We start from the raw sequence: 72089 nt of genomic DNA, 5'->3' as shown, positions 1-72089 counted from the left end.
TCTCAGTAAGTCTTATGTCTTATCAAGCCTCATATATGCATTTTTCTGCCCTTTTGTTATCAATGTGGGAGAAATAAAACAAAACAGAACCTGCAAAATAGAATTCTCAAACAAGACATTAGCACAATTAAAACAGAAGTTGCAGTTTTTTTTTTTTTTAAATTGAAATGATGATAATGAGAAATGTTAAAAGACATGCACAATACATGAATAGGTTTGCAATTGCAGCAAGTTAAGAGTGTTCTTGGAAAAAGAAAGTTCAGAACCCTATTCCAAAAAAGTTCAGAGCCCAGAAGATAAAATTCAGGGTGATGGTTCTTCTTCTGCCCAGAATTTTCTCATCCGAACTTATGAGACAAAGACTTCAACAAACACATTAGAAATTTTCAAACAATGAATCATAACTCAAAATTCCTAAACAAGTCCTAAGCATGCAGAATCTATCCTTAACTAATGGTTTTGTGAAAATATCTGCTAGTTGCTCCTCTGATTTAACAAATTGAATACTAATATCCCCCTTTTGGACATGTTCTCTTATTGAGTGAAATTTCACTTCAATATGCTTAGTCCTAGAGTGCAAAACTGGATTTTTAGAAATATTAATGGCACTCATATTATCACACAGCAGGGGAATATTTTCAGCATTTAATTTGTAATCAGCAAGCTGCGTTTTTAACCATAAGAGCTGAGAACAACAAGAGGAAGCAGCTATATACTCAGCCTCGGCAGTGGAAAGTGCCACTGTTGGTTGCTTCTTACTTGACCATACATTCAATGACTTCCCAAGGAAGCAACATAAACCAGAAGTGCTCCTTCTATCAACTCTATCACCAGCAAAATCTGCATCACAATAACCAACTGCAGAAAAATCATCAATCTTAGGATACCAAAGACCAAAATTGGATGTGCCATGAACATATCTAATGATCCTTTTAACTGCAGATAGATGTGACTCTTTAGGTTTGGATTGGAACCTAGAACACAATCCAACACTTTGCACAATATCGGGTCTAGAGGAAGTTAAGTACATTAGAGAACCAATCATTCCTCTATACCTAGTCTCATCAACATCTTTCTCAGTTTCTCCCTTATCTAATTTAGAACTAGGATGCATGGGAGTTCCCATGGGTTTGGCATTTTCCATACCAAATTTCTTAACTAATTCCTTGGCATACTTTTCTTGATGAATGAAAATACCTTTTTCAGTTTGTTTGATTTGCAGCCCAAGGAAGAAATTAAGTTCACCCATCATACTCATGTCAAATTCACTTGTCATGAGTTTTCCAAATTCAGAACAAAGGGATTCATTTGCTGATCTAAAAATAATGTCATCAACATATATTTGGACTAGAATAAAAGAATCATTAGAGTTCTTGATGAATAGAGTTGTGTCAGTGGTGCCTCTTTGAAAACCATTTTTCAAAAGAAAAGAGCTAAGTCTCTCATACCAAGCTCTAGGGGCTTGTCTTAAACCATAGAGAGCTTTAGATAATTTGAAAACATGATCAAAATGCTCTTTATTTTCAAAACCAGGAGGCTGCTCCACATACACTTCTCTATCTATCACTCCATTCAAAAATGCACATTTCACATCCATTTGGTATAATTTAAAACCACAAAATGCAGCATAAGCTAAGAGAAGTCTTATGGCTTCCATTCAGGCAACAGGGGCAACGGATTCATCAAAGTCTATTCCTTCTTCTTGGTCATATCCTTGAGCCACTAGCCTTGCCTTATTTCTTGCAATGCTACCATCTTCTCCCAACTTGTTCCGAAAAATCCATTTGGTGTCGGTCACTTTCTTTCCACTTGGTTCTTTTCAAACTCAAGAAGCTCATCCTTCATAGCTTTAACCGAAGAGGGGTCACTGAGTGATTCCTTGACGTTTTGAGGCTTTATGTGTGAAAGAAGGGCAATGTTTGATCCTTCATTTGCCTTTCTAGTGGAGGACCTTGTTTGCACTCCATGAGAGACGTCCCCAATGACAAATTCCTCAGGATAATTCTTCAAGAATCTCCATTCACGAGGTCTGGTGGACTTGGAGGCAGATTCATTCACCAAGGGATTCTGAACGCTGCTGACTGTAGGATTTCCTTCAGATTCATGAGACAAAATGGAATTGTCTCTTGAATTCTCAGCATTAGCAGTTTCTGGTTCAGCTTGTCCAGAACTCTCTTTTTCTTGATTTTGAGCAGCTTCACCTTCCTTTTGAGCTTGATTTCCTGCATCACATTCTTCCAAAAAGCTTTGTACCAAATTAGTATCACAAAATGTAACATGTATGGACTCCTCAATAATCCTAGCATCTTGATGATAAACCCTATATGCTTTACTAGTTGTGGAATATCCTACAAACAAGCACTCATAAGCCTTTGGATCAAATTTTCCCAAATTTTCTTTGTTATTTAAAACAAAACATTTGCATCCAAATATGTGCAAGTAATCTAAGTTTGGTGGGTAGCCTTTCCAAAGTTCATAAGAGGTTTTCTTCAAAAATTTCCTTATGATTGTTCTATTTAAAATGTGGCAAGCTGTGTTAACCGCTTCAGCCCAAAGGAATTTTGGAACATTACTCTCACAAAGCATGGCTCTTGTCATCTCTTGTATGCTTCTATTTCTTCTTTCCACAACACCATTTTGTTGTGGTGTTCTTGGACAAGAGAAGTTGTGAGATATTCCAAATTCCTCACAAAAGGATTCAAACAAATTATTTTCAAATTTAGTTCCATGATCGCTTCTTATAGAAGAGATTTTCAAATCCTTTTCATTTTGAATTTTCTTGCAAAAAGGTTCAAAGGCCGAAAAGGCTTCATTTTTGTGTGCAAGAAATAAAACCCAACCAAACCTAGTGTAGTCATCCACAATTACTAAACCATAATGTTTACCACCTAGGCTTTGAGTTCTTGTCGGACCAAATAAATCAATGTGTAGCAACTCAAGTGGTCTTTTAGTAGAGATGTCTTCCTTTGGTTTAAAAGAACTTTTTGTTTGTTTTCCTATTTGGCAAGCATCACAAGTGATGTCTTTGTCAAACTTTATCAAAGGAAGACCTCTTACTAACTCTTTCTTTACAAGTTTGTTTATTTGGAACATACTTGCATGGCCCAATCTCTTGTGCCATAACCACTTTTCAGATTCTTTAGAGTGAAGACAAGCTACATTTTGATCCTTCAGTTCATCAAGAGTAAGTCCATACATATTATTGAAACGCTTTGCAACAAACATTACTTCATTTGTCTTTTCATTAACAACACAACATTCAAGCTTTTTGAAAACAACCAAATATCCTAAATCACACAGCTGACTTATACTCAAAAGATTGTGCTTTAAACCACAAACCAAAAGCACATCATCAATGAAAGTAGATTGATCATTACCTACTTTTCCAACAGCAATGATTTTACCTTTACCATCATCTCCAAATGTCACAAAACCTCCATCATACTTATTTAGTTTGATGAAGTAGGTTGACCTTCCAGTCATGTGCCTTGAACATCCACTATCCATGTACCACATGTCCTTTTTGTTCTTGGATGCTAGGCAAATCTGCATGATGAGTTTCAAGTAGCCTTAGGTATCCAAATTAATTTGGATCCTTTGAAGTTAATCCATCTTGGTTGCCCAAGTGCATTGAAATCACAAACAACATTGTATACTTTGTTTCCTACAACTCTCTTTTCAATGAAGCATTGTGCATATGAGTGACCAAATTTCTTGCAATTTGCACAACGATTTTCTGGTGTGTGTTGCTGAAACTGATGTGAGTTATATTGCTTGAAATGATTAAAGTTTTGAAATTTTCTGATTTTTGGAGGAGATGTATTTCTTTTGACAAACTGATTTTTATTAAAGTTATTCCTCTTTGCAAAAGCATTTTCACCAGAATTTTTTTGAACATTTTTGCCTTTCGAAAATGAGGTTTTGTTATAAAAATATGGTTTCTTGAAAGCAGCCTCATTTTTCGAAATGTAACCCAAACCTGGTCGGTTTGAACTCAGACCAGTTCTTGGTGAATGCTTAGCTTCATTTGTGTATTCTTCATCAGATTTTTCTTCACATGTTGAAACATATCCGATACCTGATTTGTTTGGTATGGATTTTGTATTTGATGAAGAGGCCACAAATTTTATAGAGGAAGTGTTAGAAATTACATCTTCCTTGGCTATATAGCCTAAACCAGATTTTTCAAACAATGGTCTTTGACTTGCAAGTAATTTATCCAAGTTGCTAGAACCTTGAGCAAATTTTGCTAAGTCATCATTCAACCTTTTAATCATATCATTTAATTTTTTATTTTTAGCAATTAACTCATGAGAAGGATCCACAATGTGCTTTCCTTTTAATTTTTCAAGTTCAGATTTTAGAAATCTGTTTTCTTCAATGATGTCCAAAGCACATTCAGTTTCCTTCACTTTTTCTTTTAAAAATTCATTTTCAGCTCTTAACACATCTCTTTCAGATCTGCACTCGTTGTATTTATCAAGCAGTTTTGATGTGTTTAAGGTGAGATCATCAATAATAGCATGCAAGTCCTCAACGGTCAAATCATAATAGTTTACCTCATCAAGATTGTTGTTTCCAGCCATGAAGCAGTCTTTGTCATCTCCTTCAGATTCTTCTTCTTCATTTGAGTCATTCTCAAGATCCTCCCAAGCTGCCATGAGTACTCTTTTTCTTTCTTTCTTGCCTTTGTCCTCCTTCTTGAGCTTTGGACAGTTTAGCTTAAAGTGTCCAGCCTCCTTGCAATGATGGCACGTCACCTTGCTCAAGTCTATCTTGTGCTCCTTTGAACTTGAACCCTTATATTTGCTCTTGTCCTTCATCATCCTTCTAAATTTCCTAGCAAAAAACAAAAGCTCATCATCTGAAATACCATCACTATACTTACTCTCTTTTGGTTCTATTTGTGACTTGAGGGCTATTCCCTTTTTCTTTGAGTCTGTGTTTGTGTGTGTGGCTTCATAGGCAAGGAGTTTTCCTCTCAGCTCATCATAAGTTATGGGACTTATGTTGTTGCTCTCGGTTAGGACAGTGGCAGTGTTTTCCCATTCTTTTGTGAGGCTTCTAAGGAGTTTTCTCACCAAGGTTTGTTCTGCATAGTTTGTACCCATAGCATCAAGGTTGTTGATTATGATTGAGAATCTCTCAAACGCTTCATCAATGCTTTCTCCATCCTTCATGCTAAACATCTCGTACTCTTTTCGCAGCATATCAATCCTCATTTCTTTTACTTGTTTGGTGCCTTCGTGTGTAACCTAGAGTTTTTCCCAGATTTCTTTGGCTGTCTTGCATCTAGACACCTTCCGGTACTCTTCAAAGCTGATAGCACAGTGAAGAAGGTTGATTGCTTTAGCGTTCAGCTCTATCTTCTTCTTGCCATCTTCATTCCATTCAGCTTCTTCTTTTGGAGTCACCACTCCATCAGTACTTGTTTTTGTTGGGATCTTGGGACCACTCACAACGATCTTCCATATATTATAGTCAATGGATTGGATGAAGATCCTTATCCTTTCTTTCCAGTAGGAATAGTTCTTCCCGTTGAAGAAAGGTGGCCGGTTGTTTGACTGGCCTTCAGTGAGGGTGTAAGCAAATGTGGTTGTGCCCAAGTTGTTCGCCATTGGATCTTTGCTCCAAGCGGTTAAGCTTGATTCTTGAGACCTTAGCTCCTGATACCAATTGAAGGTTATGGTAGGCTTAGAGAAGGGGGTTGAATCTATGCCTTCCTTTTTAGTTGCCGTTATTACCCTTTTAAAATAACTTTGCAATTCTGATTCTGTTCGAACTCAGCAGCGGAAATTTATGAGACAATTTATTTTTGTCTCATGAATATCAGAAAACAGAACACAGCAGAGAAGAGAAAAGCTAACACCAGCAAGTATCCTGGTTCGGTTGCCTTGTGCTATGCAACCTACATCCAGTCTCCTCCACAACTATGGAAGAATTTCACTATAGTTAACAGTATTACATACACCAATTTCACAGGATTGACCCAATCCTTTCACACTCAAGTTCTAACCTAACTTGACATTGGCTATGCTAATACCTAACTATTCACTCTTAGTGCTAACCCAACTAAGAAAGGGATACCTCACAAGTACAAGATACAAGACATAAACACACCTAAAGAAATCTGAAAATAACTCTAGGCTTTTCTCTCAAGTGTATCACTCAGCCTTTTTCCACTCATGGCTTTTACTTGAGCTTTCTCACAATGCCTTTTCTCTCAAGAAATTACAGAAAGATAAACATAGAAAAGTACATTACAATCTGTAAAACATGAAGGAGATTGACTTCATCAGCAGCCTCTTTGCTATGTGCAAAACCAGATTCACAAACCTCAGCTTGAGTTCTTCAGTATTGGGCGAATGCTTCTTTGAAAGAAAGCATTATCCAAGTAGATGAACTTCCTAACAGAACACTGTTCTCACACTCTGGTTTTCTCTCCTTGGTTTCTGAATGAACAGCAAACCTCTTTTTATCTCCTTGCATGTTGCTTGGTTACTCTTCCTAGGTCAACTTCTTGAGCCTTGTGCTTCACCAACACACCACATCACCTTTTTCCCAATTAATCCCCAAAATGGAAACTTTGGTTCTGACTTCCCTTTGGTGACCGAAAGCCACAGAACAGTAGAAACAAACTTTTTCAATGGTAATCCCAGATCTTGGCCATTGAAAAATAACTTGGTCCCCAAGACACATATATGATCGTAGATGCACAGCAGTGAAGATCAGAGAACACTTTTTCCATTTATCCAAAAATGGTAAAGCAGAAGATTTGAGATGAAGTGAAGAAAGTAAGTTGCATGCAAATGGAAATAAATCACCTTTTAATTTCTGACTCAGTTTAATACGGATTGATGTGGGTGATTAGATCTTTGCTTTATGATTAAACTTTCTCTTTCTTTCTTCTCCTGTGAATAGCGTGTGGAGCTAAGCACTTTCTCTTGCTTCTGTGATTTGACATGGTTAGAGAGAAAAGAACGTTGCTTTGGTAAAAGCAAGTGAGAGGGAATGAAGGCTTCAATCTTGTATGAGAAGCTTGTGTGATTAACTTGAATTGATGGGCACGGGCTTGGATTGGTTTTCCATTAAGCAACCCGTTTGGCCCAAATGGCTTCTTTCTTTGCTTTTTCTTGAACTTCTATTTTTGCTTTCAGCCCACCATCCTTGCCATTTGCTTTTTATTTCTTTTGGGCTATAAAATTTAATTTTGGCCTGCAACTATAAATAATTAGTAGTTTGCAATTTATAATTAATCAACACTAATTATTTATTTTGCCCAAAAATAATGTTTGTCATCACTAATTAATTTAGTTAATTTCTTAACTCAACACATTCCTATAACGTATTTTAATTTAAAGGTTTAACCTCTCCTCGATGTTCTATCTCTGATCTTTCTACTTTTTTCTTAAACCTTTAGTTCGTTCTTCTCTATTGCTCCTTCGTTCTTGTTTTTACTTTTGATCACTTATAAAGTTTGAATCCTATTTTTCTCAAAATTTGGCTATATCTTCGTGGTTCAGATTATGATTTCAGATTATTTTGATTCAGTTTTTGTCTATATCTAGTTGGGGTTAATTGTGGCTTTTTAGAGTTAGGGATTTGAATTTACATTTACTTGGATTTATTGTGTGCTTTGTAATTTCTTTTTGTCAATCATATTCTCATTAATGGATTACTAAAGTGAAGACTCTGTCTTCAAATCAATACTACACCTATGATTTAGATATTATGTATGCCTTTGGTAGTGTGAGTAATTTTATGTAATTTCAATGATCACTTTACACTAGGTTTCTAACCTTCTTCTGCTAGTGTTTGCCTTTATTTACTGTTGGTAATTCATAAATGTGGTTTAGTGAGCTAGGTGTCAAGTAGGCAAAAGTGAAACTGTGTCCTTTTTTTTTCTCTTATTAACTTGTTATTCAGTTTTTACTTTTTGGTTTTGGATCTTAAGTATGTTGATTACTTCTTTATAACTTATTCTGGACACTCTATAGGTTTTTCTTGATTATGTTGTTCTTGATCTTCTCTGCTGAACTGATTAAATTTGCAGGCGAGAAAAGGATAAAGATACTTAAAAAGCGTTTAGGTTTTTCTTGATTATGTTGTTCTTGATGCCGTGTGATAGATTATACTATAGGTTAAAGTATCTTTTGATTAGGTGTTCATATTATTTAAATTCTTGTTGCTTTATTTATGTATAGTGATTAGGAAACTTAGGCCACATTCTTGAAGATTGATAAAAGAACCTTATAGCTTTTAGTTCAATTTAACTCATGCTGCACATTTCACATTCTTATAACCCTGGTGGAGTACTCACCTTTGGAGATGGCTATGTCGAGGTATACGATGAGTTAATTAGACACCTATTGTATTGCGTGTATTTACTCAGGGGTGTTTAATATCTATACTCTCTTTAAACAAATTAATAGATTAATTAGCAAATGAAGGGAGCTCTTGTTCTGTTTTCAAGTTCTTGCAACCACTCAAGTTTAGGTGGGTCAAAGTTGGTTTCAGGGTACTGCTGATGCTGTAAGGCAGTTCCACTGGCTATTTGAGGTGCTAAGCTACTTCGTGTATTAATCCTAACACATATAGTCTAATTGCTTGCTTGTTGAGAGAGAATATAAAAATTTATGCTATATATGTTGTTCTGTTGACATATGATAGACAAAGTGTTGTTAGTTCCATTTTTTAATTAATGACAATGTTTATTTGTTGTAGGATCCAAGAGCAAGGAACATTGAGGATGTATTGATTTTTTCCGAGGATCACCTGTACAAAATGAACTACATGGATTTGATTCAAGTAAGTCATCATCACCATTATTGTATCTAAGATTTCAACTCCTAATTCAGTTTGCATTTTAAAGAATTAAAATGACTTCATATTCTTTCTACACTTCAGGTTCACCGAGAAAGCAAAGCTGATATCACACTTTCTTGACTTCCAGTTGATGAAAGGTAGGTTTCCTCTCCAATACATTTGCTTTCTATAAAGGTACACTGCTTCCACTCAATCCAATTGTAGAAGAGAGTGAATTGGCTAAGGGTTTGAAAAAAGAATGAATACAAAAGTTATTTCTCATAATATGAAAACTTACCTTAAGTTAAAGATCTTTATTTGCTACTATATAAGGAATTAGGTAATCAAGTATTGTAATTAGCCTGCACAAGTTTACACCCAAGTAGAATCATAAAATACCAGTATCCTTTTATGGAAGATCACTGATTCTCCCCCTTTTTTTGGTTTGTTCTCAAGTGCCTAAACTTTTAAAGTCTCATTTTTGTAGTAAACTAATAGGTTAACATACCACTGGGCCATATTTTATTTTATCAAGATAATGACACTTAGCTTTTGTTGCTGCCCATGCAGTTTAATCAACTGTGTGATTTTCTTTTTGTCATGTCTATTCAAAATTCTTTCCCCCTTAAATATTATATTAAAATTCTACCGTGTGTTCATGTAGCCGTGTCTCAGATTTTGGTCTAATGAAGACAGACAATAAAGGAAGGGTGATTTCATTCAGTGAGAAGCCTAAAGGAGAAGACCTGAAAGCAATGGTAAAAAGCACAACTCATGCTTGTTAATATCAAGTTTTAGGATATTGGTTCCCTGCTAATGCTGCTACATAATTTAGCAAGTAGATACGATATTCTTGGAACTTTCATGAGAAGAGGCTGAAAAGAAACCATACCTTGCTTCCATGGGAGTGTATGTGTTCAAGAAGGACTTACTTCTTAATCTACTTGCTTCCATGGGGGTGTATGTGTTCAAGAAGGACTTACTTCTTAATCTACTAAGGTACTGCTAATTTTAACTTATATCTTGTAATGTGAAGTTCAATAATGACATATAACATGACAATAAATTGCTTGTTTCAAAGACAACATGCTAATAAATTTAAAAAAAAAAATTATTTCATTCAGATGGCTCTTTCCAACTGCAAATGACTTTGGATCAGAAGTAATTCATGCTTGTGCTAGTGAGTGTTGCATTAAGGTATGTCTGAAAATTCATTATTGCTTATGGTTTCACTATTAGTAATAAAGTATTATGCGCATGGTTCCCCTGCTTCTCCATCTATGTACCATGAACCTAATTGAATTATCTCCAAATAAAATACTCGTAATCTAATCATAGAAAATAACGAATGCATACCAAAACCAACCGTGAACCTAACTTTTGAGTAACTATGATTAGACAACTCTTCATTGGACAGAGCCAAAATGTGCATGTCTCTATTCTAATGTTACAAATCCGTAAAGCAATAACTTATATCTTTGCAAGTTTTTCTCTTCAATGCCTATTGGGAGGATATAAGGACAATCAGGTCATTCTTTGAGGCAAATTTAGCTCTCACCGAACATGTAAGTGTCATGTTTATCATAATCTAGCAGCAAGTTTACAATTATGTTTTTGTTTCTTACCAAAAATACTTCATTTCCTAATTTCCATTGATTAGGATTTAACGTCAGTCAAGTTACGTTTGTAAATTCATCCATCCAGGTTTTGTTTTTACGAAGCAGGAAAACCAATGTATACATCAAGGAGAAACTTACCACCATCGAATATTGACAATAGCAAGGTTAGTACAGAAAAAAATAATACTAACTTGGTAGTATTTTATAATTAAGTATCAAAAGTCATATATATTACTGGTTTAAGTGTGTGTTCGATTGTTTAATTAGACTAAAACATTGTTATTTATCCTTATACAAATTGTTAACTCAATAGTATTGCATGGATGAATTCTGTGGAAGGACAGATTGAAAAATAGAATCCTAGAATTTGACTTATTTTGGTTTGAAGCAAACATTTTTTGAATTTGACTATGCAATTCTTAGCAAGGGATTTACTATGTTGATATTTTTATAAATATCGTATTTTCTTTTTCAGTTAATTTTATTATTTTTGCCACAAGTTTAGATTCAATAGATGAAAAACATTAAGATTTATAGTATTAAAAATTCCAAAAAATGGTCGCAAATAATCCAATTCTTTTTTTAATTTGTATTAAAATTAGCAGTGGTTTTATAATCGATGCAAATAATCCTAAATTAAAAAACACAATAACATTGCAGCGGTTCGTAACCGCCGGTAAAAAAATGGACCAAATCCTAATACTTGTATATGGCGACGGTTTTAAACCGCCGCTAAATTAGTAACCGGCCTTTGATTTTACGGTGGTTTAAAACCACCGCTAATCATGAAAAAAACCGCCGCAATGTAGCGCCTCTCTTGTATGGTGCACCTTTACACCAGAACGTCGAACTCAACCTCAAAAGGAGCTTGAAGCTCACGTTCAAACCTAAATAACAATTTCAGATAACCTCCAAAATAATATTATAGATAAAAATTCACATTTGATAACATCAATCAAGAGAAAAATTGAAAATATCCATTTTCTTTAATTTCTGGTTTCGTAACTGGTTAGATCAATAGTATTTATTACCAATACCACCAAGAATAATGTATTCCATTATATTATATATAGCTTTTAAGTTTACAGATTTTTTATTCTTATATTGTCTTCTACCATATATATCAATACTTCTTTTTTATGGCAGAATAGAAGATATTATCGCACTACAAAAAATTACCGAAATGGCATCGATTTGGGTAGTCGCTAAAACCATGGTCGCTAAACTTTATTGACCGATTTTAGCGACCGATTTGTTAACAAGGCCACCAACCCCTCACTAAAGAGTATCAGTCGCTAAATCAGTCGCTAACAAAATTGGTTGCTGAGTAAATCGGTCGCTAAAATAGCGACCAACTTTTCAGTCGCTAATTTGCTACCAGTGTTTCAGTCTCTAATTCCATCACTAAGTGTGGACCTATATTTTAGCAACCAAGCATTTTAGTCTATCATAATTTTTTAATTATCATTTTTACTAAATTTTTACATTTATGCCATCAAATATTGAAAATCCATCAACAAAAAACCTACACTTTAACACATAAAAGTAAATAACACTTAAACAATAACCAAAATATCATAACACACTTAAACAATAACCAAAATAACTCATCAATTTAATATCATAGACAACAGTAATAAGTATGCAACACTCTCATATTACTAATTACATCCTTTAAAGTCTATTAACTAACTAGCATAACAACTACTAATCACTCTTCAGACGTACGTTCACCATCTTCATCCTCTCCTATATTTGTTTCTCCACCTTCTATTTGAGAAATTGGAATTTTAAAATTAATATTTTTCATCATTTCTTGAAGCATACGGTTAGTGAGTTCAAGTCCTCTTTTTGTCTTTTCCAACCTAGTTTTCAAGTCAACATTCTCTTCTTGTATTTTCTTCATTATTTCTTCATGTTCTGACATTCACAACCAATCAGATGACTGAGATCTGGAGCCACGATAACTAGGTCTTTTGTCAATTGCAGTGAATTCTATTCCAAGTCCATAAATTCTTCCCTTTTTAACTCTAGCTATTTCACACCACACATCCATCTCATTTGGTGCATTACTTCTTTCTTCAGATGCTTTTTACGTAGCCTGTTCTATAGCATTCTTAAATTTATCAGGCCATGCATGCAGAAAATTAAAGTATATGTTAAGTGCTTCTTTGAAAACTAAAAACAAAGCATGTTAAGTAACAATTACAAAACTCAAAGACTCAGTAAACTTGGTAAACTATTATCAATGGTCCAATCCATAGCTTTCTACATAAAAATCTCAAGTCAAGTCCAGAGTTACTCTTTGAAAATATTATCAATGGTCCCTAAAAGAAAGTAAATTTGGTTGAAAGTCCTTACAGTTGGGCACCTTGGTCCTTGGTCAGATAATAATCATTTCTTTATCTAATACGTAGGTTATATGTTGTCTAAGTCTACTAAAGATCACTGACGTACAGTTAGTCACAAGAATAATAAACCCAAAAATATTTTTAACCTTGTTTAATTTTATGTCAGCAGAAACAAAGCAAGCATTTCACATTAGCATAATATTATTCTTAATTATTGCAGCTTGCTTGGTTTCATATATCTTTAGCTTAGGTCATTACCAACCAACATTGTGGCATAAATTGATATATAGACTGCTTCAATGGTAACGCTTAGTAAGAAAAATAATTTGATGAAAAATAAAAGAACAACCCTATGAGCTGAAACACTAGCCCTAATGCAATATTAAAATAATACATGAAGAGGGAGAGATATATATTTTGATTAAGATGGACTCACCTCAACATGCTTTGATTTCTTATCCACCCATGTCTCATCCTTATGTTTGTGGGTCTTCGCAAACAATTCTAACTGTGTTGGAGTCCTCTTTAATGAATTTTTCTATGAAACATATAAATTAAAAAACCTATGAGTATCAACTACCAATTGAAGTGTATAAAATTATAACATAAAAGATCTAAGTCTTTCTATAACATCACCATATTAGCTTTGTGTTGGGTAACGGAAATTGAGCCAGCAGTATGAAGAGCCGCTCCAAATCCGCTGCAATCAGATGCTCGATTTAATTTGCCTTGCGCGTTCTTTTGTTGAAACCCAGCATCAGTATTCCAATAAGCACAGAGAGCATCCCACACAACCTCTCCTATCCATTGAGGTTTGACACGACTCGCACGAGCTTTTCCCAACAAATTTTTTAGTAAAGCCGCACCTCGCTTCTTAAAATTTTTTCGAGCCCAATGAAGATCTGGAGGAAAAAACTGACGTTTGCTCTAGATAATTAACACAAGTAAGAGTAGTTATAAGTTTATATATATTAAAATTTTCAAACTTAGAACTAATTCTGAATCTACCAAAGATTAAATATTTCTCTAAAACCTACTTCAAACCTTTCCCACCAAAATTTCCTAGTAGCATCTGGTATTTTTCCAACGAAAGGGGAAGTCTCTAGTTTTTATGTGTAGGATGAATGATCTTTAATCCCATAAAATCATGGTACCAAAAGCAAGAAGAAGACGTTTCAAAAGAATAAGAAAAGATGAAAGTAAGATGTATGAAAAGAGCGAACCATATGTATTCAGCAATGATCTTCTGGGTGCCGGTGCCGGATTCAGAGATGAGATCTGAGAGCAAAGACATGGTTGCTAAGAGTGTGAAAGAAGCAAGAGTCAGTCAAAGACCAAAAAGATGAAGAGAGTAAACTCTAACTCTGGTATGATCCAACACCAACACCAACACCAAAAAGCAATTAAGAACGAAATCTAGATATTAGAACAGACCTTCTGTTGGTAGATTTCCCTCATAGCTGTAAGTGGGATCTATGTATATTCTATATCTACAGTGATGATTTGATATGTAATTGCAGCTATAACCTGTAAATGATATAAAATATATTTAGTCCTCTACATTTTTCATTAGAAAGCCCAATTTACTAAAACCTGAAATCAAAACAACTCTTGCAACAAGAGAAAAATCCCCTTAATGTACTGTAACATAGTTCACACTTCACACACATCCTTCAATATTTCAAAAACAACCAATTAATAATGAATTTTAATTTATACTGGCTCACATTACATTACATATAATCTTTCTTTCAAGAAAAAAAATGAAACTGCATATCAAGCAGATTACAGAACAAAAATCCCATAAATTCACCAGCACCAAAATAAAATAACCGAGCTAAAGGAATTAGAAGAAAGCAATTACCTTTGCAAAATTGGAACAGTAAGAGGGAAAAAGCTTCAAGAAGGTTCCACGATCCATGCCCGGAAACCTAAACAAAAAAAAACCTAAAAACATATCTGATTTGAGAGAAAGAGCGTTTTTATTTATCTCTTTGAAACATATATAATTTGCTTCTTCCCCCATAAGCTGTCCTCAATGCAAATGACGAAAAGCGATAATTAGAAAAAGAATTCAAAAAGTGAGAGAGAGAGAGAGAGAGAGAGAGAGAGAGAGAGAGAGAGAGAGAGAGAGAGAGGTGGATGAATGTGTGAACCTGACCGGAGCGAGTGAAAGAGACGGGAGGTGAGGCGGCGGTTTCCGTGGGAGGAAGAAGACGACGAGGAGACCTCAGGAGATGGCGCCGCAACCGGAGAAGACGACGCCGACGGGACATTCGGAGACGGCGGCGAGAGGCGCGCAGAAGACGGTGGCGAAAAAGACGACAACGCGAGCAGAAGATTGGAGGGGATGAGAATGGTGTGGGTGGCTTAGAGTTAGGTTGGGTAATTTAGATAATATCTTTTTTTTTTACTTAGCAACCGCTTTTCTGACTAATTAATTTATAAAATTGGTCGCTAATTTAAAAATTAGCGACCGATTTAGTGACCATAACTTTAGCGACTGAATTAGTAACCAACCACGTTATTCTATTTACCTATAAATTGGTTGCAAAATCGGTTGCTAAATTAAAAAATAGCGACCGATTTTGTGACCAAGAGTCCCAAGGACATTCCTTCTTTTGTTTTGGTTGCTAATTCGGTCGCTAAATTAAAAGATAGCGATCGATTTTAGCGACCGTTTATATTCTAGTTGTATAAAACTAGTCGGTCGCTAATTCGGTGGCTATTAGTGACCGATTATGTTAGTCACTAAAATCAATCGCCAAATTAACAATTAGCAAGCGATTTAGCGACTGAATTAGCGACCAAACAATTGTTCACCCTATTTCACTATCAGTTGCAAAATCGGTCGCTAAAATAAAAAATAGCGACCGCTTTTGTGATCAACAATTCTAAAGACATTATTTCTGTTTTGGTTGCTAAATCGGTCGCTAAATAAAAAAATAACGACCGATTTTAGTGACCGATTTTATTTTAGTTTTATTTAAAACTTATCGATTGCTATTAGCGACTAATATTGATTTGATCCTGAAAATTCTGTATCGGTCGCTATTCTGATACTTTCTTGTAGTGTCGTCTCGACTAATTTATATTTATTATTTTATACATATCTAATAAAATTATTATATGAGAGATAAATGCGAGAGAGAAAAAAATGATATGAGAAAAAAAAATCAAATTATAGTCCAATTATCATTATTTATACTAGCTAGTGTGTATTAATAAATATTATAATGTACATATTAATTCATAAGTTTATTTATTAAATATGTATATAAAAATAAAAATGTATATTACTCATGATATTAAATATTTAATTAAGATTTTTTTACTTTAATTTTTAGAAATTTATATATATATATAAAGAAACTCATTTTAAAAATAAAAACGTGTACATCAATTTTTAAGAATAAAAGAATATCTCTTTTTTTCTTTTGGACTATTTTTCACAACTGACGATATGTGTTGTTGGCTTGTAAGTAAGAAAAATATCCACAATTATAAAGTTATTTTCATACTCAAAAATCAAAACTACAATCAAACTCTCAGAACTTAACTTCGTAGAGTGTTATTGCATAATAAATATATCTTTTTTCCCGTAATATGGCTACAAATAACTCTTAATAAAATTAAAGATGTAGTTGTAATATGTGTGTGTAGGAAACTTGGATTAACTAATGCAAGGAAGTATATAATAGTTTATTTTGTAAAAGTTGTAAAAGCAATATAACAGATATGATTGATAAATCAAATTAAAAGTGATTTTAATAAGAATAAATATTAATAATTATATTTAATAAATAATTTTTAAAATTTAAATATAAATTATAATAGATATAAATATAATAATAAATTTAAATATTTATTAATATATAAAATTATATTAATTTTTTATTTTAATAATTTTAAAAAATATTTCTTTAAGTACTTTTAAAAGTATCTCTAATTTTTAAAAATTTTAAGCGCAAAGACATAATTTTCTTTTACTAAACATAAAAAGGAGGTGCTACATATCTAATGCTTTAGTCTAAGCAAGATATTCATGATTTGTCATCAATTTGAGGAAAATTAAATCCAATTTATATCAATCTATAAATTCTGTTTCGATTAGGCTTGATTCTTTTTTTATTTTTGTTGACCAATTAGGCTTGATTTTTTTTGTAATTAAACATAACACAGAGAAAAAATATCTAAAAAAAAAAGTAGTACTCTTCTCTAATAATAATGTCTAAATTATTCGAGACAGTAATCACTTTAGGTACATCTGCTTATTTAAAGCAGCAGTCTTAGCCATTAAATCAGTCACTCTATTTGCTGTGTGCTGGATGGACACTAAAGTAGCTGTCCAATTACGTTGGAGCATCTTTTTGATTTTGTCAAGCAGATCAGAGTTATTCCTAATCATGTTGGTTGTGCCTCGTGAAACAAGAAGAAACGCATCAAGATTATCAGTTTCATATATGACATCTTTACACTCGCAATCCCAAGCCATAACAAGCCCTCTCCAAATAGCATGAAGCTCACAACAGAGAACACTAGAAAGAGGTATACTGACAGAACAACCTTTTATCCAAATTCCCATGTTGTCTCTAATAATACATCAAAAACCAACTAATTGCTCATTTTCAAAAACGCTTACATCGCAGTTCACTTTACAGACATTCATTGGAGATGGTTCTCAGTTATATTGCAAAGAGGAAGGAATAATATGTTTTTGAGTGGTAACAACATTAGAGAAATCTCAAGCAGCATATTTAACTAAGTAAACAATTTTCTCCTTACTCCATGGATCATCTTGATGGAAGATTTCATTGTTCTTATCCCTCCGAATTCACCAAAAGGCCGCTGCAAAGAGAAACTCATTTTTGTTGAGGTTAGAACGAATCCAAGACACAAAATCCAAATTAGAGTCCTCAGTGGTCATTCCCAAGTTTAAGCTAATCCAAATCTGACGAATTTTTTGGCAAGTCCTAAAGTAATTGTTAATATCCTCTAGAGCAAGATAACATCTCTAACAAAAATCAGAAGTAGGAAGACCTCTTTGAAACCGGTAACTAGCTGTGGGAACTCCGTTGTTGAGGCAAAGTCAGAGTAGACACTTTATCTTTTTTGGTATTCTCAAGTGCCAAAGCCAAAGCCAATTTTCATTATCATTCCAGCCAAATTTCTTCTTCAATAGCCATTCATACCCACTTTTAGTCAAGTAGGTGAAAGTATTTGAGTTTGTCCAAAACCAACCTGTTTTATGTCTTGCCTGCTTGATAGGATCAAAGAGCATCAAATCAAGTTTAACTTCTTTCGGAATCATTGTACAAAAAATATCCCACCGCCAATGTCCATGGTGCCAGGCATCTTCTAGCTTCAAGTGAGAATCAGAAATGTGTACAAAAGGAACCAAAGGAGCTAGCATTTCACATGGTCGCCAAGCATGATACCAAAAGGATTGAGACATCCTGCTTGTATACTAATCAAAACCATCACGAAATTTTTCTATTGTCTTATAAATCGCTCGCCAAGTGCTTGAAACATTATTAGAAAAATTGGGTGAAAAACAAGAACTCCCAGTTAAATATTTTGCCAACATAATTCTTACCCAAAGCTTATCTTTATTATGTGGTAATTGCCAAACAAGCTTTTCTAATAAAGCAAAATTTACACATTGGATATCTCTAATTTCCAAGCATCCATATTTTTTTGAAGTGACAATTTTGCTCCACTTGACCAAATTTAAGCAACGCTCTCCCACCTTTTTCTTCCACAAGAATTGTCTAAGCACAGAATCAATCTTTTGACGGGTCGAAGTAGGAAAAAGAGTCACTTGCATTTGATAAATAAAAAGAGAAGAAGCAACAAATTTAATTAAGTAAAGGCTACCTGCTCTGTTAAGGAGCCGACCTTTCCAACTAGCCAACCCGATTAGGCTTGATTTGATTATATTTAAATATAATTTGGCTAGATATATTTGATTAAATAGGTTTTGTATTTATTTGGTTTTCAAATTTTTATACAAAGTTATGATTCATTAATTAGAAATTAAAAATAACTTTTAACTCTTTAAAACTTATCATCAATTTTTTTAAAAATAAAGTTATACTGTTATTAAATCAAATAAGTTAAATTAAAATATTCTTCAATATTCAATATTTTCATTTTTATATATCATAAGAATAAAATATAACCTATTGTCTCAAAATTTTTAAAAAAATACTCTTAATGTTTAATTCAAAATAATTTTATACATTTAGAAAAACTTATACTCAATCTACAAGCTGGCACCCCAAACCATGTTATCAATCTTCTATTTTCGTGAAGATAAGGGAAAAGAATGGTAAATTTTTAAATTTGTTTTTTCATACTTTTGGCAAACCATTATTAACATTTGGCAAAATGCTTTAATTTTTTCATACTAAAAATAAAAATTAATATACAACAAAATAAAAGATATAACATTTCTCTCTTACTGTTTAGTCCGCGATAATCGATTTGTAATTGTTCAAACACAGTAACTATTTTTTACCGTTGTCAGTAACTGCTTTCTCGCGTACATTCACACTTCTTCCAAAATGTTGGACCAGCTGGTAGCGTTTAGTTCTCTAAAGCTGCATTTGTTTGGTTTGTATATTAAAACTAAGAGGTTGGAAGATTGGAATTGAGTATTATTTATTATATTTTATAATTAGAGATAGAAATTAAAATTTTAGTTTTGAGATATAAAATTTAATTTTTTTTAATATTTTTAAAAAATAAAATATATTAAACTGAAATTTTTAGAAATAAATAGTAAAATTTTAATAATATATTTTTTTAAAATATTTATATTTAATTTTATAAATTCCAAATCTACTCATTAATATATATATTTATTTTAAACTAAATATAATATTAAAATATAATTTAATTTTATATATTTTATACTAAATATAATATAAAAATTTAATTTAATCTCTATCTCTCAATTTTTATTTTTTAATTTTAATTTCTATTTCAGATGTAGTCTAAAAATCATATATTAGTAGTACTTTTTTTTCTATGACACTTACACATACATGTCTAAGTGATAATTCTTTTTCTTTCTCTTTCTTTTTCTCTCTCTCTCTCTCTCTCTCTATATATATATATATATATATATATATATATATATATATATATATATATATATATATATATATATAGTTAAAACAAACATTCTTTGCTACTAATTATATATTTAAAAATTAGAGATAACTTTTTGTATATTCAAATGGTAGTACTTATATAAAATATGTATTTATTAATATAATAAATATATTTGTTTATAATATTTTATCACATGATAATAATGTTTATAATATTTCATTATTAATGATAAAATGTTAAAAATAAATATAATGAGTTATTACATCACTATAATACATATTTTATATTATTATAATTTAATCAATAAAAAATTATCATTAATTAATTAATTAATACTTCTATATATATATGATTGTTATTAAAAGATATTATAAAATGATATAAAGTATGATTTATTTTAATTAGGAGAGGAAGGTATAAAGTTTATAAATAAAAAATATCATTTGGTTTACACATTTATAAGATTTTCATCTTCTCTTTTGTATTTGTAAGCTTCACACGCATTTAATTTCCGCCAATCGTGCTATACGTACGTTTTGATGGTAGATATTATTTTAATCTATTTCGTTAGATAATTAACTAGGATATTAGTCAACTATAATCAACTATTAGTTAGATTGTAAAAAAGTTCAGAAAACACTAATCTAACGTGTAATTTATTTCAAAAAATCAGTTTTACTATAACAGTAAAAAACAAAAACTATCTGCAACCCTAATCCCTTCACTTGCCTCTCCCCGGATTTTTCTCTCCCCTCCCCCCAAGCCCTTTTTTGCAACGCTTTCTTCCGCTGTGCATGTGCTTCCTTCCGTCGCATGTGCGCTTTTCTCCACCACACGCCCGCTCCCTTGTCCTTCTTTCGTGCACCTCTTTCTGATGTGGTCAGTCTCTTTGTCGTGTTTATCTTCCTTCACACATAACCATCGTCAACAGAACCTTGAGCATGCCGCGAAAGAATACAATTTCGAATGCTTTTTTAATGATTTTGAATGTTTTTTTTTAGAGCTTTTAGATGTTGATGATTGTTATATGTTTGATTTTTTGGATGTTTCTTGGTTTAAAAAAAGAAACATCCAAAATAAAAAAAAAAATAAACATCTAAAATATAATAAAAAAATATCTAAAATTAAATAAAAAGAAATATCCAAAATTATTATAAAAGAAAAATATTCAAAACCTAATAAAAAAATCATCTAAAATCATTGAAAAAACTAAAATATAAAAAATATTGTAATTAATATAAAATAAAAACCATAATCATAAAAATATAAAATATATTGTAATTAATAAAAAAACATTTTTTTAAATTTTGTAAATATAATTTAATTTTGTTTGTGATATATTTAATAAAAAATATAATGTATGACAAATAACAATTTTATCTAATTTGATTGGATTTGACCAGATTAATTCATTTGACTTAATCAATTTTGATTGATTTTTATTAAATTTGACCAAATTTAATCGAATTAATTACTTAACCAATTCAAATGATATCCCAATCCAAATTGATGATCATGTGATTGAATTTTCGGTCCGACTAATTGAACCGAATTTGTCAAATATCCTTGTAATACCTGAAATTCTTCTGTTGATATAAACTTTGAAGATACATATTAATTTTATTGTAGTAAAATATTAATTTTTATTTTAATAAATAGATTGTATACTTAGTTGAATTTTAAATATCTTTTATAAAAATGGGTCGTTGACAAAGAGCTAATCGTCGATTTAGAATTTTTTAATAGAATTTTGTTGTGAGTATAGTGTAAATCAATAAATAACTTTCAATCAAAGTTTAAAAGGTTCTCACAATGTAAATCAATAAAAATACCGAGAATATTAAATTTTAGGTTGTCTCTCAAAAAAATTATAATGAGATATACATATTATTGGCTATGAGAAATATTTGGGGTTGATAGCAATAAACACAAAATGTAAATAACAAGAAATTAAATGAACATGCAAGGAATTAAACTAAAAGCAATTAAAGCAGTGGTAAGAAAATTCAATTGTAAAAAGATCTTGGCAACGGTTGATGATTAAGGATCACTTTCCTTATTACTAACCACAACATGATAATTACAAAGAGTAAACCCACTTTGTCACCCCCAACATCAGAGAAAAGTCAAATGGACTTAACTAATCCTAATCCATAAGTCCTAGCCAACTCACTAATTAACTTAGTGAAAGACTAGCGTCAATGGAAACAAGACTAATTAAGATTTCTAAATTATCAAACAACTTGGATATTAGTAACTTAAGGTTACCAAAGTTACGACCCAAATCAAGAATACAAAAATTTACTTAAAAACTAGGAGAAGCATTTTATCACACACATGGTAGGCATAAAAAGAAAAGCATCATAAATTACATGAATTAATAAAATCTACAACTACTCAATGCAAGAAAACAATAATAACAACTCAAACAAGCATCAAGGAAACATAAAGCATCAAATTGAATTAAGAGAAATTAAAATTAACAAGGATTCATGAACATAACAACAAGAAAATAGATGAAATTAACAAGTAAAACTAAGAGAATTGAGATACAAGAACAATAAAAAGTAAGGAAAACTACATTAAAACAACAAAAAAACCTAAATCTAGGGAAAAAATAAATCTAAAACCCTAAATTCTAGAGAGAAGAGAGCGCTCTCTAGAATATGACCTAAAACATGTTACTAAACTATCCTAATTGCTCCTTCTTTATTCCTTCTTGAGTTTGGCTTGAAATACTTTAGAAATGAGCTGGATTGGGTCCAAAATACTCCAGAAATCGCGAGTCATGTGCTTCTTTAATGAGGCACGTTTTTTATATCTCGCATATGCGAGATTTTGGCTACGTACGCGGATAGTTTAACTCAATGTTCACTATAGACATATGCATATAATTATGAAGCCCTGGATGTTAGCTTTCTAATACAACTAAAACTGCCTCATTTGGAGCTCTGCAGCTCAAGTTATGACCAATTTAGTACTAAGAGGTCAGGGTTAACAGCTCTACACATCTTTCACTTCTTCATGAATTCTTCATTTTTGCATGCTTTTCCTTCTTCCTTCCAAGTCATCCTTGTCTTCTAAAACTTAAATCACTTAAACAAATACATCAAGGCATTGAATGAAATAAAGATGAATTAAATTCGATAATTTAAAGGCATAAAAAGCATTTTTTCACAATCAAATACAATTAGGAGAAATTCACAAAAGTATGCATTTTCATGAATAAATGCAAGATAAGTTGATAAAATCCACTCATTAATACAAGATAAACCATAAAATCGTAGTTTATCAACCTCCCCATACTTTAACAAAGCATGTCCTCATGCTAAACATCAAGAAAGATACAATAAAGGGGTATCGACATTTATTCAATGCAAGTAAACTATATATATGCAATCTATCTAAATGCATGCAACTATTCTACCTAATACTATCTAGTCATCTATATGTATCTACTTAGTCAAAATAAATCAATTTCCAAGAAAGCATGTAAACAATCAAGGGCTAAAAGTATTAACGACCAAGTCAAATCTACAATTGAATAGAGTCATAGAAAAGAATTTACAAACTTGCAAGATAAGAGATAATCATAAGTGAAAGCATAGAATTGAGCAATCGAACCCCTCATCGGATGTGTATACGCTCTAGCCGCTCAAGTGTATAGGGTTGATTCACTCAATTCCCTTCTAATCTTGCTTTCTAAGATTTGTTTTTTATCTAACAATCAATAATTATTCAATGTATGCATACAATTATCATGAGGGCTTTTCCAAAGGTTGTAACGGAGCTAGAGTAAAGGTAGGATTGTATATGGCTAAGTGATCTAGAATTTGAATCTTTGATTAACTTAAACTCTCACCAAACACATATAACACCCTATACAATTCTAATATAACACCTAGCTACCCAAAATTTTACTTTCCACAACTCATGCATTCTTTCTCAATTTACACCTCATATGCATTAATATTATTGAACTTCACATTGGGGTATTACTTGTTCCCTTTTTATTTTCTTTTCTTTTTTTCTTTTCAATAACATAATATATACAAAATTGATTAATGCATATGGATCACATTTAATGCATGAGTATGTACCCAATTTTCAAAATTTTTCAATAAACATGCAAAACACACTTTTATCAACTAATGTTCCCAAATTTTTTCACACTTATACATTACACACTCTCACTAGCCTATGCTAATCAAAGATCCAAATAAAGGACATTTATTGTTTTCCACTTAAAGCTAGTAATATGTTGGAATAGAACAAAAGGGAATTTCATTAGGCTCAAAATTGGCTAACAACGGTGGATAAAAGGGTAAAGGCTATATGGGTAAGTGAGCTATAATAAAATAACGGCCTCAATCACATAAATGCATATATACACTAAATAATAGACATAAAGAATCAAACAACTCAAAGATTACAATCATAAAAGGAGAATAACACACACAAGAATGAAATAGTGGTTAATATGATGTAACCACACATTAAGGCTCAAAACTTACACGGTTATGTGTTTTAGCTCAAAAATCATGTTCCACAATATATTTCAAGCAAGTTTCAATTAAAAGTTTTCACTCAAATCAATTGGGATGCCCTATAGATAAATTCCTTGAAAAATTTTATTATTTTGGCTAAGCTAATTTTATATAAGTATATTGAAAAGAAATATAATAAACTAAGAAAAAATGCAAATAGGGCTCTAATTCTCTAAAATATATATAAACCAAGAAAAATGCAACTAAGAATTTTAAAAGACCTAGCAATAGCAGAAAAAATGAAATATGAAAGTGTTTGGGATTGGGATTGGAATTTTTCACCCAAGATTCACCGATTGGTCAGACGACCTCCCCACACTTAAAAATTTACATGGTTCTCTGTGCATTCAATGATGAGCAAGGGATACAGAGACTTTACGGATTGTCATCTTCAACTGATGGATCATTCAGTTGCTATATGTTCTTTCTTCTGCTTCTCTTTTTGCTTAAGATGACTCATCCTGAAGAGATAGAAAATAAGATATAGTAAGATGAACAAATTTTAAGAGAAGGAAGCATATATTGTTCAAATGAGGTAATAATAATTACTAAAATGAAGTAAGTTAATAAGCGTGTGACATTAAAAAAATAGTGCAAGAATTCTAAGTTGCGCGCGGTTTAGAACTCACGCACCAGCACTTAAAAGCTGTGTCACAACTACACAAAGTACACATATACTCACTCATTTTAATGTGTCTAAGATTTTTCAAAGATAAATATTCAAGTCAAAGTAACAAGCAATCAATAAGAAGCATAAAAACTTAGGCAAATACCAAGTAATTGTGAAGCGGAAGGGGGGAAGGAAAATAGATTAGGTGTGTGAGTGAAATTACGAAACAAAATCACTAGAGATCACACACCAATCAATAACATCAATCAACATTAGTTACGTTGCCTATTTAACCAAAAAGTATGGACACATAGTTGCTATGTACTTAGAAAATGAAAAGAGGTTAGTTACAAAAGAGTTAATTGTCATGTACATAGCAAGTATAGTCCTTAGAACTTGAAAAGTTTTCAGAAAATTAAGAATAGGCAAGCTCACAACCCATCTTCATAAATAAAGTATTATGTTAAAATGAATAGTTTCGAGTATGTGTAGAGCACATAGTTAAACAAATAAGGGTCAACATATCATCAAAGCATAAGCATAAGCAATTGATGAGAGAACAAACAAAAATAACTCTAAAACAAAGTAGATTCAATCATCAATATTTCCAAACACTAATTTTTGCAAGATTGATTTGAAGAATGGAAGGTTCCACGCCTAATGTAACTCAAAACAAATAGGTATAAAGAAAATGAAGTAGATGAGTTACATAGGGCAAATTATATCAACTTGCAATAATAGGTAAACAAAACTTCAATTATGTAAAATGCACAAGTTTTGGTCAATTGAAAATCAATTCAACTCCACTCAATGAAAACAAGAAAAACAGGGCGAAAATAAGCATTGAATTCAAAACAAATTGGCCAGAATGTTCAATGAAGGCCTTTTTTGAGGCAATTTTGCTTTCCATGTGGTGTGCAAGGTCACATTGATACAGAATATCGTCAATAAAGACTGTGCAACACTGAGGATTTTTACCAAAATCTCATTACCAACCAACAAGAAACAACATTGCTTCAAAATCAGCAAGCATATGCACACAATCAAACAATTAACCAATTCAGCATCAATATCACAGTAAAATCAGCAAGATAGACTAATAATCCAACACTTTTCACCTATTCTAACATATACTAATAACCTAATCTACTAAAGCAGAAAATTAAACTAATTAACCAACTAACTAACTAATGGAGATGGTCGATCGTGGTTGGAAGGTGGCCAACAATGGAGGTTGGGTGAGAGGAGGGGACGTTGGGGAAGGTTATGGTGGAAGGTTGAGAGGGAAGAAGGGAAGAAGAAGGAAAGAAAAGGAAGAAGAAAAGAAAAGAAGAAGAGGGAAAACAGTGCTAAGGGGGTGTTAGGGTTTTTTCTAACCCTACCTACCCCCATTTTCAATTTTTTTTGGAAAAATATATACGCATACGCGAGTTCACATACGCGATGCAGGAGATGCTCACTGCCTCCTCACTTCCTGTACTTAGCAAAGGGATGCGTACACGATATCGCGATTTTGCGTACGCAAGTAGGAACGTGACACAAGTTGAGGGTGATGTGAGGAGGTTTCGCATACGTAAGCAGAAGGCCACGTACGCTAAATTGAAAAACGCCCAAAACTCTAGTGTTTTCAACCAAATTCATCAAAGATAATCTAAACTATGTACATCCTATAACCAGAATTTCAAAATGCAACAAAATTAGACAAAATGAACTAAGCACAAGGAAGATAATCAGAAGATCATACCGTGGTGGGGTGTCTCCCACCTAATACTTTCTTTAACGTCCTTAAGTTGGACATTTTGGTGAGCTCTTTGTCATGGTGGCTTATGCTTGAATTTATCCTGAAACTTCCACCAATGCTTGGACTTCCAATATGCTCCAGAATCTCCATTTAAGTGCACTAAGCTTTGATGAAGTTGTGAACAATTTAGGAGCTCCCAAAATTGATCTTCTTGTATGTCAGGATCCCAAATCTTATTTTTATACCCGTCTTCTAGTTGATCATCATGATTCCATACGAGTGAGAAACACACAGAATTCTCGTTTAAACACCAAATCATCCTCTTAGACCTATTCAATTTAACATTCCTCCAACTATGGGACCTAAGCCTTGAGGGTTCAACCTTAATGAGCCTAGCATTATTTTGCCAACCACTACACAACTCTCTCTTACTCTTCAATCCACAAAGAACTCTAAGTTGACCATACGTTTCAAGCAAACCATATTCAAGTGGGACAATAAAGCTAAGAGATATGAATTTTACCCACCCAATGATATGATGGATGGTTGCTTAGTGAGAGAGGCTCCAATTGGTTTTGGTAAGGTGATTGCAACTCCCTTGTACTTCTCTTTGATTACATCCACCTCTTGGCAAGCGTCTTCCATTCCCACTTCTCGATAAGGTTCGTCATATTCGATTACTTCCTCACCAACTTCTTCTAACTCTTCTCCATCACTCAAGTCATAACTCGAAGGTAATGTAAAATCCAGCTCAACATCAACCTCGAATTCAATGGAAGAAGGTTCATCAAACTCAAAGAGATCATTAGTTGGTGTGAAATTGTCTTCAATAATAGAACTTGCCTCTTTCTCAACTTCTTTTGATTCTTCCTCATCACTTGAATCTTGTCTTGGAGGGTACTCGTTATCCTCCTCGACATCCATTTCAAACTCAATGGAAGAAGACTTGACAACTTCCACAAAATCGTCAACATTACTAATTGGTGTGGAAGTGGCCTCAACTCTAGAATTCACCTCTTGCTCAACTTCTCCCAAAGCTTCCACCATTTCTTCATCTTCAATGCATTCCACTTCCTCCACTTATTGCAATACATATGTCCACTCTTTGTTCTCCAATTGAGATTCTAAAATCTCTTTCATACCCCGCTCTTCAATTGATTCTCTTCGTTCGTCAACGGGAGTGCTTTGATTGCATGAACGTGTGGAGATCAATTAGGTTAAAGCCTCGCCAAAAGTAGCCATGGTAGCGTTGGATCTCTCGATTGACTCTTGCCTCTCCTTTCTTACCTCCATTTGCTCTTGAAGAAAGGAATAGAGAGCATCGTCTATGGAGGATTGTGGTGGAAAGGAAGTTTCATCATTTGGAAGAAGATTTTCATATATGGGAGGTGGTTTATAATGGTGAGAATATTAAAGTGGTGTATATATTTGTAGTTCTTGGGAATATTGGTGTAAGATTGATGGTGGTTCAAAGGGTGCTCATTCATAGTGGTCACAAGGATAGTTGTATGGTGGGTATGGATTAGGACTACAAGGAGGTGTTTAGTCATAGGATGGGACTTGTGAGTATGGTTGAGGGCTATGTTGAGGAGTTGGTTCATATTAGCATGCATTATGGGGTGGATTGTAACCATAAGAGACCGGAAGAGGTTGTTGCCAAAAAGGTTGTTTATAAGCATGTGGCTCCTCCTTCAATTGATTCCACGATCCATGATGCGATTCGTCATTGAAGTTTTCATTTCCTACAACATAGTTGTAACCAAACTTATAGCCAAAAGGATGAGAATTTATGGTATAAAGAGAAAATAAAACAAAGCTAACAAGAAACAAAGAAAAACAAATTCCTAAAACTAGCAAACAAACTAAAAGCAAACTATTCACAATATGAACACATTAACAATAATCAATAACAAGCACACATTGCAAGTCTTCGGCAACGGTGCCAAAAATTTGACAAAGAGCTAATCGTCTGTTTAGAATTTCTCAATAGAATTCCGTTGCAAGCATAGTCTAAACCAACAAACAACTCTCAATCAAAGTTTAAAAGGTTGTCACAATGCAAACCAATAAAAATACCGAGAGTATTAGATCTCGGGTCGTCTCTCAAAGAAATTGCAGTGAGGTGTACGTATCATTGGCTCTGAGAAATATCGGGGGTTGATAGCAGTAAACACGAAATGTAAATAGTAAGAAATTAAATGAGCATGCAAGGTATTAAAATAAAAGCAATTAAAGCAATGGAAAGAAAATTCAATTGTAAAAAGATATTAGCAAGGGTTGATGGCTAAGGATCACTTTTCTTGTTACTAACCACAACATAGTAATTACAAAGAGCAAACCCATTTCTCATCCTCAACATTGGAGGAAAGTCAAATGGGCTTAACTAATCCTAATTCATAAGTCCTTGCAAACTTACTAATTAACTTAGTGAAAGACTAGCATCAATGGAAACAAGACTAATTAAGATCTCTAAATTATCAAGCAACTTGGATATTAGTAACTCAAGGTCACCCAAGTTACTAACCCAAACCAAGAATACAAAAATTTACTCAAAAACTAAGAGAAGCATTTTATCAAATACATGGTAGGCATAAAAAGAAAATCATCATAAATTGTATGAATTAATAAAATCTACAACTACTCAATGCAAGAAAACAATAATAACAACTCAAACAAGCATCAAGGAAATATAAAACATCAAAATGCATTAAGAGAAATTGAAATTAACAAGGGTTTATGAACATAAAAGCAACAAAATAGATAAAATTAACAAGTAAAACTAAGAGAATTGAGATACAAGAACAATAAAAAGTAAGAAAAACTAGATTAAAACAACATCAAAAACTAAATCTAGGGAGAAAACTAAATCTAAAACCCTAAATTTTAGAGAAAAGAGAGAGCTTCTCTCTCTAGAATATGACCTAAAATATGTTACTAAACTATTCTAATTGCTCCTCCTTTGTTCCTTCTTGAGTTTGGCTTGAAATACTTCAGAAATGAGTTGGATTGGGTCCAAAATACTCCAGAAATCGCAAGTCACGTGCTTCTTTAATGAGACACGTTTTTTATATCTCGCTTACGTGAGATTTTGGCTGCGTACATGAATAGCTTAACTCAACATTCACTATATAGATATGCATATGATTTTGAAGTCCTGAATGTTAGCTTTCTAATGCAACTGGAACCGCCTCATTTGGAGCTCTACAGTTCAAGTTATGATCAATTTAGTACTAAGAGGTCAGGGTTGACAGCTCTACATATTATTCACTTCATGAATTTTCCATTTTTGCATGCTTTTCCTTCTTCTTTCCAAGTCATCCTTGTCTTCTAAAATTTAAATCACTTAAACAAACACATTAAGATATCGAATGGAATAAAGATGAATTAAATTCGACAATTTAAAAGCATAAAAAGTATGTTTTTCACAATCAAATACAATTAGGAGAAATTCACAAAAGCATGCATTTTTCATGAATAAATGTAAAATAAATTGATAAAATTCACTCATTTTAATACAAGATAAATTATAAAATTGTAGTTTATCAGTTGTATAGCATATATTAATTGAATACTATTTTATTTTTTATGAAATAAAAACAAACATAGATAGAAAAATGAAGGCATGATAAATTAGCAAAAGAATGGGTTTTTTTAATTAAATAAAATAATTTTCTTAGTAATTTAAATTGAAATACAGAAATTTATTAATTTATACATTTAGTTTTATTTTTGCAGCTAAAGACTGCAAAAAATAAATTTGTATGGTTTTTGGTAATTGTGCCTACAAAAAGAACACTGATTTTTTTTTTTTTTTTTTTTTTTGCTATTGCAGCTAGCGAAAATGAAATAATTTTTTTTTCATATTTTTTTGAAATACTGTCAGCAAAAATGAAAAAAGAGAGAGAAAGAGAGAAGAGAAAAAGTCATTGTTACTCCATTTCCTTGAGTGACCCCTTCTGTGTAGAGTATGTCTCTTTCGGAAGGTTCGTATTCATTACTAGATATCTCTAGTTCTCTACAGCCTGTAAGAAACAAGAACATTATTATCTAGCTGTGTCTGAATATCATTTATTTTTCTAAAGTGGTAAACGCAAAATAACAACTTTATGCAAATAAGTGAATAATTCTTTTACATATCCAGTAAACAACTAAGAGCCTCACAAAAGAAGGGAAAAAGGACAACGAAAATAAGTCACCATAATGAAAGAGTTCATAAATTTATAAACGTTTTTTATTTTATGGGAACAATATTTTGTGTCATCGGAATGGTCAAGAGATAAGTTAATTTATCCATTTTTCAATGTTCAAGTTTTAGAAATGAAAATAGTCGCGATTTCTACTTCCTCACACCAGATTAGACAAATACTATAGTGACAAGGAAGAATTAGGGGTCAATATTTTTAATAAAAAAATATATAAAAAATTAGTTAGCTTAGTGTTAACTTAAATAATAAAAAAACCTAGTATTTGCTTTCTAAAAATAAATCTATATTACGAGAATACTATTTCAGCTTTGCCCATGCCTGAAATATCCCTAGGACTTGTTTCATTATTATTATTTAAAATCCCTAGTACCAAAAAACACGGATTGTAAGTTGTAACCTCAAATTTCTATTGAGCATTGTAGCACGTGGTGAATGGTGATGAAGAATTCTGGCAAATTTATGACTGACTTGTCATGTGTGTAACACGTGCCAGTCCCCAGCATGCCTGTCCGGCTGTCCTTTCCATATGATTCCTCTTTTCTGAGACTTTACCATGTCCATGTGACATTAAATGTGCCATCATGAAATGATGTAGTAACTTGAAGAAACTTTACGACACCAATGTGTTTATTTTCATTTGGTAGTTCCCACCCACTTACCTGATACCTCTTGTTTATTTTCATTTGGTAGTTCCACCCACTTATCTGACGCCTCTTATGTGTAGACTCATCTTGTCAATTAATGCACCAATTGCTAACTCAAGTAAATGCTCTTGGATCTTCTACATTGTATACCACTAATTTAGATTGCAACTTATTTTCGTTTATCTTATCATATCTCCGAGAGGTAAATACTAATTTAATATTTAAAAGATTCAGACGTTGAAAAAATAGTACTTAAAAGATATTATTGATAAAAAGATCTTTATAAGAAATTAATTTTGATAAAAATGACCAATCGTCGATAAAGTTACCTAGAATTAAAGTTAAATACCGTGTCATTTAACAATGATCAAAATTACAAAAGTTATCCATACTTTTAATTTTGGGTAAAATATATTTTTTGTCTCTAAAATTTACTAAAAGTTTTGAAATTACTCCTAAGTTTTAATTTTATCTCAAAAATTTTTTATTTGCATCAATTCTACCTCTGAGCGTTAACAACGTTCAAATCACTAACAATGTTAGTGACATGGCAAAAAAGGAGTTCTGATGTGGCAACTAGTATCTGAGTCATATTTAAAATATTTTTTATTTTTTTGTTTAAAAATTTATATTACAAAAATTAAATGAATAAAAATCTCAACCTAAACCCTAAAATTTACTTCTTCATCTTTATCTTCATTTTCTTCACTCTCTGTAAAAATAAGAAAGAAACTCTAACTAATAGCTTTCCAAAGGTTCTACATCATCACAAAAAAGCAGTAGGCGACACGAACGCTTACATGCAACTATGGTGAATTCTTTGTACTGAGATAGTCGAAGAGATCAGAAAATTCCGGCCAGAAATTTTAGGGCTGTGTATACTTTGATGTAAGTTTCAGTGCTTTTAATTTGTTTTGATGTCTTTATGGGTTTCTTCAAGTATTTTTTTTTATGTTGTAGATTGGGAAGGAGTGCACTTTCTTTGCCTTGGACAGATAGAGTTGTAGAAACACAAGAGGTTGAGGTTGTAAGATTGAAGATGAGGATTTTCACCTTGAAGGCTAAATTAGCTTATGCTAAATACAAACTGTTGGTGGTTGTTATCTTTGGTGTTGCGGGTTGGTTTATGGTAATTTTAATGTTTTATTCGTGGGTGAAGAATGGAACCCATTTGAGATTAGAATATTGATGCACCTAAGACTGCTAAAATTAGTAGAAGTGAGAGTAGGTGGCTATTTGTAATCAGTTCCAAAAGTGTACTCAACTGCAAAAACTTGTTAATGTAGTTGTCCTTGAAGTTTAATTTGTATTTCAAAAATACCCCTGAAAGAATTAAAATAGTTTGGGTTTAAAATTGGCATTAAGACCTTGTTGTCACAAATTATCTTACCTAATACAGACAAATTTAAGTAATGAGAGACAATTTTAGTAGTGCACTAATAAAATATTGTATAAAAATATCCATCACATTAGCCATTATCAAAATAACATAAGTATTAATCAAGATCATCTCTAATTAACATAAGTCATAACCAAAGTGAGAACTAAATAACATAAGTCATTAACAAAATAATTCAGTAACAAAGGAAGAGTTGGTCCCACATAGTTTAATACGAAATGCCAATATTTTTCATTCTTTCAAAAGAATCACCAAATATAATAGGTGACACAACTAAAATCCAGTGAGAGCACTTTGAGTCTGACTCCCTTGTGATGAAGGTTGTCCTTGTGCACTTGAAGTTGAGTTGCTCCTAAGCATTCTAGTTGGCCTTGGTGGCTGGATTTTTTGTGTCCTTTTGGTTGGGTGTTAAGCCTTGCTGCAACATTGACCAAACAGATCCAACATTACCAGCAGTGTTATTCTGGGCTGGCAATGTTGTAACGGTTGCAACAGTTCCAGTATTGTTGTGTTGGGTTGGCGATGCTGAGGATGTTGTAACAGTTCTAGCATTGTTGTTTTGGGATGGCGATGCTGAGGATGTGGCAACAGTTGTTTCCTATTATGGACATTAACAAAAAAACATCCACAGTTACAATTAATATGAGATAAACAACACACAAAATAGTGCTAAATTTAGAACCATAATTAATGGATAAGTACTCACACTTGGCTTTCTAAGAGAGCAGTCTCGCTAGTTATGGCCCAATTTTAGACAACGAGAACATTTTTGTTGTAATCCGAGCCTAGATGTGCTTGGGTCCTGTGGTTCTCCACCCTCACCTCTTGCTCTTTTCTTCTTGGGCCTCCCAATTGGCACTCTGTGTGATGGAGGCATCACATCTGGATGAAAAATTCTCTCCTACATAGTGTGTCCATTACAAGGGTTAATCATGCATGGAAGTATAACAAGCCACATAAGCAACTTTAGTGTAATAGCTTGCAACATATTTTTGAATATCCTCTTTAGCACAATTAATTGCACTAATTGCATGTGGACAAGGTAAACCAATCATCTGAAATATTCTACAAGTACATTCTTTCTTCAGAAGGTCTACTACAAATTTGTCTCTGCATTTTGTGACTTCAAACCTTGAAATTTCGGCAGCTACCGGAAACCACCACCTAGAAGCATCTATTTCCTTTTGTAAATTAAGCTTAATCCTAGGAAGAATATCATCCTTATACTTCTCAATTAATGCCCTATTTTCAGCCTATCTATTCAACAAATAAACTCTAATATCTTCTACCATTGTCAACATTAGTTTTTTCCTTGATTCAATAATTGTTGAGTTGAAGCTTTCACACATATTATTGACAAGAGTGTCACACTTGGGATAGAATTCAAACCTTGATCTAGTTCAATACTTTGGCCGAATTCCAATCAAGTGTCGATAGGCACCCTTACTAACGGCTCGGCTATCCATCAACTCATTCTCCCATGCTGCTAGATATGTAAATTTTGCAGCTCTCCACATCCTTTTCTTAAGGTTCAGCCCTGAAATTTTTTTTTTTGAAGTTAGCATAAAAGTGTCTCACACAGAATCTGTGATCAACACCTGGAAGTACTTCATCAAAGTTGGCACCAAGCCCTGCATATACAAGGTGCAGAATTTTAACTACACATTAATATATAGTGCAGAATTTTTAATTCACAGCAATACAAGGTGCAGAAAATTAACTACACATCAATATATAGTGCAAAAATTTAAATTCACAGTAATATATAGTGTAGAAATTTTAAATGCACTAAAATACAAGTTATTAGATTACCTTTTGTTGGCCAGACATGAACTTGCTTCGTAATAATTTATCCTCTCCTATGTCATTAATTAAGTTTGAGAGGAACCACTTCCGTGAATCTTTTGTCTTAGCCTCCACGACTGCATATGCGATCGGTAGCAACTAGTCATTCGAATCCCACCCTATGGCAACCAATAGCCATGCTCCATATGGTGTCTTCAAAAAATAGCCATCAATCCCTATCATGGGACTATACTTCATGAAACCTTTCTTGCAAGCCTTTAAACAAATGTAAATCCTATAAAATCGTGGACTTAAGTCCATTAATGTATCATGGTGCTCAATTTGGGCTGCTAGAGGTAATTGGACTTGCGGTTTCACAGATGAACCATGATTGGTCTGCAGAAACTCATGGCAATAGTCATAAAGTCTTCTATACTGCTCTCTAAAAGTTCTATTAATGTCAACCAGTGCAATCTGCTTAGCTCGAAATGCCTTTGCTCTTAAAATCTGCACATTCCACTTATTAAGAGTCCTACTTTGTATAGTGCTCAGCTTCAATTTCAGATTCTCTTCCACCTTCCTCCTGAAAGCCTTCGCCAGCCACTTCGACTTTATCACTTTTATGTCAAATGCAGTGTTACTAGAATAATGATCATTAACAGTTCTTAGCTGTCAACTATCTTCATTGGCCATCTTCACTGCATATGCAAACCATTCACACCCATCTCCACACTTAGCCCTCACCCGGACATTGTCCACTATTGAAAATTTTATATTTCTCCCTGTGTGAACAACATATGATGTCACAGCTTCCTTGAACTCCTCTCTTGTTGCATAGAGAGTTCCAGCTTCCCACTTATAATTGCTCATATCCTTCAACTCTTTGTGAACGGGAAATTTCTTCGTGTTGCCTTCATCATCCTCACTTGATATCTCCTCTAACTCATCCCTGTTCAATCCTTCATCATCGCTTAAACAAGAGCTCGTTCTCTTTACAACATCCACCTTTTGAGTTTTCTTTAATTTCTCGACGGCAGTCTTACTTTTCTTAGACTTTCTCATGTCTTGTTGCATCTCTCCAAGAGTTATATCAACATCAAATAGCCCATCATTTTCACAATAATCATCTTCAATATCACTAAAATGAATATCAAAATCAGCCTCATAATCCAGGTCATCAGTGTCATCCTTTTCTTCACTATTCTCCCTATCAACAACATTCTGAACCACTCTTTCAACATTTAAATGGACATCCACTATTCCCTAATTTTGGGCCTCCACTTTAATATTTTGGCCTCTCTAATGTTACTTGGCCCACTATCAGCATCCACACACTCTTTATCAACAACCTTGCTCCCACCCCCAACATCTAAATAACCAATGTCATAACAGAAATCATCAGGGACTGAAGTCTTATGCACTACATACAAGTCAACCACCTTTTTTCAACTCCTATATTTGCCATTTCGATTGCTTCTTTATCACCTCTCAAGAACTTTAACCCTTCTAATCCTAACTCAACATCTTTATACCACAGTATCCCAATGTTCTCAGGAATGTACCCAAGTTTTTCTACCATATCATAAGCCTCCATAACACTCCATCTATCTCTGTCACACTAATCAAATATTGTCACCTCACCATCAATATACTCAATTTGACCGTTGTCACTACAAACCTACCCCTGTGATGAACCCTAACACTGAAATCATCCATCATGCCATTATAAAAAAATTTCCAAAACAAAAAATAGAGTAACTAATCATTCAAAAATATAGAGCACGTAAACATGATATTTTTCACAAAATCAGAATAGAAACCCCTCAATCCCTCACTCCAATATAACCCTACAGCAATCAAGAGTGATAAAAAAAGCCTAAACCCTAACCATTCAAACAATGCAGCCTCAAAATTAAATGGTGGTCTACCTCGTCAGAAACCTTGTTTAGAACGGCGCTACCTCAACCTCTCCCAATGGCTGCCTCGTCGGCGATCGGTGGCTGCGTAGGTGTCTCCCTCCTCTTACAATCGGCGTTCTGCTCCTCGCCAGCATTCTGTTCCTCGCAATCATCGAAGAATGCACAGCTTCACATTTACTCCCTCGTCGATGACTGAACCCTATCCCAGAATCCTCACTCGGCATCGACGACGTCGCCACTTGCGTCGTTCTGCACATCGCTGCAGTGGGATGAAGAGAATGGCGCGACATGTGACCACCCTCTAAGTCGGTTCTTGTTCGTGTGATTGTTTCTCTGGCTTTGTTTCTTCGTGGCAAAGGGAAAACAAATGGGAAGACATTTGAAAAAGGGAAGACACTTGGGTTACTCACACAAGGATATTTTGGGGATTTCACTTTCCTTGCCACATCAGACACTCCATTTTACGACATCATTAACAACTGTTACTGATTTGAATGACATTAACTTAAAGGGTAGAATTGATGCAAATTGAAAACTTCTGGGATAAAATTGAAACAAATTGAAACTTAGGGGTAATTTTGAAACTTTTAGTAAACTTCAGAGACAAAAAGTATACTTTACCCTTTAATTTTTATAATTTTAAAAACATCTCAATTTCAATTTTCTAAAAACCCTAATCCCCTTTTTTTTTTCTGAAACTCTCGTCTCTTCCTTTTTTTCATTATCATCCACCAATGTTTCCTTCTTCTTCCCCCATAAACTCCTCCTCATTTTCGTTCGCCTCCGTCTCTACCTTCCTCCTCCTTCTTCCATTGACTAACCTCCAGCTCTGCCTCACTTTAACAGTGTCACCTTCCTCCTTCCTCCTTCTTCTCTCTCTTCTTAAAATAGGTAGGTACAAGAATGCATAAGAACTCTGGTGGATTCCAAACAACAAAGCTGTTGTTGGTGGGGATGTTCCAAGAAACGATATCATTAGTGAAGGAATCGTCAACCATGTCATACGTCTTCAATAAGAACGTTGCTGGTCCACCTCCTGCTCCTCCTTTGGTCTTCAAAAACCCTACTTGATGAATAAGAACCAACACCAAAGTTGTGAAGAGAAAGGAAAAAGGCATATTCAAGGTATGAATGATGATTAGTGGTAGCAAAACCAAGAAAATAAGGTGAAGAAGGATTTTTCCTTGTAGTGTTGTTAGAAAATGGGACAGTAACAGTAGCAGTAGAGGCAAAAAAAGGATGAGAATCATGTCGCGCCCTCTTAAATAGATTGTGTCCATTGTTGTTGTTCGTGGTGTGAAATTCCACAGGCTTTCTTGAACGGGGACAACCTGAGCATATGGCATTCACAATACTTGTGATTAGGAGCAACATCTCTTGAACATCTCCATTTCTTACCATCTGTTCTCCTACACCTATTTGGTTCTGCATCATTATTGTTACTGCTTGATAGCCTCAGATTGAAACCACATGCTTCCACTGCTTTAACAAATAGTAGAATAGAATAGAATTAGAATACATAAACAAAACAAAGAAAGCAACAACACATGATTTTTTGAGTGTCAAAATGAAATAAGCATACAAGGGGAATTAGGTTTCTAAAATTATAAAAATTAAAAGTATGAGTAACTTTTGTAATTATGATAATTGTTAATTGACACGTCAGCATTTAACCATAAGTCCAGGTAACTCAATTGACGGCCGGTCATTTTTGTCAAAATTAATCTTTTTTTAGGGGTCTTTTTATCAGTAAAATCTTTCAGGTACCATTTGTCAATATTTGAATATTTTGAGTACCAAATTAGTATTTACCTCTATATCTAAATTTCATTATTAGAGATCAGTTGAATAAGTTCAATCCAATCTTTTGAAAAATTGGATGAGTTGGTTAAAATTTCCCGACAAAATGAATTCCAAGTTTCCAACTGCTACCCAAATGGTAAGTTCAATCATCCATTATATGATCATCGCCGTCCCATGAAAAATTTTTTTTTTTTTCAAAACTTCGAAGCTGATATGCATTAAATGCAACTATGCCCCCACCAAAAAGTTATTGTTACGGTTCTGGGCAAGAATAGTTATTCCTAAATGCCGATTAAATGAATATATTATGTTATGAACTTAGTAAAGTCTAACAGAAAAATAATCAAAAGGCATAAAAGGTCATAAACTTAGTACGTTGCCAAATAATGGCATTATAGGCAGTAAACATCTAAATGATTACATCAAAAAGATGATATAAGGGAAAAATGAGAATACAATAGGTACACATTATTTTCTAACTATCACCTAAAAGTACTACTGACTTAAACATCGGAGTGTTTTTGCAGGTTGTCCTACATAATGCAAATTAGGATTCCTATAACTCATCAGTTCGAAAACTCTATATCAAGTATGAACATTTGATGTCATCTGTGCGATCCTAGGCAGTTAGCACCATAGCTAATCGTGAAGTCAAATCAATTATTCACCCAATAACACCTTATGAGAAAAAGCAAGATGGTGATGATAGACACGAGACTGACCTCACCCCTGATCCCAAGGAGAGGGAAAGTCAGAATCAAAGCCCCCTGGATTTGGTCGCCAAGAAGGTCAAAACACTGGGGGTCGGCACTTCGTGGATCTTGGAGAGGATTATGTCCATGCTATGCAAGAAATGCATCATCGTGTGCAAGAATTAGAATGCCAACTTGCTGAGCGATCGCAATCGTGGTAATCCCAATTTCGAAGTTGTACAACAAGAGGTCGACATGATAGTTGTGATAGAAGGACCCTGGAACAAGGCCATAGATGGCGTCAGGAAGATGACCATCGTCGTTCTCACCCCGAAATAATAGGAGGGAGTCTCTCCGACGTAATAAAGGACATCGTGATCTAGAAAGGAGATCAAGAGCTGAATCCCATTCGGCCCCTCTAAAAGGAGGAGAACACCTAAAGGGAATCCAAGTCCTACAAGTTTGGATGCCGAAACACTTTGACCAAACCAACAAATATGAAGTATGAGGGATTTCGGATTCTCAGGAGCATGTTGATTCCTTTGAAGCAAGAATGAATCTAGAAGGATTTAGAAGATGCTATTCGATGCAACACTTTTCCGGTAACATTATCGGGACCAACAATGGCACGGTTTAACTTCCTGCCCTCCGGAATCATCTTTTCTTTTACTGAAATCAAGTCAAAATTTCTTGCACATTTCACCACTACCAGAAGAACTCAAGCGAAGCATCCGATCTCGTTGCTTGGTGTCGAACAAAGAGTTGGGAAAGCATATGAGATTATTTGGATCGTTTCAATAAAGCGTTGCTAGAAGTTAACACACAAACTCCCAAGGTTGTATGTTTATGTCTTATCACAAGATTATTGGAAGGCAATTTCAGGCGATACTTGACCTCCAAGAATGTCAAGTCTATAGAGGAAATCCACCAAATCACCTTGGAGTATATGCAAGATGAAGATGTCTTAAAGGTGGTGTCTACTAAAAGAAAGAATCCTACTCTGTCACCTAATAAGACCAGTAGTTCGGGACAATCATCTACGCCGAAGGCTACAACACCACGAGTTGAAAAGTTCACCAATACCCTTTTGGTATTTCGTTGACTAAGGTTTATCAACAAGTGCAGAGGGATGTTCTACCTAAGGCAAGACAGATCCAACCAAACATAAGTCTTATGGTCACCAAACTAAAGATTGTATAGATTTAAAGGATGCGTTAAAACAAATAGTTTAAGATGGAAAACTACTAAAGTTTGTTCAACATATGAGGCCACCCAGAAGATATGATGACAATGAAGACCGGAAAACAAAAAGCTCCAGAAACACCCGATTTGCCGAGCTCCAAGATGATATTGCTTCAAATCGTGATACATGTGGTTGTGGGAAAGACATGCCAGTCCCCAGTACGCCTGTCCTTTCCATATGGTTCCTCTTTCATGAGACTTTACCATGTCCATGTGACATTAAATGTGTCATCACGAAATGATGTAGTGTGTGTTTAGATTAACGTTTACAAATAGAGGTTTATATAAAATTGATTTTGATCAAAAAGTGAGTTAGTATAACATGATTTATGTTTGGTAATTTTTATTCAAAATGAATTATAATAAACTAAATATTATTTGTGTTACATTATTCAAAATTACTTTTAGATGAAAAATTTTAGAAAAGGATATGAATTTAAATAATTATTTGATATTATCTTATAATTTTATTTTAGATATTTAAATAAATTTTAATATTTTTTTAGTATTTTCAGTACTCTTTAATATTTTAATAGAATTAATAGAATCATAATACAAAGTAAAAAAAATATTCCATACAAAAAAAATAACAATAACAATAAAAGAACTCATATAAATTAAAAAATAATAATATACATAAGAGAATATTAAAAATAATGTTATAAAAAAAACATACGAATAGTGAAGGATATAATTAGTATATAGAACATAAATTTTAATATAACGTAATAAAAAACTAGAATTTATAACTTTTGATAAACGTGGGTTGAAGATAGAAATTATTTAACATTTAAATGATAAAAACATTATCAAATATTTTTTTTGGTGACGTTATCAAATATGAAGATGAAGAAACGCGCTTCTCTTTCTTACGACGCAAAACCAAATACACCCATAATAACTTGCACAAACTCAGGCATTTCTCTACGACACCAATGTATTTATTTTCATTTGGTGATTCCCACCCACTTATCTGACAGCTCTTGTTTATTTTTATTTGGTAGTTCCCACCCACTTATCTGACACCTCTTATATGCAGCCTCACCTTGTCAATTAATGCACCAATTGCTAACTCAGGTAAATGCTCTTGGATCTTCTACATTATATACTACTCAGGTGGTAGTTCCCACCCACTTATCTGACACCGCAGGCATTATTAAAGCAATAGAAGATTTTTTGGCAATAGAAGGAATGCTCGGCAAAAACAAAAAGGAATTTGTGAAAGTGAATTAAAATGGCCGCATCTAATAAAAATTACAGGTATATCGTAGTATCATCACTCTAAAGCATAAAAATAGCCTGCTTCCAACTGAATCCGATGTGTCTATGCATGAAACCATAGAACCAATAATTTCTAAATGGAGTTTAAGGGTCTGCTCTGTCCAGCATTCATTCAAAAGCAGCAGATAAAACCAAATGAAGCACAATTTAACATAAAATTACTAATTTTTAAAGATAAAAATATGTGATTTTCTAATAATAGTTAAAAAAATTGTATCAATATTTTATATCTAAAAACACTTTTGAAAAAATATATAATAATTTTTTTATTTCTTCAATTTTTGAGAATTTATTGTCGTTCATATCTATTAGAATTATTTTTGTCAATAGTATAAATTTTCGGATATCATTTTAATTGTTTATCATACAAAAAAGTGAACTAAACAATTTACACATTTAGTCACCAAAAAAAAAACAATTTACACATTTAATTCAATCAAATTACAAAAAATAAGAGTGTAAAAGTTAAAATAAAAAGAGCAATAAAATTCACTACTATAATAATAATAATAATAATAATAATAATAATAATAATAATAAGAAGAAGAAAAAGAAGAAGAAAAAAAAGATAAGTTTATAAAAAGTCTGATCAGCTATTTAAAATATTTTAATTTGACAAAATTTATTTATATTTTATAAATAACAAAAGAAGAGAAAGAAGATAAGCTTATAAAAAGTCTGATCCGTTATTTGAAGAATTTTAATTTAACAAAATCTATTTTTATTTTATAAGTAACAAATGAATCATATATGTGATTCAATTTTTTTGGGAATATTTAAAAAATATATTTAAAAAATAAATAAAAGTTTTGAAAAACGATTCAATCTTTAAATTATTTTTTTCCAATTGTTATTGAACTTTTTTCTATTCAAATAAAAAAAATACCAAGAGATATAAATGATTGTAAAAATTACTAAATTTGGAGAACAAATATATTTCATTTTTTAAGGTAATTTATAAAAAACTGTCAAAATATAATTTCTATTTTTGAGTTTATCGTCCTACACTTAATAGATTTTGTCAATCTAAAATTATCTTTAAAAAACTAAAATGTAAATTTTTAAAATGCAAAATGAGGCTAATTTTTTTTGTATTGGATTATTTTTGGTAATTTTTGTTAATATTATGATTTTTGGTGTAATATGATAATATCAGAGGTATGTAAGATAAAAAAAAAATTGCGAGTAAAAATTTTAAATAAGATAAAAAATTAAAAAATAATAAAAAATTGTAAATTATAATTTTAAATAGGAAAAAAAAATCAAAAATTGTGAGTCACAATTTTTTTGGTTATACAAATCGGTACTTATAATTTATGTTATGTATTATATTTGTAGAATACCCTAATTTAAACTTATATAAGTGAAATACACCGCTTCATCCGTCGTGTGAAAAATATTAGCGACAAAATGATAATTTACTCTATTATATTTGTTTACAATATCCTGTTGTGTGACTTGTGACCCCAGCTAAAATTTGAAAAGTTGTGCAATGAGTGCCAACAAAAGTTTATTGAGAAACTTCGTTTTACAAACTTTTCAATTATTGAGGGCATTGCTGTGGTCTTTTTTTATTTAAATAAAATAAATTATTTATTTACTCAAATAAATCGTAATATATAATTTTATTATTTTAAATATTTAATTATATTTTCATTGGTAAAAGAACAAAAACAAAAATAATATCAAAAATAGAATAATTTTTTTCATATTTTCTTAATCACTGTCAAAGAAAATAAGCAAAAAATAGAAGTGAGAGAAAACCATTATCAATTGATTTAAGTACAAACAGAAAATGAGGGACGACAATGATTTCACTAAAATATTTATATGCCAATATTAGAAGTTATCTAATATTATTAGGAGTTTATTGTATCATTATTCGATATTTTTGTTGGGTAAAATACTATTTTGATCTCTAATATTTGAGATAAATCTTAATTTGGTAGGTTTCTAACATTTTAAACATTTTATTTCTATTCTAAAAAGATTTAAATAGATTTAATGTTATCCTACCATTAAATTTGACACTAATAGTATACAAAATGAATTTTACTAGTTAAGTCATAGTTTTTTTCATGTGTTAGAAAAACAAATCTAAAATTTTCTTTTAACACTTCTTCTCCTCAATTTTCTTTTTGTACAAAACTTTAAATCCTAATAATCAATTATCAACGCTCCAAAATCAAAAGAAAAATTTTTATATTAGTGATCATTAGTGGATCGATTTTGCTTACATACTAAAATCAAATGTTGTTGGCTCTTCAATATACAAATTATTTGTGTCAAATTTAAAAGATAGATAGATGAATAAATACATAGATTTTTATAAAATAAACTTTATTCTTCAAATATGATATAAAATATTAGAATTTAAACTATTGATATTAATTAATATATTTATACAATTTCTTTTTAAAATGAGATAATTTAGTGTGTGAAATTATGAGATTAATGCTAGATTGATTATATAGATACTATTTTTTATAGTAGTATAAATATAATTCTAAGATAAATAATTTTTTTTTTAGGTTGTTGCAATGGAACATGGCAATTTCATATCAAACTTAAACTCTTATATATTATTTATTCACTATAACACTATTTTAGAGTCTCTTTTAATATATTATAATAGATAGATAGTATTTATGTAAAGAGAATATTTTTAATATATAATTTATGTAAAGAGAATATTTTTTCAATATTTTTTAATATATAATTTTTATGTTATTATTATTTTTGTAAAATAAATTGCTATATTAATTGTAAGTTTTTTGAAATATTTTTTATTATGTGATAAGAATTTTACTTTAAGTTATGTGAGAAAAATATATGAAAAATTAGTAAGTTAAGAAAAAAGATTGATTTATGGACCACTTAGATTCATGATTTTTAATTTTATGAAATAAATTGAGTTATTTAGCAAATTTTAGGAATATTAAGGATAAAATTAAATCAATTGTAATAATAAAAAATTAATTCAAATAGTTTAAACTTGTCTTACGTAACATTTTTTAATTATTATTAGAATAATTATATAATTTTAATAATAAATATTATATATATAAAATTATAGATACTATATTATTACATAAGATAACTTTAAATATTATATCCTACTATTACGATAATAACATATTAATAAGGACATCCTATTAATAATACATAGACAAATTATTGTGTGACACCTGAACAAACTGAATTATGCCACGTGATACTGCTATCTACATCGATATGCTATATGTCACTAGTTGTCATTTTAGTACCTAATTACACGTGGTTGAACAACATATTCTGGTACCTGATATTGATTGCTCACCAAATTGAGAGTAAATTGAATAAGGGTTAACTATTTAATTGTTAATTTGGTATTCAAAAAAATTCGGTCTTTTTTTTTTTTTAACCAAAGATACGAAAATTCGAACTCGCAACCTCTTAGATAAATATGGGGAGTTTATGCCATTTAAGTTATTATTCATTAGCAAAAAAAAAATAAAAAATAGGTCATTGATAAAAAGATTTTTAAAGATGTTATTAATAAAATATTTTTAATATAATTTAAAAATATGATAAAAAATTAATAAATATTTTTTTAAATAATAAAAATTTTTTGTACTTAACAAATGGCTTATTCGATTCAAATGTTTATAGCAATATTTAAAAAATTTATTAAAAAAAATTGAAACAAAATTTAATTTTTAAATTTTTCTATTTTCTTAAAAAAAATAATCATTCACATTAAAATTTTTTTTCTAAAAAATTCACTTAATACAAAATTATTAAATTTTAAAATAAAAAATATTATTTTTTAATAATAATTATAAAAATTTATATTAAAATCTAATTTTTAAAATTTATTTTCAGAATATATTTAATATTTTTAAATTATTTTTATTGATACAATTTTTTAAATACTATTTTGATAATTTAATTGTGGAATAAATTAGGTAGCGTTTGTTTTCGGAGACAGGACACAGAGACATCTTTAAAAAGTATGAGGAATGCTAGAGGGCCAGCAACTTTTGGGATTTATAACCATCAAATAGCCATCAATAAGGCTTTTAATGGTGTAAGATTAATATGAGATTTCATCTAATGGCTCACTCTTCTTTGATGGTTACATACTGGCCAGAATATGATAAAATTGCTAGCCCCCTAGACTTTTCTAAAAAGTATTTGGAAGCAGAGACATGGACACTTAACACATTGTCTCCGAGACAGTTTTTTATATTTTTGTGTTTACTTTTTTACCGAAGGACAATAATGAACACGTGATTTGGAAGAGGGACACGGACTTTTTTTATGATTTGTTTTTTTTTTTCCATAGATATTTTTTATGAGGAATGCTAGGGGCCAGCAACTTTTGTGATTTATAGCCATCAAATAACCATCAATGATGGTTTTAATGGTATGAGATTGATGTGGGATTTCATCCTCACTTTTCTTTGCTCGTTACATGCTGGCCAGAATTTAACAAAGTTGCTGGCCCCTAGTACTATGCTTTTTCTCTATCTTTACGTTCTCCTTCTTTTTTTGTTCAGGTACTCTTTATTTTTTATATAATTTTTTATTGGGTTGGATAATTCATTCTTTTTTATCGTTCTTACTTCAATATAATTTTAATCTTTTATTATATTATTTGATTTGTAATAAAAATAATAACAAAAATAATTAGTCTTCAAATTTTTGAAAGATAAATATTATCAAAGGTAAAATTGATCTTTTAAAATATTAAAAAATAATTTATAAGTTGTAATTAATTTTATATCATTTAAAAAAATCAATTTTTAAATAAAAAAATTTGGTTTTTTAAATAAAAATAAATTTTCATATGTAAAAACTAATTTTTTTTCATATAAAAATAGATTCTTTTTTAAAATTATTTTTTATTTAAAATTAATTTAGCTTATTAACCTAAACGAAATTTTTTATTAATCAAACTCAAATTTATTTTTTTTGTTAATATTAACCATATATATTCTTATATATTATTATATAATTTTTTATTAAAATTTTTTGTCCCTTCAAATTTTTTTTTTAAGTTCTACTCTCATTCTCTATTAAATTAGTTTATACTTAATATAAAAAATTTAAAATTATATAATTATTTTAGTCATTTTATATAATATTTTAATTTTATCCATATATATCCAAACATAATATTGCACGTTATATGTTCGATTATATCTTTAAAAACAAACACTTATGTCAAAGTACTGGCTCCATGTATTTCCTTAGCTTAACCCGTAGTAGAGTATGAATAGTGACTTTTCTTATTCAAGCACGAACACAAACCAAAAAACCAAAGGAAAAAAAAAAGCAGCAGCAGCATGGGTGACGGAGGAAAAAAAAGCAGCAGCAGCAGCATGGGTGACGGAGGAAAAAAAAGCAGCAGCAGCATCAGCAGCAGCATGATCAGAAGTATTTTCCGGTTTCGGATGGGATCCGAAAAGAAAAATTCGGAATACGACGACTTGCTGGAGAAAAGCAACATAGTCGGAGCAATCCATAGAGAAAGGGAAGAAAAAGAGATCATAGAAATACTGCTGAAAGAACCTGCTGGTGAAAACGGTGTTCCTCCTGTGGTTGCCATTACGGGGATTGCAGGAATAGGGAAGACAACACTTGCTCTCCTCGTTTGCGAAGACGACAAAGTCAAAGACCGTTTCGGATCGCCGATTTGGTTAAATGCCGCTGGCAAAACATTTGATGAGCTGGCATCCATTGCAGGACCTGTAAAGGCGGCGGCGACATCCGGCGGGAACCCGTCCTTGCTTGTGCTTGACGATTTAAGAGCTGAGATTAGTGAATCAACAGTGAGCGAGTTAAGGAAGCATGCTGTCTCCGTTGGAGCAGGAGCAATAATCGTAACTACACGTCGCACATGGCAGAGTTTTGGTGACGAAGCTATGCATGTTTTTTCCTTGGCGGGGCTCGATGAAGAACAGAGTTGGTCTCTGTTCACAAGTCTCCGAAGCAGTAACAAACACAAGGAAGAAATAAAAGAAATTCTGCACAACTGCCTTGGAGTCTCACCTCTAGCAACAAAGCTTGTGTCGAAATTTCTCGAGTCCAGGGCCGGGACTCTCGAAAAAGATAAACTCAGCGAATGGCTTCAGTTTCGTCTCCAGCCTCTTGCTGTACAGTTAGTTGCTTATTTGTCCCTTTTCCCTGATGACTATTTGATCCATGCTGATAGATTAATTCATCTCTGGATCGCCGAAGGGTTCGTCCCGCCGAAAGAATCTTGGCGTGAGGTTATCAATGACTTCGTTGACTCGGGTATATTCCAAGACGTGAAACGAGAGGAGGATGGTGACGGCGTAGTGAAGAGCTGCAGAGTGCACCCTTACATGCAGGAGCTGGCATGCTTTGTCGCCAAGAAAAAGAAAGACGAGTTTATCACCACCGGCGTGGAGGAGGAGCCGCTTCTACGAGCATCGTTTGATATGAGGTTAGTCGATTCCGTTTCGAAACTTGATTTGTTCCTTAAGGAGGAGAAGAGAGCGAAGGATCTGAGGACCATTCTTTTTCATGCAATGGTTGAGTCTCCTCTTGTACTTGGCAACCAGCAAGCGGAGCGCATGAATGAGTACACTTGGGATAAGGTGTTGTCCACTTGCAAGGCCCTGTGCGTGTTGGATCTGCAACATTTGGGGATGAATATGGTTCCGAGCTCAATTGGAAAGCTGAAGGACTTAACATATCTTGATCTTTCCCATAATAACATAGAGAAGCTTCCCAATTCCATTACCAAGCTTTCCCAATTGAAGACGCTGAAACTTTCCCGGTGTCACATCCTCAAGGAGTTGCCCAAGGACTTGAAGGATCTAACTAAGCTCACACACCTTCACATTGATGGTTGCGTTAATATTCAGAGCATGCCGCGTGGAATAAACAACCTGACTTCTCTTCAAACTTTGTCCCTTTTTGTTGTTGGAAAGAACGAACCTATGGCATGCCATGAGGAACTCAAGGATCTCAACCAGTTGAGGGGGCACTTGGAAATTATGTACCCGGAGAGGTTGAAACTCCAAGATTATTCATCAAAATGGATGAACCAAAAAGAGCACCTTCGCCGACTCACTTTTAGGTTGGATCAACACGATAAGGGAAACGAGCAGGACCAGGAAAAAGCGCTGCAAGTTCTTGAACCGCATACGAATCTGACCGAACTACACGTTGTAGGCTACAAAGGTGACAAATTTCCTAGCTGGATTCCTTCCCTCGATTGCCTCGTCAAGCTCAGTTTGTACAACTGTTCCACACCGGAACCTCTCCCCCGGCTGGATAAACTTCCATGCCTCAAGGTTCTCGAGCTTCGGAGGATGCATTCTCTGAGATTCATTGCAGAAAAATGTGACGACAGCGTTCAACCGGATTTTCCATCGTTGAAGAAGCTAACACTCTGGGACTGTCCTAAACTCAAAAGTTGGTGGAGAAACGATAATTACACTGATGGAGAAAGCAGAAACTCAATCATCTTCAGCTGCATATCAAGTTTACAGATCCAGTACTGTCCTAACTTGACTCGCATGCCACTATATCCTACTCTTGACGAAATTTTGGAGTTGGTGGATTCAAGCGTGGAACCAATGTGGGATACAATATACTATGAAGAATCCGGAACGGGTTCTAAAGAAGAAAAAGTAGTTCCGTTCTCCAAGTTGAAGTGCATGTTCATAGCAAGCATTCAGAAATTCCCACCGGAGCGATGGCTCGTGAAATTCACTTCCCTTGAGAAACTCCACATTCGAGATTGCTTGCAATTAGAGGCTCTGCCCTCAGGTTTCAAGCATTTGAGGTCGCTGCAGAGCCTCACCATTGAGACCTGCCCCGTTCTTGATCTTGACCAATCCCCTGACGAATGGGAGGGTCTAGAAAAGCTTAATTCCCTGATCATAAGGGAAATCCCCAAGCTCAAGTCCCTTCCAATGGGACTGAAAAAGGTTAAGTCTTTGCGAGAAATCAGGCTTCATGATTGTGCGAGGTTAACCTCTCTGCTGGAAGAGATAGGCAATCTCACCTCACTTGTTAGACTAGAGATTTGTCAATGTGAGAATTTGGCTTCCTTGCCCAAAGAAATTGGAAAGCTCAAATCTCTGGATACCCTGATCATTAAGGACTGCCCCTTGTTAATGCCAAGGTGTCAACCCGATACCGGTAATGACTGGCCAAAGATTGCTCATGTGAAAAATATTGTGGTGAAACAAACTTCTCAAAGACTTTGGGCTGGGAAATTAAGAATGTAATAGTTTCATTACTGCATTTGTATTGTACATTATCATATGATTGTGTGTTATTTATTGCAAATTATTAATGAATTTTTGACATCACTGATCACACCATGTCTCTTTCTATTTCTCTCGAGTATGATTGCAAATGATTGAGTGAGATTCTGAAATTGTGTTATCAGTAATCCTTATTATTAGTAGATAAAGAAGATTATGAAACTTTTATTAATGGCCAACTTATCTCCAATCAAAGCTGAGATGATAAGTAAAGACATGTTAGTGATTCGGTTTGAATCTCATTCAAAGAACCTAGCCGCAAACGGGAATGTTAATCACTTGATCATTTTCTTGAATAAAAAACCTTCAGTTCGTCATCAATTTAATGAAATAATGGATTCTGCTTTTTCATTCTGTTTGGTTCTTTATAGAGTAACTTTTTTTTTCTTTTTTTCAAAATGAGGTGATGAACAAAATGAATGCTGAATACAAACTACAAAGGTCTCCCTTTCTGAATGGGACTGCAAATATCTGATCTCATTGTAGAATCGAAAATCTGAAGGGAAAGGTGCAGCTGTGATGGCATGAATACCATAAGTGGAATGGTTGCAAGTACCATAGCAAGTATTAGAACCAGATGATCTTCTCTTAGCACTGAAACAAGTGCTGCACAAAATGCAACCATCGTGGATACCACGGACAAAAAGAGCGCAAAGAGGCCAGCTAGAATTTTCCATGGCAAGATCCTGAGGAAATCTCTCTCAGCATAAAGCAACGTAAGGATCCAAATAAAAATCAAGACGGAAGTAGCAGAAGCAAAGAGAGACGTTGCATCTGTTATGATTTTTAGGATCAGCCAACGGCAAAAAAGTTGTTTTAACAGATTAGTTCATTTCCTATGCTGACACCACCAAACAATTGAACCATATAAAAGATATGGTAATGGAGCAGGAATCAGAGCGTTTCACTTTTCCCCCCAATGAATTTTTTGTACAGCAAGTCATATGATGAACAAGACTAAGTTTCATTAACAACTACATATAACTTTAACCCGAAACACTAGCTTTTAAGCTGCAGATAAGTTAAATAGAATTCACTCTCTACAGTCTACACACAAACCAAGTAGTTTTCAGGAAAAAATTGCCAAATTAGGAATGAGGGATCATATAACATAAACAGAACCTAAGAGACTATAACATGGGTCAGCTTTAGTACAATTTGAGCTACAAGCTATTCCAAAACACGGACTCGCTCTTGCTATTAGTGTTAGGTTATCTTCCTGCAAATGCCACATGTGGCGGCAAGTATATATTGATCCTAATTGCCACCCTCCACGGCCTCTGCCTGTCCGCTCTGTTGAGGGTCATCAGCTGCAGGCTGATCATTCATTGTTCTGGACCTAAGATCATCATTCCCAGGTAGTTCGCCAAGTCTCTCCTGTAGATTATATTGTATTTTTAGTCAGACATCACAGGCAAATTTTGCATAAGTATTTTTATTTGCTGAATAAACATTCAAATACACATAATTCATTTCAATGGACCTATCCTTTGCTGCCTATTACTCTAGCAGGAGTGCTTATCAATATGCGAAATAAATCAAAATCAAATGTCAAAGAATACATGCTATGCTCGGATACATGGATAGGGTATAAGGAAGAGTAGGGAGAGAAAAAGTAACCTAAATCCTAGGTCACTGGATTTTTATTATTTAAGGGGGAGAGAAGAAAGTTTTCCCCCCAAACTTAAATACTCCTTCCCTTGAATTTGGAAATAAATAGGGGAGAAGTGCTCAACCAAGTTGATGGGAGAAAAAACTCAATCCCCTACTTTTCTAGTGATTTAAGAAATTAACATCACCTTGAGAGCTGCATTCTCAGAGGCTAGCTGCTCATACTCACTTCTGATCCGACTGACTTCTGACCGGAGAGAAGCATTTTCTTCTTTCAAAGCCTCAGCACGCTGAGCTAGCTCATCACACTCAGCCTGGAAACAGCAAACTCAAACAGGAATCAGACACAGGAAAATTATATGATAATCAACCTTCAAAGAAAAAGGATATAGGTTATTCTGTCACCTGCTTGCGCAATCTGGATCTTCGAGCAGATTCCCTGTTAGACTGCTTCCTCCTTTGTCTTTTAAGCTCTCTTTCGTCCTAGAAGGTAACAAGAATATATAAAGGTTAGAAGAGGTTCAAAGAGTAGTGTAACAACAAAACTTTAAAAATAGGTCTGAGACAAATGTTAAGAGCAGTATACCAAAGTTATTATTAATCCGTGAAAGTCCAGATAAAGGCAATTGGTAGTTCAGATCTTATACTCGGGTTATAGTTACATATAAGAAAATAATTTTTTCTTCTTGATAATATGTTGTCAAGGAAGACACATTGTTGATTTGTAGTCAGAATTAACCTGTAGCCAAAGTTGTGACTGAACACTATCTCGTGATCCAGCAGCAACCATCCCTCCAGCAACTGCAGTAGACGGAACCTTTCCACGAAGAGCAGGAATGTTGGATGCTGTCGGTGTGCCCCAATAATCCATTCCTATATTCAAGTTTGTTGTGGGACCAGGAACAGCTCCAGGAACACCGGCTGCAGTGATAGGTATGACAGACATGGTTTGATTAACAACCGCATGAGGTGTATTAATACCCCCATTTTGAGGAGCATGCGCCGAACTGCCATTTTGAGATGGTTCATCTGTAATCCACCAAAAAATGACATAGTTCAGCTATAACAAACATACTTTACAAGTTTACATACAATACCGCATTCCTACATATGAGCCTATAGTAGAACAGGCAACAGCAAGGAGTAATTTATGCCAAACCTTCATAAGAATCCTGTCTGCCCCCTGATTTCAATTGAGACTCCTACCCCACAAAAAAGCAAAAAGATCATCAGTATGTATGGGTAACTAACTGGCATTGTAGAGCACAAAACACAAATGATATATACAACACATCATCAAAGATATATAATCATTAAAGATTTCAAAAGATTGGAGATTTCAAAAACCCAGACCCATTTAATTATCTTCATCCCAAGGCCCCCAAAACAAATGCCTTTAAACATATTTAACATTTACACACGATGTAAATCATATATCTTATATATTATTATATAATAACAGAATTTTTTGCATCCATTAGTAGGTTGATTATTGAAAATACACGAGCCACTTGTACTATGCCTCATGATATGTTATGCTGTTTTATAACAAACTTTTAATAAAAGAAATTTTTCTTTATTTTCTCAGTCATGCAATTCAATGGTTGTAATTTCCTATAGTTTAGAGAGGAAATATTAGGAAATCAGAAGTTGTTGGATGTTCATGCCTCTATAGCATTATCTATATTAGGTAATAACAGTTCTTATTCACACTAGAAATGTCCTAATGGAATTCCATTTCAGCAATATATGAATGTAGTATGCAGAACCACTCTCTCTACTCTTGATCCTGAAATCACCCAAGTTGGCTAAATATTTCTTTACGTATCTTATAGTCCTTCAAGTTTATAATTGATGAAAAAAATCCACAGAAACATCTTGGAAGTACAGTGGTAAGCTGACAAGTAAACTAACTTACATTCTGAGAATTAGCATCACTTCCTTCACTGCTACCTTCACTTGCACTCTCACCACTGAAAACACGAGATTTTGTAACAGTGTAATTAGTCAGTATATATACCACACAGCCAATCCTTCTACAACATTTCAATCTGTCACTCTATAGGACAGAGGCAGCATATTTTTGCTATAAGTTCATAATCACCCGTCCAATTCTGAAGACAAAATTGTGCTCTTGAAGATGTGAGGCTAGAAAAGGTTCCATTAGGTGCAAAACTTTAGTCTACCAAATGAATTTTGGACAAGTTCATTTATCTAGCTTGAGAAACATAACACTATAATACTATTCCATAACCAAAGGGAAAAAAAAAAGCATTATCTTGTCTAGTATAACCTCAACTATTTAGCAGGAATTTGGGAAGCAAGTGCATCCTTTTGGAAACACCAGATTACTATATTGAAATAAGAGGACATAGTTCAACAGTTAGATTCATCAGCAAGACAAATCTTACCTCTTTGAATGAATTCCATTAGCAGAAGTCCCTGTTTTACCGGGCTCATTATTTTTCCCTGTAATCATGTTCAAACTGCCCAAACTTCCTTTTGATCTTTTGATTGGCAGTTTTTCCTTCACCTCAGGAGGCTTCCCATCAGCTTCCATGCTGCCAGGAGTATTTCCCTGCATGCAGACTCATAGATTATTTTTTCAATGCTTGGAACAAGAACAAGTTCTTCAACAAAGAGAAAAAGATATAAAAAGCAAAAGAAACACTAAAATGCAGAAGGGGGAAAACTCACTGAAGCCTCAGCAATACCATTTGGAGAAGGCATGGGAAAAGGGCTAAAAGGATAAGATCCCTGTATAAATAATGTGCAAAAGTGGTTGGTGAACTAGTCAACTAGCTATTCATTATAAAAAAGATAACTTCAATGAACATTTTGGAAACAATACCGGAGGCATGGATGGATGAGCATATATGCCACCATGGGGATACATTGCAACATAGGGATGTGTTGGAGTGCCGTAGGGAGGCATAATATGCTGCGGATAAAAATTTTATCAATTAGGAAGCACAAGGCAGAATTCAAACTTGGATATTTCATAACTTTACAAATTAGTACGATGAAGTATACATTAGTGGCAACACAGCAGAGAACACACAAAGGATGAAGGGTGATAAAGCCAAAGAATAAATTTGTGAAGGATCATACTAAATGTCTAAACTCCCTGCTATCAATACAGTATTATAGGAGTTTTTCGTAAACTTTATTTGAATACAATATCAAGAATGAAAAACTAGGTCATTCAGCTTTATAGATGAATTAAATTTAAAAATAGGCAAAATCCTTGTGAATGATGATTGTAATAGGGCTCACACATAAAAGACCTGCTGTAACCAAATCATGAGGCAAATTTCTCCCAAAGTGGTATGCTACTCCATTCTGTCAGCATATACTGACAAAACGAATGTCCCAAAAATCATAATATTTTTTCTTGATTTGTCATTGGACTACAGCTAATGTATAGACTATTTAGGTCTGTTTATGCCTATAGGTTTGATCAATTATACACAATTTTATTGAGTTAACTTACAATGTTCTAAACTAATGCGTGAATGAACCCATTACCTGGACACCCCACATATATGGGGCAGCTTGGGGACTTGATGCCATAAACCCATGTGGAGGTATAGGAGAATATGCCTGTAAGTGAGCTAAGAAATCAAAATTGACTCTTGACAGCAATCAGAACATGATAAACCACCACTGGCAATTTTTTCATTAAATACCTGAAAACTGGACCATTCGGGATTAACGGCTCCGGTACTGGTGGCTGAAGATTGCTCCTGAAAAAACAACAAATGTTTCTGATGCGACACACAAAGAACCATCAAGTGCCAATACAAATTAAACATGCAAAACTCATTAGACCTGTGAAGCAGGTGGAGGAGTCTTTGACTCCTTCTCTTTTGGTGTTTTATCCATCTCACTGCTGCCCATAATTTTATGCCGCTATCTTACAAAATGTTTACAACTTTACACTTAACCATCCTGTACCATAAACATAGCTTATATTACAAGGCAGCTAAAAGAGACACCATTCTCCAAAACAGGCAACCAAATTCCACCACTGTAAAATCAAGCCTATTAGATAAAGCAGATTTCTATTGTTCAGTGCTGAATTTTTCTACAAAGATACAATTTTTTTATTATACTGCGAGGAAAACCAACCAGTTACTCCATTTTCCCTCCCAACAAATGCCAAACCATCCAAATTCCAACCGTTGATAGAAGCATATGTTATCCACAAACCCTGCATGGCACCTATAATTTCTGTTCACCCTTACCAATAGACTAGTACATTATTCTACGTCAAAACTTACAGAGTAGTGATAACCAGATCTCTGAAAATCCAGCTGAAATTGAAGATTGGGGAGTGATATTCAAACAATTCAACAAGCTGAAAATTTTAACAATCCAATAGAATTGAGCACAAATTAGAGCTGAGAAATTTTCAAATTACCGCTCAGGGAAGCTGAGGGATCCTCCAAAGCTGGGGCAGAAGAAAAATCTGAACCTGATCTGAAAAGGAAAACAACCAATCGAGATGCAAGACAGAACAGTGTGGGGGTGGGGGGTAGAAGGCAAAATTTGAAATTTGTTTGCCTAATCGTAACTGATATTTGGGAATTGCAGAAAAGATGTGATTTTGACTTCGTAAGATAGTTGTGGATGAGAAGGGAACAAAGAATTGCGAAAGATCACGAATTAGGGTTTGTTTTGGTGTTTACAGAGACGAACTATGGGGTCGTGTACGGTGTTCCTGGGCAGTGTAATTTTCGAAATTCCCATTAGCTCCTCCCTTGCCCATCGTAATTGTTTTTTTTTTTTTTTTTCCAATATTCTTTTTTCCTTCTCCACCTCATATATGTAAAAGAGTGTACATTACTATCTAAATGTATTAAGCCTTCTCACGTAAATAAAAAATAATAATTTTAATAATTATTAGTGCATTAATAGGCATAAGTATATTTATTAATTAATTTTCATAAATAAAATATGTAAAATAATTACAAATATAAGTTTGATAAAGATGATAAATATATAATATTTTAACTAAAAGGTTTTGTATTTTAAATCTTCAAAATATGAAAAATATATATTTTTTATAAATTATATACAATAAAAAATATTTTTTAAACAGAAAAAATTATACACCAATTTTTTCTTATATTTTCATTATATATAATAAATATCTTAAAAATAGTTATCTTCACTTACATCTCAACACCTAACTGATTATCAATATAAATTTTTTAACAATTAATATATATATAGATATCAGGGAAAATAATTATTGTTTTCATTTCTATGTTTTATTATTATTGGATAACTTACATAAACTGTTATATTGTAAAACAATTTTAAGTTGTAACTTAATAGGTGAGTGTATATTTTGGGAATTTTTTTAATAAATAAATTATCAATTTACGTAATTTTAATTATTTTAATTACAATTATAAGGAGATAGATAGTTAGATACATTAGGTATCTCATTTACAACAGTAAGATTTTTCTTGGTTTTAGTGTAAACGTATCAACATCATATAATATATAATATGTCAAAAGCAAAAGAAAAAGTCTAGGGACCAGCAGATTTATTAAAATCTGGTCCGTATTTAGTTAGCAAAACAAAAATGAGTAATTTTTTATTATTAGATAAAATCTTACATCATTAAATATACTATTAATGATTAATTGATGGCTACAACTCACAAAATCTGCTCGCCTCTAACACTCCTCATTTCAAAAATGCTTCATCTATATAAGAAGATACATTTAATAGCTATCATCACTCTTTATCACAATCTTCTTAAAATCTTGTTAGTTGTTAGAAATTCTACGAGTAAATGTATTTTTATAAGTGTATATATAAATAGGTATAAAATTGATAGAAAAATTGTAGTTACCTTGAGTGTGATAACCTAATTTTTATGTGCATTCGTCCATGCGAATTTTTTGTTTTTTTTTTGTGACTAAATAGAAAAAAAAAAAAAAAAAAAAAAGAGACAAAACCAAATTAATTGGCTAGGGTCATATCTAAATCTATTAGATGTTGAAGCTCACTCCATGGTTGGCTCCAATTCGAGTGAATGTCCTCGACAGAAGCAGCTGCTTTAGCCATACAATCTGCAACACTATTTGCAGTCCTCTGAATTAAAAGAATAGAGACTCTCCAATTCCAATTCATAACCTCCTGTATATGCTTTGCCAAATCCCATTCCGGAATATCCTTACCAAGCATTCTTTGGTTTACCAAGAAAATAGCTTCTAAACAGTCTGTTTCACAAATAACCTCACGAAATCCACTCTCCCAAGCAAGAAGTAAGCCTCTCCAAATTGCATACAATTCAGCAAAAAGAACACTGCACACTTCGACTTTCCCAGTGCAACCTTTCAACCAACATCCATCAGGATTACGAATGATACAACCAAAACCAGCATAGCCAGAAGGAGGAAACCAACTAGCATCACAATTCAATTTAACAGAATAAGCTGGAGGTGGAACCCAATGCAAACAAAGTGAAGGAGGAGACAGAGATTGATGCATAGCAAAAATAGTGTGAAACTCCCTTACTGAACTACGAATCAAACTCACCACTTTACTAGCACTCCATGAATCATCTATATTAAATAAGTCATGATTCCTGCTTCTCCAAATCCACCATATGGTCGAAAAGAAAAGAAAAATATTTTCACTCCTTGCACCTCTATAGAGCCAATCATGTAAATTCGAGTTATCTGAATACAGGCCTAAAAGGTTCCAGACTTCCTTGGCACTAGGGCACTCCCGAAGACAATGAAGAATTAATTCAGAACCATTCTGACATCGATGACAGGTGCTAGATAAAGCTAAACCACGACCCAAACGAAACTCTGCCGTAGGAATAGCATTATGAAGACTGAGCCAAATCAAGAACTTGTACTTCTCAGGAATATGCAGTTGCCATACCCACAACCAATTATCATGCTCATTCCAGTCAAACTTTCTTTTGGCTAGCCAACTGTACCCACTCCTAGCTGAGTAAAGTCTAGAAGATGCCACACCCCACGACCAACCCGAACTCTCTCCAGCATTCAAATCCGGATTATAAGCATTCAAACGCTGTTTGACATCTTCTGGAATGATAGAGAAAATATCATGGAGATTCCATTGACCATCTTTCCAAACGTCTCTAATAGTTAAATCAGAGTCAGATATATGTACAAAAGGGACATCTTGAGCAATTGGACCCTCAATACTCCAATTGTCAAACCAAAAAGATTGATCAAGTGACCCAACGCACCAAGAGAAGGCATCCTTAAGAGCACCAAAAGCCTTTGAGATACTCTTCCAAACATGAGAAGCATTGCAAGGGACAGGGCCATCTAAAACTCCCTCATTCCTCATATACTTCGCCCTCAATAGAGCAACCCAAGGCTTGTCCTGACAATGAAAAAGTTGCCACACCAATTTACCAAGTAAAGATATATTAACACACGCAGGATCTCTAACACCCAGGCCACCAAATTTTTTTGGAGTGATCACGGTCCTCCAATTAACAAGAGAATGACCTTTACCATCAACTTGACCCTTCCAAAGGAACTGTCTCATCATAGAAGATAATTTATCACAAACCCAATTTGGAAAAAAAGATACCTGCATATGATAGACAGGAATGGATGCTGCAACAGAATTGATCAGGCAAAGTCTCCCTACTTTATTTAGAAGCCTTCCTTTCCAATTAGCTAATCTTCCCCTCACCTTTTCAATCACCGAATGAAAAGAAGCCCTACTGGTACGGGAATGATTAAGGTTAACTCCAAGATATCTTCCTAAGTCCAAAGCAAAACGTATTGAAGAAACACTAGTAAAAATATCTCTTCTATGAGCAGTCACATTTTTAGAACAAAAAGCTTTAGACTTTTCAAGATTCACTTTCATGCCAGATGCCTTGCAAAAAATGTTAAGAGAATGCATGACCATTTGGACCTGACTCTTTGTAGCCTGACAGAAGAGTAAGAGATCATCTGCAAACATCAAATGAGAAAATTTTGGGCCACCCCTAGTGACAGAAACTGGTTTCCACACACCCTCGACCACCTTATGAGATATATAGCAAGCAAGTCTTTCCATACAAAGCACAAATAAGTAAGGAGACATTGGATCGCCCTGTCTAAGCCCCCTTCTAGGAGCAAAACTATCCAATCTATTCCCATTCCACATAATAGAAAGAGATGATGCACGGACACAAGTCATAATCAAATTAACAGTGATGATAGGAAAACCAAAAGCAATGAGAGTACTCTCCAAAAACCTCCAATCCACCCTATCATAAGCTTTTTCAAGATCAATTTTAAAAGCAAGAGTACCTTTCTTGGATTTTGTGTGCTTCATAAAATTCAGAATTTCTTGGGCCACAATAATATTATCAGGAGCACCACGACCCGGAATAAAACCTCCTTGTAAAGGACTAACAATATCTGGAAGAAAAGGCCGAAGTCGGTTAGTCAATACTTTTGTGACAATTTTATAAACAACATTACACAAGCTAATAGGCCTAAAATCCTTCATAAAGGTAGGGTTATCAATTTTAGGAATAAGCACAATCAGAGTTTCCATGATGCTAGGATTTAAGAACTCTCCCAAAAAAGCACTCCGAACAATATTCCAAATCTCAGTGCCTACTATCTCCCAATATTCTTTAAAAAAATAAGCTTGAAAGCCATCTGGACCAGGAGCCTTAAAAGGGCTCATACTAAATACTGCTGACTTGACTTCCGCAAAAGAGACATGGTCAATTAACCTAGCACAAGCCTCAGTACTTAGTGTGGGCATCGGAACATCCCCTAAAAAATCAACCTCAACCTCTTCCGTTGTACCAAAGAGATTCTTGTAAAAAGAGAGAGCTTCTTCCTGGAGAATATCTGGATCAGTAGACCAAGACCCATCTCTAACATATAATCCATGTACTCTATTATGATTTCTACGTACCAAAGTCTGAAGATGAAAGAATTTAGTGTTTCTATCCCCATACTTGACCCACTGCTCTCTAGATTTCTGGTACCAAAAAAGTTCCTCTTGCAACAAAAGCCTATTGTAATCTTCCCTCAGTTCAGCTTCTTTAATTCTCAGAGATAACACATCGGTAACCTCCAAACGCCGTTGAATCTGATCAATCTGATATTCCAGCTTATTTTTTCGCACAAAAATATTTCCAAAAATCTTTGAGTTGAAGTCCAAAGAAGCCTGTTGAACCATCTTAAGCCTTTCGGTAACGCCTCCAAACTCTTGATTCCAAGCCTTACTAATAACATGTTTATAAGAAGGATGTGTTGCCCACGCAGCTTGAAACCTAAAAGGACGTGAACCTTTCACTCTGGGGCTACCATGACAACGAACTAAAATAGGACAATGATCAGAATGAAGCCTGCTAAGAATTTCAGAATAACCCTCAGGAAACATTGTCATCCACGCCTCATTAACTATAGCTCTATCCAACCTTTTAGCCAAGTCCCTGCCAGCCTGAACTGCTCTATACCAAGTATATCTCCTACCAGTCACTTTAAGATCAAAGAGCTCACAGTCATCTAGAGTAGTAGCTAATAGACTAGCTCTGTGAGAAGAAAAATAAGCACCTGTACTCTCATCTGGTGCCACAATCTCATTAAAATCACCAACGGCCATCCATGTTCTATTATGGCCTGAATTAATAGAACGCAAATGATCCCAAAGCATACATCTTTTTTCGAATTGAGGACTCCCATATACTACACTACAAAGCCAAACTAAGTTACCCACACTCACTTTTACTGTGATACATTGGTCAATTTGATCAATAACCACACAAGAAGCATTAGCAATAGAAGATAGAAACCAAATGCCACCCCTGTGTCCTACTGCTTCCTCAATACCAACACAATGAAAACCCAACTTATCCCAAAAATTCTTCAAATTATTAAACATGGTATGAGTCTCAAAGAGAAAGAAGAAAGATGGTTTATATATTCTCACCAAATTTTTGCAATGCACACGGGCCATCTTGTTAGACGCACCCCTCACATTCCAGGCTATGATATTGAAACTATCCATAAAAACAACAAAAAGAGAGCTCCAATAACAAACCCGAGACTCAACATGATGTCCCTGTCTTCGACGATCCTGCCTTTAATGGACTCTCAAGTTGCAGCCCAATTTTCTCCGTCGAAACTTGCACCATACCCGCCGTCGATGCTCCATCCTTATCTACTGGTGAATTCTGCAAAGAGTTTGGGCGAGGACGCTTTCGCACAGTGCCATTTGTTGTCTCACCTTGCTGCTGATGATGAACATTGTGCCGGGTCCCCGAAGAAGCCACACTAACCGGTTTTCCAATATTGATGCCCCTGCTTAATTTTACTTTGGATCCAGTTGCATGTGTTGTACGTTGGTGATTAGGCCTTGTCCAACTATTGGTAGCCTTGTTAGGAGTCTTCTTTACTTTTGGTTGGACCTGATGGGTGCTAAGAGAAGGCTTTTGACCCATTTTATATTTTCCTTTCCTAATCACTTGAGTCCAACCTTCTAAATCCTCATGTTGTGCATGGTCTACATGAACAGCATGCAAATCACTCTCCACCAAATCCGGGACAGTAACATTTACAGTCTCATCTCCAAGATTCTTGCCAAAATGAAAACTTTCCTTTTCCACATGTACTGGATTTTTTGAATTTGAGTTTTCTGGCTGCTTTGCTACATCGCTGATCACCTTGGCATTAGTTCCTCCTCCTGCATTGCTGTCAGTCTTGCACACCTTCATATCATGACCAAACTTGAGACAGGAGCCACAAATAAGGTGAAGACTTTCATATTCAACCTCATATTCAACACCTTCAACAAGAATCTTCTTAGTCACTGGCAATCCTAAATCTATCTGAACACAGGCTCGAGCATATCGTCCTCTTTCAGCTAATTTTGTTGCCAAATCAACCTTAACGGGAATGCCAACTGCAGCCGCAACACGGAGCATTGCATCTTCTTGGTAGCACCAAATTGGTAATCCGGAAATTCTAATCCACACTAAAGTTGCTCCAAAACAGTTTTCACTTGATCTAAACTCTTGATCCCAAGGCTTCACAGCCACATAATTTCCCTCGATCATCCACGGACCTCCTAAGAGAACCTTTTCTCGCTCCTCAACTACATCAAACTTCACAAGAAAGTAGTCAAATCCCACGTCCAATAAATCAAAACCTCCCTTAATCCTCCATACCGTTCGGAGTTTATGAGACAATGCAGTGTAGCTATAATGTTTACCTAGCACCTTAATCACTATAGCATCCTTATAAGGTTCTGCCAAGCAATTCTTAGCTTCTTGGGTAAACGTGACACTCGGTGGCAAGAGATCTCCTTGCTTCCCAGAAACTACCGCAATGTTATCTCCCGATAAAGTTTCAACAAGTGAAAAAGCTTTAGCAATCTTGGAACCCACAACTTTGTCCCTGAAAGAAACCTTCAAAGGCTTAGAAACCCCTCCCGAAATATGATCCTCCTTTTCCCCTGATGCAATCCCTCCCCCGCTCTCCCCCTTATCTCTTCCGCCGATATTACCGGCTGCCTCACCGTGTTTCACCCTCAAAGTCTCTTCCCCGCTCACTCCACCGCTCATCTTCGATTTTCAAAATTGTACAGAGTACGGAGTACGTACTCCCACTAAACCCTAAACGCATGCGAATTTTTTGTTTGAGTTAAAGAACTTATATTAATAAATATAAGTCTACATGGTACGAAATTTTTTACTTAAAAACAATGATTATATCGGTTGATGCTTATATTTTTGACATAATTATAGCCAGGCGGAACTACATTGTAAAAAAGGAAAAATAATCTCTCTAATTTTAATTTTTTATATGTAATTTATATGTGAATTTTAGTTTATTCATTTTAGTTTATTCATTCTTAAAATTTTATTTTAATCTTATTTTATTACATAAATATTTTTTATTTCTCTAATATTTTGTCTAACTCTTTTTTAATTATAACTCAACAAGTTATAAAATCCTATAAAAAAGTAAATAATATTAAAAAATTGTGACGTTTTCAATTTAGCTCAATTTTTAATTTGTATATGATTTTGAGTTTGGTGATTTAAAAAAAATAACATAATATCTTTATTTACTAAAATAATATTTAAAATTCATTTTCATGTATTTTAATTTAAAAAAATTAAAATATAATAACAAAGGCAATTTGTGTATGGAAAATTTGTTTTATGAAAAGTAAAAAAAAAAGATGAATTCACTTTTTTTAAATAAAAAAAATTGCAATCCATCTCCAATGGTTTTGTTTCTTAAATTTTGTTTTAAAAAATTACAATTTGTCCTCAACAAATTTTATCTATTTTCTTATTTCTAAAAATTATCAACAATCTCATTTTTTTGTAGAGATTTATTTATTTCGTTTGTTTTTATAATTTTGTTAAATTTATAATCAAATTTTTATATATTTTTTAATTAAGATTTTATATTATTTTTAATTTTATAGTTAAGTCTTTGTCAAATATTAATTAAGTTATTAATTTTAATATTTTTATTTAAAAAATTTAATTATAAATTAATAATAACACAAAAATTCAATTAAAAAAATATAAATCTAATTACAAATTTAGTCAAAACCAGCAGAATAATTAAAATTTTTTAAGATTTTACCTCCAAACAAATTATTTTTTTCGTCCTTTTACGAAGTCTTACAATTTTGAAATTATTTTAAATTTTAAATAAATTATGAAAAATGAATAGCGGAGAGCTGATCGGTTGAGCTGTTGAAGGGTTTGCAGGGTGCAGCGGTGAGCATCCCCTGACACTGAGGCCGAGACACCGTTTCAACTTTCAAGTTACCCAATATATCCAAAACGACACCGTTTCTTCAAATTCCAAACTTCCAATGGCGGCACCCACAAAACGAGACGAGCAAGAAGCTCTACGCCTCAAGTCCCTGGCGGACTCCAACTTCACTTCCTCCAGAGACCTCAACGCCGCCTTCAACTACGCCAAGCGCGCCCACCGCCTCGCCCCAAATCTTCCCGGCGTCACCGAGACCCTCGCCGCCCTCACCGTTCTCCGCGCCGCCGCCTCTAAGAACTCCCCTTTCCCTGACTGGTACGCCGTCCTCGGTGCTGAGCCCTTCGCCCCCGCCTCCGTCCTCCGCAAGCGCTACAAGCAGCTGGCGCTCCTGCTCCACCCCGACAAGAGCCCCCACGTGGCATCTGATGAGGCATTCAAGCTCGTCGCCGAGGCCTTCCGGTTGCTCTCCGACAGGGCATGGAAGAGGGACTACGATGTCAAGCTCAGGTTATGCACAGTACTTGATAATAGTTAGTTAGGAGTTTGTTAAGTTAGTTAGATTCTGTTGGATGGCTGTGCTATTGTAAATAGGGAGCATGGACACTATGGTGCTCTTGTCTTCTTGTATATGTGAAGTGTATGCTGAATTGTTAATGATGTATGAGCTAGCTTTATTGATATTGTCAAGTTTAATGCAGGTTGAGGATTCTGGATGAGAAGGAGAAGGAGAAGGTTGGTGAAGAGGACATGGATACATTTTGGACTGCATGCTCCACTTGCAGGCTCTTGCACCAGTTTGAGAGGAAGTACCTGGGACATAATCTGGTATGCCCCTCTTGCAGGAAGAGTTTTAAGGCTGTGGAGGTGGGTAGTGATGATGATGGGTCTGAAGAAGAGGAAAAAGAGGAGGAGGAGGAGGAGGAGGAGGAGGAGGAGGAGGAGGAGGAGGAGGAGAAGGAGAAGGAGGACGGGGAGGAAGAAGAAGAGGTAGAGAGAGCTGAGAAGGGTATGATTGGGAAATTGAAATCAAAAGAGGTGGTGGATGATGATGAGAGATTGTGGGATTTTGTGTCGAGGAGAAAAGCCAAGAGTGTGAAAGGGAAAATGGGCGTTGAAAAAGATGGAGGCTTGTGGAGGAGCCAGGGTTTGAAGGGCGGAATTGAGGGTGGTGAAGTGAGAAATGAGGATTCTGAGAGCAAAGGAGAGGGTGTTGCGGGAAGCTTGAGAAGTGGGGATTTGAGAACGCAGACTAAAGGGAAAGTAGGTATTGAAAAAGGGGGAGGCTTGATGAAGAGCAGGTGTTTGACGGGTGGAGTTGAGAGTAATGAAGTGGGAAATAAGGTCTTGGAGAGTGAAAGAGAGGGTATTGGAGGAAGGTTGAGAAGTGGGGATTTGAGAAAGAGGAAGCATATGGTTGGGGAGGTGTTGGACAGTTCAAAACCCAAGAGGGTCAAAACTGGGGAGGAAATGATGACATTGGCTGAGTTTCAGTCTGAAGTAAAGCGAACAGCTCGGCAGAAGATGAAGTTGAAACTAAAAGAAAATGGAGAAGATCATGAAACAGAGAGGAGGAGCAAGCGGCGGGAAAGATTTGGTGAGTTGAAAAATAACAAGGATTTAGAGGCTGGGGAATGTAGGAGTATGAAGAAGAGCGTGAAGCCATTAGTCAAGGGGATGAAAGAGGACTCTCTGAAGAAAAAGGAAGCGAGACCTGAGAAGCACGGTGATTCTGGTGGAAGGGACTTGGAGACTATCACAGTGGTGGATTCGGATTTTTATGATTTTGACAAAGATAGAACTCATAGAAGCTTTAGGAAAGGTCAAATGTGGGCTGTATATGATGATATTGATGGAATGCCAAGGCATTATGCCTTGATTGATGAAGTTTTTTCAGCAAACCCTTTTCAAGTGAGTATAAGTTGGTTTGATCTGCAAAACAATGGGGTTGAAAAGATTATTAGTTGTGAGAAAATGGGGTTTCACATGCCTTGTGGAAGATTTAAAGTTACCCAGAAGGCTTCCATAAATTCAGTAAATGTATTTTCTCATGTTGTGGACTGTGATCGAGCAGCACGCGAGGTCTACCAAGTTTATCCAAAGAAGGGCTCAGTATGGGCACTTTATGGTAAGGCAACTCTTGATGCAGATGAACAAAATTTTGCAGCCAAGGGTAAGAGATGCTATGACATTGTTGTATTCTTAACAAGTTACAGTGAAATCTCTGGTCTGAGCATGGCATATCTTGAGAAGGTTGATGGTTACAAGACTGTATTTAAGAGACAAGAGAGGGGAAGTCATGCTATTAGATTTCTTGGAAAGGATGACCTGTGGTTAATTTCTCATCAGATTCCTGCTCGAAAATTATCTTGTAATGATACTCCTGAACTTTTGAAAGATTGTTGGGAACTTGATCCTGCTTCACTTCCCTCGGATTTACTTACTATAGGTGGCATAGATAATTGAGGTGAATAAACCTTTTTGGTTATGTAGTTCTAAATTTTCAACTGAAGGACTCTAGCAGCTTAATTGTTGGTCTTACTTCAGTTACTTCATGTATTCTTGTGGTGGATTACTTAATGATTTTAGGGATCATTTTTTCCAAAAAGGAAAAAGTAGAAAATATCTTAGGAAAACTAGCTGCCTTGTATAGCCTGAATTAGTTAGATTTGCAGATTCTCTGTTCATATATTTTATTAACTGTTCATTTTGTCTATTTTTACTACTAGTTATGGTGAGGCCCTTCTAATAGTTTATACAGTCTCCACTGACAAGGTAGTGGTCGAAAGTTTTAACGCATCAATATCTGCCTTGGCCAATGTAAAACTTTGTTGCATCCGAATGCATGGACACAATGCAATGACATCTTTAAATCTATGCAACCAACCCGACCTAGTGGAAAAAGCTTCATTAAGTAAGATGGAAGTCCTTCATGTGTAGAAAATTTGGATGACTAACCAAATTTTACTTATCTGCAGTTCTCTTGAAAGAACATGTGGTTTTAAACAAAAGCTGATGCACTTAGCTTCTATTCTGTCTGTTCTGTTCTCTTCTTTAATCAAATGAATTCTCTCATTTGTAGTATATCAAAATCCAAGTGTCTCTGTTTTTACCTTTTCGTATCAGTTTAGTGCCTTAGTGGTAACTGATGAGAGCATGAGCAGCTTAATTGCTATTAAAAACTTGATGCTATCTAATTTTGTTCAAATCATGGTTGGTGTGCTTTTTGAAATGTTTTTATGAAACTTCGCATAAGAATCCACAGTCAACCCGGTTTGTGTCATATGTTCACTAGCTAAATCTGCATCAATTTTCAATAGTCTGTTCAAACAGACCACAATACAATGATCGATATAGAGGCACGTTGAGATCAATAGCTTCTGTTTGAGAGTGCTAGATTATTAACATTTGTGCAACTGTTAAGTGTTTCTGGTAGAAATATGTAATCAAATGTGTTTATCAGTTTATCTTCATTAGATTAGCATCATTTACTGATTATTAGGCAAGAAGTTAGTTTATATTATCTTAGATGACTATATTTTTTTTACGTTATCCATAAATAGCAGAGCATGTGTGTAGTCTAACTCATTTTTTTAAATCATTCTCAATTAACATGATACTTAGTACTTATGTATTATTCATATTCTTGAAAATTTGTTGTTCATTCTTCATACTTCACACATCAGTTAACAACAGTAACTGCTTCTGAATCTCGTGTCTAGATCACACTTTATATTTAGCACATGATTGCTGTATCTGGTTTTAACACAAAATCAACTTACTAATATTGCCTTCATTGCTTATGCATATTATATATTTCCCTGAACAACTTGATATTATGATGACTGTAAATCTGAAAGACTGGTGTCTATTTTATTTACACCAATCTGTTAGAAGATATGTTGTGTTGTTAAACTTGTAATGATAAAGACTTCCTACCAGCTCAAAATTCTAAGTTTTCTTTTGCCCCTAGTATAATATCAGTGTTAAAATTGTCACCAACGGAATCCATGTAAAAGTATATGTCTTGCTTCTTGTTTATTTGCCTCATCTGCACATCATTCAGGTTTACTGCAACTACTGGCTAGTATTGTAAAGCCAATGATATCTAATGCTCCTATGCAATGTGTTAAAGCTTATTCTGCAGATCAGTATTGCAATGCACTTAAGCACAATTGTACTGGACTGAAGGCAAAATTGTGTTACTGGACAGAAGTGAAGACATGAATAATTGTTCTTCTTCTTTGGAAGGTAACTTATTGTATGTCAAAGAGAGATATGTAAGAGATGTTACATTTGTATATAACATTTTCAAAGCACATACCATCAGTATAATTCTATTTTCTTTTCAAAGTAATCATGAACCTTTCCTTAATCAAATAAACGAATCATATTCTTAGCCATATCTTCAGGGCTTAAGGCTATAGTGCTACACCTTTTAAGAGTTATATAATATATACTCCCAATAATAATAAGAACAAACTTTCACCGAAATAATATGTATATATTATGCCCCGACTTAGTTGGTGTGGGGTAGCTAGACTTGTATATATATTTTTCAAACAAAGTGACATAATAGGTTTAGAGTGGTTCACAAGCTAACCCTTCAAGCTTTGTACTTGCTCCAATTCTAGGTGTCATTAAATTCAATAATTGATTCATGCATGTAACCCCTTCACAAGCCAAAATTTCTCAAACTATATGCTTTCTTGTATCTTTATATTTGACTTGGGTGACGCTTCATATCCTAATGGGAGCAGGTTGGCCATGACTTAACAAAATGTCTAACAAATTTGCATAGTAGCATAATTAAACTTTGGTACAATACTATTATATATTTTATACTTGTTGACAAATGAATACATTATTCTAGAATTTTTTCTAATTATATATGTGGTTTCTAATTATTGCATGGGTTGTTTTCACATCAACTTTATTATCTGAATAATATTACCCTCTTAACTTTTGTAATCAAGAAGCCTCTGTCATATAAGCTGGCATGCATCCATATTCAAATAAGTTAGTTATGGCTAATTAATTGTTAATTGTGAGTGTTACTCTTAATGAATAATAGTGGCAGAGAATTGTCCACTTCTGTAGAGTAGAGCATGCTATAGAAACTATGATTGAAAGTGGGTCCATTGATAGCATAAGCTAACCAAGGATGAGATTGAAGAAAGAATTGCATTGGTTATTATGAATGAAACAATGGTTTTGGAATTCAATTTTAGTTTTCTTTATTCACAAGCTAAGCTAAGCTAAGATAACACCTACACTAAAAGAATGAGAGCTGTACCTTGCTCCTCGGTGCCCATAATAAGAACATCATAATAGATATGACTTATAATGACGTGTATACTTGATCCATTTGTTGCAAACCCTATCCATTCCCTTTTCATTTATAAAAAGTTAAATGGCAGAATTAATGAGTACGTTAATTAGTAAAAAAAACAAAAATAGAAATAAATCATTTTGTTAGTCCAGCAAAGTTATTCATTTTAAAATGTTGTAATCAACTTTGGCCTTTGTGAAATTTTGATATTGGAATTGTGATTTATTGACGCACTTTCGGCCGCAAATAGTGAACCATTCTGCCCTCAACTCTCAATTCTTTACAACTTTTCTCTATTTTTTATTCACGGACTTTTCATTATTGTAACTTAGAAGTGTCAAACGGTGCACCGAGTTTGAACCTGCTCGTTATGACTTGGGAGCGACCAGTCAAAATTAGAAAAATAATTTAATTTATATTTTAAATTAGTCAAAAACATATTAACTTGATTTAACTCGTTTGAGTTAATGAGTTAGACGGATCAATTCGTTTGATTTTTTTAATTATTTTATATTTTTAGCAATTTTTTTGTTTAATATTTATATAAATAAAAAAAATTAGGTGAAAACTCAGCTGCAGTCGACTTTACGTGAAGTTGATACCTGAGTTTTCACCATTTCATATACTAAAAGAGATTTTATATAACAAAAGATTAAAATAAAATAAAAAATCGTCAAATGAGCTTACTTTTGTATATGGTTGGTAATAGGTAGGGTAGGTTTGGACTCTGTTCTAATTTTATCCGTGAATTGAAAATTTTATTAAAATTCTACCCTATCTTATCCGCGGATTAAAAATCTTTCAACTCTAATCTTACCCGCATCCTAAAGTTCTAAACTTTATCCTACCTGCAAAAATATCAATTTTTTTAAAAATAAATATAAAATTCAATTATTTCAAATTTTATACATATTAATAAAATAAAAAATAAAAAATTAACGCTCTAAATTACTAAATTAACTAACTAGTTTAGTAATTGTTTATTTATTATAAATTATTATATAAAAAAGATTGTGAGTTCAACTCTCACCTCTTTTACTATATATATATAATTTTTATAAAATATAGAATGCAGGTAGAATATACCCTAAATTCATCCCATACTCTATTATAATTTATGGCTTGTTTTGACGGCTCTATTTTAACTCTTGTTAGAGTTTTTGCAAAAATGGTTTCTTGTTCTTATTGTTTATTAATTGTCTTTTATATAGACTGTGTAAACTTATTTTAAAATATTAATAAATAAAAAAATAATATTAAAAAATTAATAATATAAGAGTTAATTTCAATCAATATATAAACCGTCAAATATGTTGGATACAAATAAATTTTAAATTTTTTATTGACTTTGAATTTTAAATCTTTTTAATTAAATTTAAATTTTTAGATTTTAAAGAATTTTAGATATTTTTTATATTTTTTTCTACGCACATTCCCAAACTACCCCTCCCACTACTGCCTTTCCATGCAAATTACGGCCGATACGTGTTCACACACGCATTCTATCTCATTCCTCACTGTTGGCTTCGGCTACATACACCTTTTAAATGGACGATAATGCCCATGAAAAGCCAATTGTTTTACCATATTCTTCCTTATTCTATGCCCACCCCTCCATACTCCAAAATAATAATTGTGATATTTCATATTCTCCAACTCCTCCTCCTTTAATTTGGTCGAACTTTTGAGCCTGAGTTGTCCAATATTCATCTCATCACAGTCACAAGCTTGGTATCTAAATATCTAATGAATATTATTCTCTAGTTCCCAATTCACGAAAGAAATATACCCATATCAATTGGTTTTCTTTTTATCATAATATAATTGACTTTATATATATTTGTAATAATAACTAATAATGATAATGATGTTACAATATGTTTCTTAATTTTAATCAAATTCTATATCTACACAAGTGACGATCGACCTTGAGGAAAAACAACTCATTGGCTCATAGTTTGACAAATCATGCATTAGAAACCTTAGGTGGCAAGATATAATAATCTTACTTATTATCTTAATCTTAATTATTAAGAAAGATGAGAGGCCACGACACTTTGTAGTACACGTGTGAAGTAAACTGGGGCCCACAACCGCCCTCCACTAGAGATTCTTCTTTTAATTTGTTAGAAAGTTCAATAATTATTTTCTCAAATAAATATTAAAAATAATTTTAATTCATTTATAATACAAAATATTTTATATAATGGTATAATTATTATTATTCTTTTTGCCAATGAATAATAGTTCAAATGACATAGTTTCCCTATACTCAATTAAAAGGTTACGGATTCGAGTCTCATATCTTTGGTAAAAAAAATTATTATTATTCTT

At 33.5% G+C, this 72089-nt stretch overlaps 3 protein-coding genes and 3 pseudogenes across 10 annotated transcripts; 3 read left to right on the top strand and 3 right to left on the bottom strand.

The window, feature by feature from the left end:
- Positions 1-8276: 8276 nt before the first annotated feature.
- LOC107639928 (glucose-1-phosphate adenylyltransferase large subunit 1, chloroplastic-like) lies at positions 8277-11165 on the top strand (annotated as a pseudogene).
- A 23678-nt stretch (positions 11166-34843) lies between these two features.
- LOC148563195 (uncharacterized) lies at positions 34844-36541 on the bottom strand (annotated as a pseudogene).
- Positions 36542-46993: 10452 nt separating this feature from the next.
- Positions 46994-50105, top strand: LOC107642364 (putative disease resistance protein RGA4). The gene has a single exon (XM_016345696.3). It carries the CDS (start codon positions 47093-47095, stop codon positions 50012-50014), a length of 2922 nt encoding a protein of 973 aa, XP_016201182.2. The 5' UTR covers positions 46994-47092; the 3' UTR covers positions 50015-50105.
- An 832-nt stretch (positions 50106-50937) lies between these two features.
- LOC107642363 (bZIP transcription factor 16) lies at positions 50938-56497 on the bottom strand. 8 transcript variants are annotated; one of them, XM_016345689.3, is made up of 15 exons: positions 56088-56494; positions 55948-55980; positions 55796-55877; positions 55496-55615; positions 55354-55410; positions 55193-55267; positions 54516-54605; positions 54362-54421; positions 54076-54242; positions 53583-53637; positions 52824-52866; positions 52404-52693; positions 52070-52147; positions 51853-51978; positions 50938-51430 (listed from the first exon to the last, which is right to left on the bottom strand). In XM_016345689.3, exons 4-15 carry the CDS (start codon positions 55562-55564, stop codon positions 51311-51313), a joined length of 1230 nt encoding a protein of 409 aa, XP_016201175.2. In that variant the 5' UTR covers positions 55565-55615; positions 55796-55877; positions 55948-55980; positions 56088-56494; the 3' UTR covers positions 50938-51310. The 8 variants fall into 8 exon arrangements, with proteins under 8 accessions (XP_016201175.2, XP_088345023.1, XP_016201178.2 ...); XM_088488897.1 differs by having other exon boundaries at positions 52404-52585; positions 56088-56492; XM_016345692.3 differs by lacking the exon at positions 55796-55877 and having other exon boundaries at positions 56088-56497.
- Positions 56498-61850: 5353 nt separating this feature from the next.
- Positions 61851-63252, bottom strand: LOC148563194 (uncharacterized; annotated as a pseudogene).
- A 1142-nt stretch (positions 63253-64394) lies between these two features.
- LOC107642362 (DNAJ heat shock N-terminal domain-containing protein) lies at positions 64395-67151 on the top strand. The gene is made up of 2 exons (XM_016345687.3): positions 64395-64933; positions 65125-67151. The coding sequence occupies exons 1-2, from the start codon at positions 64527-64529 to the stop codon at positions 66887-66889; spliced, it is 2172 nt and encodes a 723-aa protein (XP_016201173.2). The 5' UTR covers positions 64395-64526; the 3' UTR covers positions 66890-67151.
- The last annotated feature ends 4938 nt before the right edge of the window (positions 67152-72089 follow it).

This window comes from Arachis ipaensis, chromosome B5 (genome assembly GCF_059453495.1).
Source record: "Arachis ipaensis isolate K30076 ecotype BB chromosome B5, ASM5945349v1, whole genome shotgun sequence".
Classification (NCBI taxonomy): Eukaryota; Viridiplantae; Streptophyta; class Magnoliopsida; order Fabales; family Fabaceae; genus Arachis; species Arachis ipaensis.
The sequence above is the reverse complement of the archived record's forward strand: the minus strand, read 5'-3'. Positions and strand labels throughout refer to the sequence as shown.

Excerpts from the sequence above, each read along its gene's own strand:
- LOC107642364 (XM_016345696.3), top strand. The coding sequence starts at position 47,093 with ATGGGTGACGGAGGAAAAAAAAGCAGCAGCAGCAGCATGGGTGACGGA.
- LOC107642362 (XM_016345687.3), top strand. The coding sequence starts at position 64,527 with ATGGCGGCACCCACAAAACGAGACGAGCAAGAAGCTCTACGCCTCAAG. Across the intron at positions 64,934-65,124 it reads GACTACGATGTCAAGCTCAG|GTTGAGGATTCTGGATGAGA; the intron begins GTTATGCACAGT and ends AGTTTAATGCAG.
- LOC107642363 (XM_016345692.3), bottom strand. The coding sequence starts at position 55,564 with ATGGGCAGCAGTGAGATGGATAAAACACCAAAAGAGAAGGAGTCAAAG. Across the intron at positions 55,268-55,353 it reads CCGAATGGTCCAGTTTTCAG|GCATATTCTCCTATACCTCC; the intron begins GTATTTAATGAA and ends GCTCACTTACAG. Across the intron at positions 53,638-54,075 it reads AATGGAATTCATTCAAAGAG|TGGTGAGAGTGCAAGTGAAG; the intron begins GTAAGATTTGTC and ends TCGTGTTTTCAG.